Genomic DNA, 70,834 nt, shown 5'->3' with positions numbered 1-70,834 from the left:
ATAGCTATCCTTGCAATGTTTTTAGAGTCATCAAGTCCACTGTGAGGTCTCCCATCATAATTCATGCCCAGCTGTTCAAGCATGATTGTCAGCTTGGTCTGGTTCCTAGGAACCTGATGGAGAAAGTGAGGAACGTTCAAGGATTAATTTTTGCAGCAAGTCTCTTTAATCTAACACTGTGCAGTAGAAACACATGCAGATTTTAACTCTACTTAAGTCACATATACTTTCATGTTGCCTTCTGTCAGATCACTAACCATTTAACTTCAAAGTACCTTGGTGAGACAGATACTCTCATTTTTACAGAGGAGACATAGTCAACAAGAGCTTGTCTAGACTCAGGATGATGTCAAGAGCCTCTCACCAGCACCAGCTCAAGATGCACCTGCACCGGCAAGGGTGGAAGCCGTGGTCTAAACAGGTTTAACAATCTTAATAAAAAACAATGCCACCCAATGTGGCATTGCAGAGGGAATCAGATTTCGGTTTTCCTTTTAAATGCTGAGTGATTAAAGAAGCACCAGGCTCCTGGTTCTCATTGACATCAAGCTCCTGAATGCCTCCAACCACCACAGGAACAGATCAGCAACGCCTACAGCAGCCCATGGATGACCAATAGCATGAACAGATATGGAAACTTAACTGACTTACCCATACAAAGTGCAACACCAGCTAAAGCCCCGAGTCTTCTCTTGGCTAACTACTAAATACACACTTGTTCTTTGGAAACATCGGAGAAAAACAAAGGATAACTTTAAATGAAAACTTTAGCTGTCTCTTTTGGTGATGGTGGTGGTTGGGGTGGGGGAACATGGGCCATGACAAGTTCCAGGATATTGCACCATACTACTAGATTTAATAGCTAGGCAGAATGGCAAGAGCACAGTTGCCAAAACTTGGCAGTATGCAGCCCCAGTAATAACACAAACAAACCGGGCAGGGGACGCATATTGCAGGTTGTGGGATATTCCACAGGAAAGCTTCAGTACATTCCTTGTCATCGATTTCATCTATTAACAACAGATTCAACAGCAGCATGGAATAGGTAAACAGAAGCACTGAACAACTATAAATGCTACAACTGATTACATATATTTAAAGAGAAAAAAAAAACCACAAAAAACTGATTCCTTCCAAGTTACAATCCTCATTGCCTCTGATGATGCCTTAATAGAGCAGGAAAAAGAAAGTTTGTCTAGCTTAAAGATGATGGGATTAACAAAACTGTTCTGTGTCCTAGCATCTTTCCAACAGAAACCATCATGCAGAGAAGGCACAATAATAGAGGGAGAAATGGAGTAACCCTGTAATATTTGCCCAGCACAAAGTAAAGCTCTTCTCTTATTAAATGTCAACCTCTTTTTCATCTAGAGGTCACATTTACTATGAAAAAGCTCTTCAAAAGAGGATCAACAGCAAGGCTGAAATCACATTCAAAAAAAGTAGTTTAGTGTAGGCTGACTAGGAATTTGCTAGAATCTCCAATAACTCATTTTATGGTAATCTGACAGAAAACAGCATTAAGGTCCAGCACGGAACTTGGTATTACTTTTCTCCTGACAATTTGATTCCACTGTAGATATATCCTAATCTTTCTCTGTCCCTGTTATACTGTCAAAAGTCAAGATTATCCGAGGGTAGTGGCGCAAATTAGTTCTGCAGTGTATTACACGAAAACCAGAAAAAATAATTGAAAAATCAATATAGCCTTTTCAGCTGAACTACTTTAAGACACACTTGATCTAAGAGGGTTAATATGATGTTTTTATACAATCCTTCATGGAGCATATCCTAACTCTTAAAAAACAAGATTAAAATCAAAATGCAGTAGATTATATAATAACTTTCAATTACTGAAGTGAGATCTGGACATGAAACCCCTGGCAACTGGTTTAAGTACTATAATTTTATACTACACAAGCAGAGAAGACAAGCACAATGGGACATACTAGACTTTTCAATGAAATTATCCCGAAAGAGAAACAACAATTTGTACAAACCTTATAGAAGTTCCCATATGATTTGCGAATATTGATCCACTTTTTGGCAAAAGAAGGGTATCTGATACGGCTAATACGGCACTGGATGTACAAAAATTTACTCATATCCCAAGACCTTAAAAAGTCAAAAGAGAAAAACATTAGGAATATATAATGCCATACTCTATATATTGCATAGCCATAGCACTAAAAGCTGTCTTGTCTCTGGTGATCAGTAGAAGGAAAACAGGTTAGGAAAAGCTCTTTTGCTATAGTCATGATAAAGAACTTTTTTAACATGAAATTGTTAATCATAGGAGAAAAAAAATGACATGAGCAAGACTTTCATTAGGATGGTTTCAGGTCTAGGATGTTAAAACAAAAAAATAGCATGCCCACTACTGCACCTACCCCATCTACTCCAAAAACTGCCTATAAATTAGATGCTTATGCAGCCCTTGGGGAAAGCAAGTGACACCTTAAATTTTCCTGATTACTTGGGTACACACACATCTCTCTACTTCACGTACATTATTAAAACAACACTGCACTTAGTTTTATGAGAAACCAGATCTTTATGAGAAGATGAAACTGTAATCCTATGCACTTGTGGCCTGCTTTCCTGAAGAGAACCACCCCAACAAGTTTGTAAGCTTCAAGCAAAAATAAAGCTTCTTTCCTTATCTCTTTCAGTTGTTTGCACAATCTCACCTATATGACAGAGATTTCACTGCAATTATTTTCCTTAAGGAATTTCACTGAGAGGATTCCTCTGGAGGGGATATCCAGAGACATTTAGGCTCAGTAATATAACCAGTCTTGCACCAGTTTTGCTTACCATCTTCTTTTTTGAATTCACTGTTGTTTCCAAAGACAGCAATGTAATCACAGGTTAAAACTTAGTCAAATAGAATTTACCCTAGTTCCTTAAATTAATTAAAGTTGGAATGGTATTATGTTATCTTCTTATTTTTAAAGTGTGTGTGGATCTATCCTGTACACCTCAAGTCTTGTGTGACAGCTTTTCAAAATGCTTCACTGTTCACACTGGACACAACAACATTCAGTGATAGAGGTTCTTAACCAGAAAAGGCCTGTGACTCATAGGAATTGCCTAAATCTTCAGGAATTTTGAGAAAAAGGTCTCATGACCAAAAATAATTTCTCACTTGGTAATTTAGTTGGCTTAGTTAAAAAACTTTAGTTATGTACCCGTTCATCTACTACGATACATTATTTTTCAAACTACTCACACTATAGAATATTTATCTGTGTTTTACTTGACAGAAGTGTTAGAAAGTTATACTAAGATTCTCCACGCTCTTTTTTCATGAACTCCAGTTTTGAGTTTATGCACTCCTACTGCAGGCAAACATGAAAAGGCATCATTCACCTTAACACAGCTCATGTTAAAAACTCCCTGTCCTACTTATTTCAAGGAGGAAAGCAGGCATGTTAACAGAATAGTAATGTTTCACAGCTAAAAGGCAAGCATAACCTGCAAAAAAGAATCCCAGGCCAGTTCCATAAAAGACAAGGCTCAAACACTGTATTTCACCATATAACAAAGCTAAGATCACAAGAACAATGTTGCATCACAGCTGTGTCTAGATCTCATGACCTGTTCCTTTTGCAGTCATTAGGGGACTTGATTTTCCATACAGACCTTGTGAGAGAGCAAGTTCAGGTGGCAGTCTGAGGGACTAGTCAATCCCTCACACACAAAGCTTGTCAGAGCTGGGACCCACCAGAGCCATAGACCACTGAGCCAAAGCACAGAAGTTTCTGTGCTAGCCATTTCTCCTTGTTCCATAAACATCACAATCCATTACTGTTTTCTGGCAAAATATGCAGGACGTATCAACATTAACACTAACACTCACAGAGGACCCTACAGCACAAACACCACACATCTCTCAAACCTCAGGGCATGGAAGTCGCTTAGAACTGAAATTGCACGGTGATACTTTCAGGTGTTATGTGCCATATGAAAGCTAGACAGCTTTCATATGGCACATATGAAAAAAGGAAGGCACATATTATAAAGGAAGAATTACAGCAACAGCAAAGCGTAAGAAGTCTGTTCAACAGCACTTCGCTGCGTACAGACAGCTAGGAAAGAAACAGCGCCATCTGATGGATTTAAGCTTCATTTCCAATTGTTTAGTTGAGCTTTGCTCATTTGCCCAAAAGCTTCAGTCAAAATAAAACAGCAAAATGGCAGTGTCCTGATCCACCTTTAACAATACTCTCACAAATATTAAACACGGTTTCACAGTTTTAGATTGTGCTGAAGGCTGCATAGGGACATACCCGTCTGTCAACATGGAATAGCTATACTTTGTTCCCAGCTCTCGCTGCCTCATCCACTCCACGACATTCTGTAGAACTTGAGGAAAAGTATCAGCTTTATCAACAATGTCCTAAGAGAAACAACAAAAAAAAAAAAAAAGCAAACCAAAGCGAGGAACATTTTTTCAGGAAAAAAAAAAACCAAACCAAACCAGCATGAAGTGTAAAAAGTATATTGGTATATGGGTACTTACAAAATTGGCTTCACCAAAACCTTTAGAAAACCAGATTACACATTAACTGACAACTGTACAGATTTGTCTAAACTTAAAAAATTAGCATCACAAAAGCATCACTAGAAGAGCCGACCCCCTAATAGCTTCTGCAAAGGTAACAAGGTTACTCAGCAGCCGAACTTTGATTGGAACCTTTTGAGCTTGTTTCCCAGGCTCCTGCTCAACTTACTTGACCACAGGCAATTGCCACCCTAAGACTCTAAACTCTTTAGAATTAAATCATAGAAGTGGAACTGATGCAACTCAAAAGGTGCTTTCCTCTGCTAAAGATTAAGTTTCTACACATGAATCACAAAGTGAGTGCTTTTCCCTACAAAATGACCAATGTAGTGAAATCAATTATGTGCTATTGGGATAGGGGAAAAAAAAAGGATTAAGAGAACAGGCTTTACAGAAAAATAGCCATATGAAAGATAACCATTTAAGACTACCAGTCTGAAAACATAAACACTACATCACTCTTTTTTTCATATTTTTCCCTGAAGAAATGAAAGTGCAAATTACCTGGGTTATTCCTGTCAGATTGATGCAGAAGTTTGAAAGCTTGGGATTAATCTCTGGCTTCACGTATTGTTGAAAGGTATCCTCCTGTAACGAGAGAATCAAATGCTCAGTTGTAGCACACTGTGTAGCCCAAAACACGTTTCTCTGGCTTGCCTATAGCCCAAAGGCAATAGCAGCTACTTGTCCAGCTGGATGCAAAAAAGAGTGTGTACCTCCTGAGCCAGTATGAGCCTCCTGACTGGCCATCACCAGATTCCTAATGGGATGGATGGCTTTCCAACCAGAACATGTCCTTCCTCTAAAGCCAGTAGGCATCATAGAGCATGAATGTGGATTTAAGAGGGGAGAAGGGCAGACTGCAAAAAAGGGGAGGATTTGGGAAAAGGAGAATGGGAGTAAGGAAAAAGAAAAGAGAGGCATGAGCAGAGCCTTATGTCTTTTAGTGGTATCTAAAGGCTCACCTGCAATTCAAGGACAGCAACTGGTTGCACATCTCAGAAGCTGCATGCAAGTCCTACACCTCTCGATGCCAGCCAGGCAAAGATAAACATGACCTCACTCTGGGAAACTGAGCAATACAGGAGTGAAGACGCAGGCAAATTTCATGGAAAAAAGCGAGCCCCAAATCCCTGCTGCTACAACAGCACAAAACCTTTTGGACAGAAGACGTGGTGTTTCCTACCACTCTAAAGGTAATAAAAACAATCTTGGTAATCTGCATAATCCTCTTTCTGCAATTAGTCATACATGCAGCTACACTCTAATGCAGCAGCACAGTGATTACTGGAAATCCTCTTCTTCTTAGTTCTTGATAAATGAACCATTAGTCAGAGGTGTGTGCACATCCTCTGTTTCACTGAGTCACTTCAACTTCAGCAAGAAGTTTTTTCTAGAAGAAAGCTGTACCAGAATAGAGCACCTGAAGCTGCCAAATGCCTACGAACTATGTTTAAAATTGAATTATGCAGCTGTCAATCTGTTGGGTGCATTGTAGAAACAGTGTAGCCTGACAAAACCGGAGTTCACTCAACCTTACTTTCTAGACCTCTGCATTAGTGTCTTCCAGACTGCCTCACACAGGACCACAGAATTTGCTACTTTCTGATTATGATGAATACCTCAATTCCTAGAAATAGATTTATGGATCTTAAAGCACGTAAAGGAAGGCCAGGGGAGAAGAGACACGGACGACTGAGAAGCTCACATCAACAGAGGGGGTCAACAACAGGAGAATGATCTATTCCAGCTGCCTTCAGAACAGAAAGTTTTGTTTGTACTTAAGAGGAACAGAGGACAGGTCTTCATGGAAAAAAGTATGTTTTTTTTAACGAAGTTCAACATCTACCTAAAAATTAATAAAGACTTTCAGATGCAAAGACGTTACACCAAAGAACAGCAAACCAACACAGCAATTAGATCACTTACTATTTCCAGGGTACGCGTGTTTACTAAGACAACAGGAAACTCAATTATTTCGTGTACAAATTCAGGTGGGTTTCCTTCTTCACAAGTTGCTTCAAAGTCAACGACACAGATGTAGTCATAACAGCTCTCTCCACTGATGTGTTCCTTCTGCATCAGCTTCTGTTTCTTATAATAGCTTTTCAGTCTCTTTTTCAGTACATCTTTCACCCCTCTGAAGAGATAAATGACAAAGATCGCACTCTGGTTTAATTAATTATTTCCCCACTGAAGAACTGAAGCTGTATTTAACATTTGAAAGTTCATAATTTATTAACCTCATTTTGAACACCAGCACTTATGAAGCCTGAATTCGACTTGCTCATACAGTTAACGATCCATTATCTGGAATAACACAGAGGCTGTGATACCCCCCAACAACTAACACATCAAGATGATACCAGGGACAGACCGGGAAGCATAGCACAGAGACACTCCGCAGTCACCTCTAGTTCAGCAAGACTCAGTAGCCAAAGCCTTTGCAAAGCCCAAGTCTTTGTAGATTGCTCCCAGATGACCTCTGGCCCTGGAAGCAGCACTGCTTCACTTGTATTTCCCTGTGCACTCTGCCTGAAGCAGCTCATGCCCGAGGTCTTTTCTGCCTCAGTGGCACAGATAACGCAGAACCCAGCTATAAATTCCTCTCAATTTAAATTCAAACCAGAGTTTGAATAACTCAATTAAAATAAAGTGCTCAAGATTTCAGTTGCCAGAAAGCCCTGCTAGTCAAAACCCTGCTTTTCAGGTTTGTGGCTTTACAAAAACTCGCAGCAGAAAGCAATTAAAGTTACTTCATGTTTTTAATACAAACATAATATGCAAGTGCAGGTACCAGAACTGCCACTGTACCAAACTAGACCAGAATAAACAAGGATAAGCTACTTTTTGAAGGAAGTTATTTTCAAAATTATGCGTTGCAAATGAAATCAGAGAAGCTGTAAGAAATACTTGTAGCAAGAGGTATTATCAGAAAAGCAGCCCAGTGATCCACAGGATAAAACTGCTAACTAACTACTAAACCTGCATTTGAGAACATCATCTGTTTCTGCAGATAACTTCATCACTCTGGTTTATTAATCTAGTTTAATTCAATGAGCAGTTCATTCAAAACTGAGACAGTATGGGGAGTTGATGGGAGGGGGGAAATTACCTTTTTCTTCATCAAACTTATAAAAAGAGTTGAAAAGAGGAGACAATCTGCTATCACAATACCCTCAAGGGATGGTGTGTGGCAATCCGCTCAACTCTCTAATTAGAGCTGATGTTTACAGGAAGACATAGTCTGACTAACTTAATTGGATATATTGAGAAAAGAAACCTCACTTCGGTAAAAGAGAAGTTTAAAGCTTTTTGCATTTACAGCTAAATAAAATAACCTAGGAAGAAACCACAAACACATCATATACTGTTTGAATTCTGCCTTTTACTTTTAGATCACATTAACTATCAAATAGCTGTACAAATCTAACCTGTTTTACTGAACATTTTCTCAGGTAATGATAAAATTGTTTTCTTCCTGAGGCACTAAGTTAATTTAACCAGAGGAAGAATTGAAAAAAATATGCATTCAGAACATCTGCAGACAGATATGTTGGAGGTAGCAGGTTGCACTTCCCTCCTTTACACCAATTTTTTCCTTTGATTCTGTTCAGATCAATCTCTGCTAAATCCCCTTTTTTTTTCCCCCTCTGAACAGCCTCTCCCCTACAGGCTCTGTCTTCTCTAGAAAGCTAGACTTCTCCTTTCAGACTCCATCTCACCTTCCATATTCCCTCTTGCTGCAGAGCAGAAGCTTCTCACTTTGCTAACTCCCCACCACTACTTCCTCATTACTGGTGTCAACAGAAACAACACACTTTGTTTTTCCCAGCTGATCTTCTACACAGTATCTGAAATTTGTCTGGCCACAGCACTATCAGAGTCTTGCAGGTCATTTCCAATACAGCAGGAACTCTGCTCTATTCCCTTCCCTCCTTCCCAGTGAGCAAAAATCCAGCTTATAACAAATTCATCTTTTCACATTTTTCTAGCACATCTATTCAGAGTAGCAAACTCTCCATTTAAAGGTCCCTGTCTTCTGCTTTTATTAAATCGTGAGCCCCGTCACCACAGAGTTTCTAGCAAGTAGCACAACTATACTGTAAAAGGAGAAATAACTATGTTCTGAAGCAAGTTTTCTATATGCTGAAGGTCTGCAACATCACCTGAGAATGACTGCAGTTCTTCTTTCCCCCTTGACCAAAGAGATGATATGAGAAGTATCCTACAGTTAGATATTCTTTCATTTCTTTGGGTTACCAGTTGAGACAGCACATATTAGGTAGTATGCATTAATACTACAATAAAAGCTGCATCACAATTGCACAGAAAACAACTGGTGTTTGGTGCTGTGTTTGCTTTTCACTCTGTGCTGAGCTTTTAAACTTTAAAATAATCATCCTTTATGGCTCTACTGTTCTTAAAGATAAATCAAAATGTTCACAAATGAGCCGAACCTGGTTTCAAGCTTGAACTCTGCAAGTTTACTTCTGAGCTCTTCTCTGGTCATCCTGTTGATGTAACCATTAGTTAAAGCAATTTCTTTGTAAACAGGATCACTGAAGTCATTTGAACTGGTAGCTGAGGTTTTGCCATTAGTTTCTTGATCACTGATCCTACAATGCTGCCTACCCTAAAAGAAAGACAAATCAGAAAGTCATTTAAGAAGGTCAAAACAAAAACTCAGAGCATTTTACAGATCGTTTTGGCATCAAGATACAGTAAAGCATCACGCTGTTACACTTGTGATCAATCTGAGCGAATTAGCTTACAGATGGGTAAGAAAATCAACATTAAAGCCTGCTCTGAAACACAATGTTCCTAAAGAGCAACAAACAGTAAAGGGATGTTAATGCCCATGTCTTTTGCCATGCCAAAGAGCAGCTCTCTGAGACAAAACTTAAACGAGCATCTCAACTTCAACAGAAAAAAAAAAAACAAACAACGAGTTCTCTGGTGCGAGCTGGCAAAGCCTTCACCAGCATCAAGGGGTCTCTCTCGACGCCTCAAACTAACCAGAATCCACAGAGTGGAACACAGTAAACCACGACGAAAAACCCGGGGGGCACTTCGGCTCCCGACCGCTACTCGCGGCCTTTGCGGGGCGCGGGGGGCGCCTCTCCGAGGGGCGAGCGCCGGGAACCCGGGGCGGCGGGGCAGGGTTGGGCGGCGGGGAAGGGCCGGGCGGGCTGTTGGGCCGCCATGGGCGGGTGGGGGTGCGCGGGCCCTCGGCGGGCCGGGCCGGGCCGAGCTGGGCCAGCACCGCCCCCGCCGCCCCGCGCACTCACCGGCGGGCAGGCTGCGGGGGCGGGCGGCGCCCGCGCCTCGTCCAGGGCGGCCTCAGGGCAGTTCTCCTTCTGCTCTTCCATGGCGGCAGCGGCGGGAACCGCGGCGGGGACGGCGGCCCGGCGGGGGCGGGCAGAGCGCGGGGCCCGCCCCTGGGCGGTGCTGCTGCACCGCCGCCACCGCCGGCGCTCGTCCCGCTCCGTGAGACCCAAACAGCTGCGCGGATCCGCCTCCCACCTTCCCCCCATTCCCGGGCCGCTTCATCCCCGGCTGTCCCGTCAGCACTCAGCCTTCCTTCCCTGCAGCAGCACCTGCGCCTCATGCTGCTGCCTCACTTCTCCTGAGCTTTTGCCCAGCAGTGCCCCCTGGGCTTGGGGTCACGGCAGCTCTCTGGAAGCTCTGCCTGTGTTACGGGAAACACACGCTGGACCGACACCTCATCTGTGCTGCTGTGTTCCGCCTCGTGAGACTGACTGCGCAGAGCACCCTAAACATGGCTCTAGGATACCCGCGGGATGGGGGGCATGGCCTCTAGGGCGATTCAGCTGGCCCGCAGCCCCTTCCTACCGGGAAAGCTGCCTTGCCCACTCTTCTCCACATCCCTTAATTTAGTGTCAGCAAGCAGGATGGGGTGGGTGGCATGAGACACGTGTGAGCCCTCTGGGTCTTCTTGGCCAAGAGGTGAAGACAAGCAGAGAGGACTCTGTTCATCACAGGACAGTTAATTTTCTGCTGGTGTTTCCAGTGACCCTCAGTGTCCCTGATGCGGATGTGTCACCCACCTGATGGCAACCGTGCTGACACCTCCACATCTTCCAGCCACTAAGCAGCTTAGGATATTCTCTTCTGCCCTGCTGTGGTTGGGGCCCCATCGCCCACCCACAGTCATGCCTCCTGTCTCAATCTGGCATGCCAGCACCTTGTTACAGATGCAGATATCCCTTCCCTCACACCTGTTGTGCAGCATTACTGTGTTCAGTGTGTGTGCCACAAAGGATTGTCCTGTCTTCTCCAGATGAGAGTGGTGGTGGAAGTGGGGTCACACACAGTTGCTCAGTACTGTGGGTTTTCTGGTTTCATCTGGGATACAGTTAAATTTCTTCTTAGAAGCTGGTGCAGTGCTGTGGGTTTTATGGATTTACTACAAGAATGTGGATAACACACTGATGATTTAGTTGTTTCTCAGTAGTGCTTACTCTCTAAGTCACGGACTTTGCAGTTTCCCATGAGAAGGTGGAGAAGCTGGGGAGGAAGCACAGCCAGGACAGCTGACCTGAACTGGCCAAAGGCATATTCCATACCACAGAGCATCATGCCAGTTTATGAAATGGAGTGGGTGGGAGTTGGCTGGGAGCTGCTGATTGCTGCTGGGGGACGGGCTGGGCATCGGTCAGTGGGTGGTGAGACACTGTACTGTGCAGCACTTCTCTTTCTTGAGTTTTACTCCTCTCTCCTTCATTGCAATTATTACCATTAGCATTATTATATTTTACTTTGTTTCGATTATTAAACTGCTCTTATCGCAATCCCCGGGTTTTACTTTTTTCCCTACTCTCTTCCCCACGGGGGGGTGCTGGTGAGCAAGCAGCTGTGTGGTGCTTAGTTGCCAGCAGGGGTTAAACCACAGCAGTGGGAGGGGATTCGATCCCTTTCTAAATTCACCCTCCTAGTGCTGCCGCTAACGCCCCTGCTGCCAAGCAGAGGCCCATCTGCCTTAGTGCTCTGCCTCCCAACCCTGCTACGAACTTGAGCAGGGTTTGCAGGGAACCAAGGTCTACAAGAATGCACGCGTGGTACCGATGTGAAGCACGGAGCTGGCATCACAAACCCACTAAACACCTTAAATGCAGGGGGGGGGGAAAGCTGTTTGCCAGAAATCACCTGCCTTGCTGGACTGGGCACTGGTTCACTGATACTAATCCAAACAAGGGGCTCTATTCTCAGATTCTCTCGATGCCAAATCTCTTGATGATTCTGCTAACAGCACACATCTACAAGACCTAGGTGCAGACCACTCCAGAGGCAGAGCCCAAGGAGGCACTGTTAGAGGAAAAAGAAATCACACAGCCAAGACTCTCCTGGAGATTGAGATCACTTTTATTTTCAGTCATTTTGGCGAGGATGTGTGGGCAAGTGTGGGTGTAGTGCGTGTATGTCTGGGCATGCATGTGTGTGTGTGTGCGCAGAGTCCTGCCCAGTGATGTAGATTATATGAATACCTGCAATTACAGTCCATGAACTGAGCCATGAAGCGTGTGATGAGTGCTACACTGAGGCCCACTTGCTTGCCTCTTCTTGTGCTTACTGCAGTGCAGCATCTCCACCTCCCCACACTGCTGTTCCAAGGATGCTGGCCCAAGATCCCGTCCAAAAGGTGCGAGAGGAACCAAGCTCTGGGATCTGGCTCTGCAGGAGTGAGCCAGTGGGTTTTCGCCTCACTTAGTGAGCTCCTAAATAACTTTTGCAGTTCCCTTTGACAAAACCGTATCTGTCTCCTCACGGTGAAGAGCCTCTACTGCTTTGACAAACATTAACTGCCTCAGAGGTACAAAGGGGAAGGGGCCCCACGTAAGCTCCAGTGCTACAGCACAGCCAAGCACATCTTGAGTTCCTGGGAAAGCAGCACCCAAATACACTATCAAGTTTTCACAGCCACCATGAAACTGTGGCACAGGGGACGCTCAAGGGAGATGACCCACGCTTCTGCAGCCCCCAGTCTCTTCCATCTGATCTGAGAGGCCATAAGGCATGTTAAACCCCAATCTAGTCTCTATTTCTGTTTAACTTTTTAAAGCTGAATCCTCCAAGCTCAGAGCAGAGACAGAATGCAGAAAGAATAGCACTGCTATGGAAGGAGACTAATCAAAGGCATCCCGGGCTTGTGGCAGGCTGGAAACAACATTGTTTCTCTGACCTTTTTGCCTTTAGCACAGTTAAGGCAGAAGTGTCCCACCACCCAGGACCCTCTACAGCTGCCAGAAGCCTCCAAGTACCCCTGCAAGCCCTAAGATGACCTAGATGTGCAGTACCATCCTTAGGGGTCCCTCTCACTCATCTCTACAGATCTGTATGCTGCTTAGAGACACGCAATTTCTCATGTTACACAGACACAGAAGGCAAAGCTGTTATCCTGGGAATTTCACTTGGACGGATGCAGACTTGAATCCCAGGTTTTGCCTCAGAGCGCAACACAAGGTACTCCAGGACATCTTCAAGCTGCCGTAAGTCCTGCAATGCAAAGCAGCTCGCCAGCTCTGCCTCCAAACCTGCGTGCACCAGTTTCAGTAGGAAAACAACTGGTCAACAAGCAATGGGTCTGCAAACCAATAAGCAAAACCAGCAGAGTCCTCTCAAGTGAAGTAGGCATCTAGTACCAGGAGATTCTCCTCCTATTCCGAAGAGGTTAGATTCATTGTCAGCTCCACAGGAAGACAATTGAGTCCCCAGTCCTTTCTGACCTCTTTATAATACACTTTGAGTAAAGGCTGCAGGGTGCTCCACAGAGGCCTTAGTCATTTCTAACAGTTCAGTAATTCTCCGAGCAGGGACAAGAGCAGGAACATAACACATGCTTTAAACTCAGGTATCTGCTCTTGGGGCACTGCATTCAAGCCCTCTTTCCTTGTGGCTTAACTCATGAAAAATTACAGATTCTTCAAAAACACAGGGCCTGCATCCCTGGGGCTCAGGAATCTGAGTGGGATCTGAGGGGATCCGCAAAGGGACACTTTGCACAGGATTTGAGGATGCATCCTTAAAAGACAGTGACAGCAAAATCAAAAGTACTATCAGCCACTTGGCTTGGTTCTCCTGCACTGATCTCCCACCTGGCAGTTGCAAAGGGGAGATGTTTTTGAACTGCATAGAAAATTAAATGGCTTTTGCATATTAAAAAAACTCAGATGAAAACAGTTACACCAGCTACTAAACAGTGGGCGGATGAGCAATCACCGTTTCATATTAAATAGACCCAACTAGATCAACCTCCATACTGCCACACTCCCAGCATTACAGCTTCAGTGCACAGCAGCAGACTGAGTGCCCGCAAAGGCCAGATAGTGCCGTGCTCCCGCGGAGATGGCCCGGCCCAGCTGGAGGGCTGCAGTCCCAAGGAGCAGGCTGTAAGACATCTGCTCTGTCCTCTCGCTCCTTCAGCGCTCACGCATCTCAGATCAGATGGGCACACTGGGAAACAGGCCTCTGGCTGGAAAAGGATTCCAGTTTGTGGTTTCTTTACAATGTGGTTTCCACGCAACGTCACAGCAACAAATCGCTAGTTTCTTCCTATGGAGAATGGAAAGAGAGGTGAGTAGCAGTAAAACAGGAGGAGAAGGCTGCCCAGCATGGCAGGTGACACTAGGAATGCTCTAACACAAGTTCTGCCTGTACCAGGGACTTTCATGTCTCATGGGCAGCAAGACCTAGGACAAGGGAGTTTCCCAGCATTATTTGGGACACCATTCAAAGATCTCACCTCCTTCCACTTATTCCAGCCACCATAGGCAATTTTGAGTCCCCAGTTTACCCACAGCAACACAGAAGCACAACCAATTAATTACTCGCACTGGCATAAGAAGGTTCATTGCCAGAGGTGGCAGGTCAACACATGAAATCTGAGCCCAAGCTCCCTCCCAAGCTGGAACGATACCCTGAAGAGATATGAAGCTGATTGAGCTGCCAGCTTTCATTTGGCAGCTTTTCCCCCCATGAAGTGAGGTATGTGGCTTGATTCCTTCTACCTGGCCTCTGCAATCTCCTGCTAGAGTGCATTCTGCCCTGCGTTTCCCAATGTTAAGTTCTTGCCAAGGGGAGTATTTGCAGCCTTGCACAGAAGGCTGGTATTTGAAGGATCAGAAGCCAGAGGAACATCATCTGTGCACAGCAGCAGGTCCCAGCAGGATACATGTCACTGCAGGCCTGGCCAGCTCACATCCTGGTGATACTGCCTGCTGACTAGTACCAGCCATCCCAGGTCTGCCACCACTCCCCAAATTGCTAGGAGTTGTAGGTTAACACAAGTATTTTAATTCCCTCATCTCTCAGACCTTCATCCACATCTCATGAAGACATCCTGGCTCTGGAAATGCCTGCCTCCTATTGATTTATACCAAATCAAATATTTGCATGGAGCAGGCCTCATACAGCACAGCTACCAGGGCTCAGTTGTAGGGCACAAACTGACAGCAACATCTTAGAAGTCCTCAAAACCACCCAGTCAGAGGAGATACCCGCATTGTGGTGCCAGTGCTCAGCCTGCCCTTTTCCACGTCTGGAGAGGGAGAATGGCTGCTCATGAAGCACAGCTGACAGGATCAGCCCAAGGGGATCAGGGCCAGTTTGTACAACACAGCCACACATTGCTTCACCAGATCTCTGCACAAAGATGCCTGGCTGGCTTTGCTAGGAGGAGGACCAAGATCTAGATTTTTACTGCTGCAGTGGACACAGCGCATGGAGAGTACCACAGTGGCACTACCAGAGCATCCAGACACAGCAGACCAGGAGCTGCTGGGGGCTAGGGATCAGGAACAAATGGCAAGTGCCAGAGGCAAAGTGACTGCCCTGCTTTCATCCCTGTGTGATTACAGCACATCCTTACCAGCTTCATGGCACAACGTATGTGAGCACACAAGGCAGGAAACATTTCCCAGCCTTGCTTCTCCTCCCGCTCTGCCAGCCACCGCCCAAGTCTGCTGCATGGGACACAGCCAACTGTTATGTGGTGGAGCAATTGTAAAGGTTTCACAGTACCAACCCACTTCCCAACAAAGCCTTGGCCAACTGCCACAAAACTCACTTGTCCAGGAACAAATCCAGGGAATCCAGCTACAGCTCATTTCAAGATACTTTCCTCCAAGCAGGTCTGAATTAAATGGTACCAAGAACATTTTTACATTCACCATGAGATCCAAATGGTTTTTCAACACGCAATCAATGGGTCCACAGAAACCTATCCCCAGTGCTTTCCCTCTGGCCAGCAGCCCTGCCATCTGCAGCAATCGCTTTGCTTCATGCCTCGTTGTGATCCCCAGCCTCCAGATGACTGCATCCACTCCAGCCACGAGGCCCCAGCCTGGGAGCTGCCCCTGCCCCACAGCATTTCAGAGTCCAAAGTCCCATTGATCCCCGTCAGCATACAACTCCACAACTGGAGAGATGGGAGCACTGCAGAGCATCAGCCATGTTCTGCCCGGTGGAAAACCTTTGGCACCAGCACTGACGGTTTATCTGGAAAAGAAAAGGATAAAGAAAAAGTAATGTAGCACAAGCAGCAGGGTTCATAATGCTTGTGATGAATAATCTAAGACACACGATTTTCTCTAGACTTCTAAATAGGGAGGATGAGGTCTTTAAAAGTAACACAGGCCTTTTTGAGAACACAAGTTTCCTGCCAGCAAAGTGACTGTGAAACTGGGACACAGTTAACAGACATTGTAGAAGGCAGGCTGGAGGACAGGACAAGTGCACAAGCACAGCCTGCCAGCACAGTACAACAAAAACTGCAGCCTTAGGTTAGAAACATGATGTGCCAAGTACACACACAGAAGGACCAAATGAATGGGCAGTAGTGACCTGTGGCTCACTATCAGAGCAGCAACCTTGTTTCCTGCCCCAGGTGGGCACTTCAACACATCACCTTCACACATAGCCCAACATCCACCCATAACCAAAGCTATTCTCCATCAAGATACTTGATTTTGGAATGGGAGAGTACTGAACAGAGAAAACAGCATCTAAAGCTGCTGCTAGACACTGAAGTGAAATAGGCATTCACATACGGTACAGCAGCAGCCACCTCAGCTTGCTCCTCTAAGCTCCCAACCAAATTCCCTTGAACCATCTGATTAGAACAGACTGTGGCTGAAATTCTGTTCTGAAAGCTAACATGCATCAAAAAGCCAAGGCACTGGCTGTTTTGGTGAGTACTGTTCCACACACATTTGTTCCCACCACAGTACATCTCTGTTTTCCAAGCACATTCCCGCTCTGTGGAATGCAGGACATAGAGGCTATAGGTACACAAGAGGGCAGGGCTTCTGTCCAGGAGGACCTCACCAAGTTGGAGGACTGGGTCAACAACAGTGCTGTGAAATTTAACAGGGACAAGTGCACAGCTCTACACCTAGAACAGGACAACCCCGTGCACCACCATAGCCTGGGGTCCAGCTGGCCTGGGATCTGGGGGAGAACATGTTGAACACAAGCCACCAGTGCATCTTCCTTGCAATGAAAGCCAAGCTGTAATAAGGGAGACTCAGATGGTACAGAAAGAAAAAAAGTTCTGTCCCAGGAGAAGAGTGTAACTCTAGAGTCCAAGAGAGGTGGTAGCACCTCCATCTATGTCATCCAGCTCTCATCTAGCAATTTGACTTGGCTGTGAGGGTGGTCCTATCGGGATCAGTGGGTGGACAGAAATCTCCCAAGGTCCCATCCTATGAAAACCCACTCATGACTGCATTATCTCCTGATCTGTCCTGCCCACTCTGTGTCTTGCATCTGCTGCAACACAGCTCAGAGAACACCTCAGCCCATTTCACTGTACTTCTTATCCTTTGCGTGGGCTGTCTATATCCACAAATAATTAGAACAGTCCCCAGGCTGTGGGGCTGCTACCTTCCAGAAAAAAAGTGCTTAGCAAGGGCATGTTTTACATAGCCTTTCTGGAGTCTACTGACAGGGGAATAGGTCTGCTTTCTGGTCTCACTTGGAACAAGGGCTGATCACAGTAGGAGTGGGGGGGTAAACCAAGGCAACATTAACTCGCTCGCTGCCGTTCTTGGGACAGATGATCTCCGTCAGTCCCTCTGGTCTTGGCTGACTCAGCAGTTCTCCTGTGAATAAAGGAAAACAATAAAGATATTTAACCAACAGCAAGGCACATTCTGCAATTTTTGCTTTTAGCATGCCCTTTCCCTCCCCTCCCCAATTAAGTATCCATGAGTGATGCAAGTGGGCACTGTAAGAGGGCTTACTGGTCCTGCAACCCAAGCAAACCCATCCATGTAACCATGGTGAATGTCCTGGTGCTTACAGCTTGGAGACACGCTGGTTGCCACAAATGTAGCATCTGCCATCTTTCCTGTCTCTGTTTCGAATCACTGCACTCAGACTCGATAGCTCCTTAGGGATTCATAGCATCTAGACGGAAGATTCCCTAACGCCCCTCTCCCTGGGTGCACTTGCCACAACTGCCACGGGACTGCTGCTGCATCCTGTCAGGGCCCTTTGCTACACTACAGTCTGCTGAGCATGCGGATCCAGCTCCCAGCTGTCAGCTTTTCCGTAATGAAGGCGACACCAGCTCTGTATTGAGTTGGTAGCTTTGGGGGGGAAGGCTCTCACAGCGCGTGGTATCCCTCTGTGAAATGAATTGCGTCAGCTCCGCTGCCCAAGTGCCAAGTTGGCAGCTCCCCACTGCTGGCACCCTCGCAGCATGGAGTTCAGGGCAAGACACAGGTCAGCACAGTGAGAGGGGAAAGCCAGGTACTGAGATATGCCAGGCTCTGAGAAACACTTCCCCAATAGCTCGCTCAGAGCAAATCAAGTTTCCTCCTGGCTCCACTTCACACATGACTGGCCTCGGCAGGGCAGAACCCCCAGCCATCAATATGCCACATTCTCAGCACAGTCCAGCCACAGCTTAGACCTCCAATAGCAGCAGAAAGACCTCTTGATACCTGTCTGGCAGGTAGGGTCTGCTCTCAAAGGCAATATGGGATGACAGCATCCATGCCCAGCAAGGGCTCAATTCTTCTGAGTGTGCCTATATTGCTGCTAACAGACCTACCCAAAGCAGAGGCACCAGCCCACAACTGGCTCGATCAGTGACTTTCTTTACAGAGGCAGGCCAGCTGTAAGTGGGCTGCAATCACAGGTGGACACAAAACTCTCTGGACCCGTCAATCAAGCAGCCACTGTGAGCTGTCCCCACTTCCACTAAAACAGTCAAGACAGATGGTCCTTGGACTCCTCTATTTTCAAATGCACTTGCAATAAATTCCTCTCCTGTTAAAGAACATCAGAAAATGTCTTCTTGTGTCTAAGCTGAGATTGTCAGGCATCCCAGAAAAAACTGTAAAGAAATCACACTTTGCAGAAGTACTGCCCAGCCTGTACAGCAATGGCACAACAGTCAGCCCCATCATACCTGAAGCCCTACAAATGCTCCTTCCTTCTCACACAGTTTCTCTTCTCACTTTCATGAAATAGCAGATCTGAAATCCCTTGTTTTTTCCACAGCACATTATTTCATATCATGGAAACAGAGGGGAGGGCTTGGTAAGGAACATGCACAGTTCCCCTTGAGAGATACCCCACTTGTAAGGCCAGTAATTCCAGTTTGCCCCCATGGTCTGCAATCTGAATTCACATTTGGCTTGAGTATCTCCCCTGTCTCACACCTACACTCAAACCTGAACTGGCAAAGCAACTTTTGAGCAAGGAAGACACTTCTCCCAAACAAGAAGAATCGTGATGGCAATTTGCAATTCAAAGCTAAGTCTGCAAGGCAGCGTCCTCAATTACATGAGCTGTCACCCTTTGAAAACAGCACTGCATTCCATCAAGCACGTACGCCACAGGGCTCCACCTCCCAGCAATTCCCAGTTTCCAACCCCAGGTCGACTTCTAAACTACAGTATTGCTAACTGCACTGAAAACACTATCTCTGAAAGATGAGTCATAAAATCAGTGCACCATTATGTGCTTTAAAGACAGGGCAAACATCCATTAGATCTTAAACTAGAGGAGTGAAATAAGACTGGTCTGTCTGCTTGAGCCTTCATTCCCATTTCCATCTTCCCACTTCAGAAATACTTAGATGGTGATTTCTCAAGCATAGGAGATTGCTGTAGGGTAATACAGATGCCTGATTTGCAGGTAAACCCCTTCCCTCTGCTCTTCAGTCACCCTCCTTTTCTTTATGGCTTTACCTTCCCCTCTAGGTTGCCTCTGGGATAAAGCTCACCTCACTCTGCCCATAGTCCCATCCACACCTCCTCCAGCCCCACTCCTATTTCCTGCTGTCATACACACTGTTCCCCAGGAGAAAGGCTTTTCTCACAATTGCTCCATGAGATCTATTGTGCACCAAGTGGATAGAAGGTTACCTGTGCATCCTTCCTATTCCTCCCTCTCTCAGCTACAGGATGTCCCACTGCTTTTCCACTATAGTGTTCTCATCCCCTTCTCTTTGCAAACTGGTCATCTTTGTGGCACAAATTCATCACAATACTAAACCAGGTATAACTGTCTAAATCACATTTCACATCACTGCTGAATAAAAGCCAATGTAAATTTGATTGCAATATGCAATCTCAAGAGCTTTAACAAGCATTGAGACACAACTGCTCGGACACAACTCTCCAGGCCCAGAATCTCTTGGAGGTTTCAGACACCTCACATTTCTATTCAAGAAATTATTCAAACTGTAGGAGATTAGAAATAGAAGTCTTCAGGGCTACAGTAGGGTGGGGAAGAGGAGATCCAATGAAGTATTGTACTGATTGATACAAAAGGAAAAGCTAAATGCCTGGCATGTGGTGGTGTTTACTTGGTTTAACTGCAAAGTTTAAATGCAGCTGGAGTAGCTTATGTCTGCAGCACTTGTTCTGTCCCTGTGTACAGGCAACCCAGTCTGTATTTTGGCTGCACATTCCTCCATGACCATGTCACAAATTTTACTGGAAATGTCAGTTCTGCCTGCCCTCTCTGAAAGATTGCCCGCAATAGCACACACACAACCACGAAGTTTATCCTAGTCTCGACATGGACTTGGTTTTAACATTAACTTCTACAGAAGCCACTAAGGTTGTAACCAAAACTCCAACTACTTTGTCTTAAGACTAAGACAGTTGAGTGAAGAACAACCTCACTTTTCAGTAGACAAATCTGCATCACTTAAGATGATTCATCTGATTTGAGAGCATGAGCCCAATTTGCAAAGGCACTTTAATGCCGGGTATTTGCTGACCAAGGCCTGATGTTTACATGCATCTAAGTCTCAGTTCAGTTGGTAACAGAGAGGCACCTCCAAGCCTGGTTAAAAGCACCTGCAAACAGAGCAGATGCTTTGGAAGGTGTTCCTTTGCTGCGTCTCCATTTGCAATGGCACAAATAGTGCAGAAAAGGTGTATCTGCTCCATAGCCACTTTCCTGGTGTTTCAGCACAGAAACTGGTCTCCACAACTGGGTAAAATGTGCTGTACAGCAGGCTAAGGCTGAGACAAAAACCAAGACCCGGATATGAAACTACCATGGTCAGTTTGGCCACAGCATAAGATGGCTTGTGAACTCCCCCCAGGCAGATGGGCTGAGTGAGTTGCGTAGCCCACACCATTTAAAAGAAACCTGCTACACATGGGCAGTCACAGGGAACGGCAGGAAGAAACCTTCAGCCGTGCTCAAAGCTTTACCAGAAAGGCCTGTTTCCTCACAGCATTAGCCAGCTTACCAGAAGCAGATATTTCTATGTGAGCAAGATGTTTTTCACTGCCGCTGTTTTACCCCAGAACGGACACATCCAACTTAGAGCCACTTGCACTGGGTTCCCAGGCCAGGCCAACGCCTGCAGCCAGCCAGGATAACTGCATGTGCCAGGCAGAGCTTAACTGTGTATCACCACTCAGTGCACAAGGAAGACATTTCTACTGCCGTATATGCCCAGAAACGTGGAAAAGCATCAGACTACAATTTTTGGTCAAGTACACAGTCAGTCACATTATACCTTCTGTCCTTGATTTACTGTGATTTGGGGAGGGATGCCTCCCTCAGAGCCCATGCCAGCCATCAGACCCACACTTGCTGCAAAGCACACTTCACTGACCTTTAGGAAATACCCGTGAAATGCCAGATACCCATGACAAATCAGGGAGTTAGGAGGGAGGCTGACAGCAAGAAAAGCGAGTACTTGCAGAAGTGTTTGGTTACTCCATGCTGGCAGCCAGACAAGGCCAGCTGTAAGCCTACTTGGCTGTTTAACAGAGAGTAAGGTTTTGAATACAAGGAAGAAAATCCCATCATTTGCCTTCACACAGTTCCCACTGCCATGGCTGTGCTAAGTGGCACAAGGTTCCCCGTTCACATATCAAGAATTTACAACAAGGGCGTAAGGATGAGACACTCTGTCCAGCCCGCCGTGCCATCTCCTCTCTCTTAGAGCTCCCAGGAGAAGACATTTGCACAGTATCAGCCTGATGATGTTTGTCATTTTCAGGCTGTCATTGCTGCTGTCTAGGCCCCACTGGGACACACTGCAGCAAGCAGTGGATGAGCAGGACATGGCCCTGGCTCTGTGGTGCTGCTTTCTCTCTCTTCAGTCTGCCAGAGATCTTGAAGAGACAGCACCCATGCTTCACGACAGGGGCATGAGACCACCAAAACCAAGCTGCCCCTACAACTGCCCTGCTTCAGCACTGACCTACTCACTCTACCACATGTCCCAGAGCTGCTCCGACCATGGTTTCTGCAACCCCACTGCTCATATGTTCTACCCTAAATCCCTTCTCACTCTGCCTCCTTGCTGAAGGGCTTCAGACAGCGATCACTGCAAGGAGAGTTGACAGGAAATATCTCAGCCTCAACTGCTTCTCTGTCAAGCCTCCTCTGACTAATCTTTGCTTGTGAGATCTCTCAGCACAGCACTCAGTAGTCATGCCTTCAGGAAAGTAGAGACACTGCCTGCATACCAAAAGCACGCATCCCATGCTCGGTTTCCAATAGCAGTCGGAAAACAGGGCTTACATGACACACCCGGATCAGAGGACACCCCTTTGCTTTGCATGCAGTCCTACCCCCTGTCATCCAAACAACTGCAAAGAGATTGGAGTTGGAGACGCTACAGCTTCTCTGCCTGGCTGTTAGTTGATTTAAGGTTCAATAGCCAGAGCACTTACACAATTAGATCAAAGCTGTCACAGAGGCAGGATGAGTTGAATGGCCACGTGCACAGATTTCCCCCTTTGCTGTAAGCACAGGCAATACCCTCACACCCTGGGATCTTGCAGCCAGCTCTATGGTAGAGAAGAAATCTGCCAGGAGTCTTGGCAGAAGGAGGGGGAAGGAGATGGTGTCTCTCAACAAGCCTGCTTCTACTCCATGCCCTTTAAATCTTGTCTTTGCTACTCTCTGCTTAGATGAAATTAATTACTTGCTTCCTACAAACGCTGCTGTACACGATGCACAAGCTTATTCTCAAGCACTGCGCACAGAAAATACTGCTCTGTACTGGTGTGAATTTTTAATGTGCTCCTCACAGCACTGCCTGCATGTCACGCACAAAAATATTCCCCAGGAAGATAGAACTCTGCAGCTGATTTATTTGCTGGAGTCCTGAGCGACCTTATCTACTTGGCCTGCTTGAGGCAGAGGACTGGAGAGAGACCTCCAAGTTGGAATTTAATTTTCTTCTCGCTGGAGGCTGTTCTCCTGGCTACAAACATAGCAAAATTAAAGAATCTGAAAGCAGAGGAATCACAAAAGGGAGCAGAGAAGGGTGAAATGCACATTATGAACAAAAATTTCATTAGCCTCACGTTGTAGTCCCAGCTAAAGAAGCTTAATACTAGCAAACAAAAGCAACAACAACAAAAATTTCAGCCTGTGAAAGCACCCTAGCGAGAGAGACTGCTGTGGAAAAAAAGGCAACAGAGAAGAAAACTGCTGGTAACCACTGATCACGATGGCACGCCGGTGAGCAGAACCACCCATCAGGTACAGCATATGAGTACATGCTCAGGAACAAATGAGCCTGGGATTTAATGCAGTTTAAAAAGAGAAACAAAAAGAAAGCTTGCTTTGGAAATGTGGAGTGGGAAAGGAAGCCAGTTGCAAGGCAAAGGGCTAGCTAGCCTGCAGAGGTAAGTCCCTAAGAACAGAAGCCAATACCACAGAGAAAAGGATATGGAGAGCAAGGGAGAGGGTTAGAGCTTTCCAAAACATGCAAAATAAACCAATAGCAATTTGCCATTTCTCCTTTGAAGGGTTCAAGACCAAATATGTCAACAATGACACCTTCCTTGAACACAGAGCAGTCTCCTGGGGGTGCTCAGCTCCACTCTAGAGCATCACAACTGCCAGAGGGGGCAGGCTCAGCCATGGAGCTGCTGCCTGATCCAAGCACTGGAGAGCTTTCCAGCTCCTACATTCACAGGACCAGGTGTCTGTTGAGCCATCACCTCATCTCCAGGCCTCACAGCTCTAGCTGTTGACATATATACGGCTCACCTTCAATGTTCTCCCAGCTGGCTACACAGGAAATTGTTTTCCCAAGGCTCTTAATTCATGTGAGATGACAGAAACACAAAACAACCTCTGGAAACAGACAGCAGTGCTTTTCAGCTTGGAGCTGACAAGTCAAGCTTCAGGACCTAGAGCCGTACTTTTCCAGGCCAGGAACCTCAAATCTGCTGCAGAAGCTGCACTCAGCTCAAGCCCAGGCAGCTCTTCCCACAGCAGCTGAGATCACCCTGCACTTTATCTCCTACCCATGGAGCTACCAGACTAATTACCCTGGCAGGAAGCCTGGGGCTGTGTCAAAGGCTAAGGTGCTCTGCAGTGCCCGTCCAGGAGACACAGGGAAACAGATGCTCTACCTGGCAATCACCAACTCTAATTTTAGCCACTCAGGAAAGGGAAGAGTCACACAAACACCAGCTATGGTCTGAAAGGCTTAAGGGGGTTAAATACCCTCCTCCTTCCCCAAGTCATTATAGGGTCAGGTAGATCTTAACCCATCACTGTCACAGCAGACGAGGACACTGGCACACCTCAGTGGTTGCAAAAGCTCTAGTGAAGCCTTTGGCACTGAACTGAGCATACCTCTGGGTGGAGGACTTATGTGGAAAACACCCTGGACGCTCGACTCAGTAGCTACAGGAGGCTAATTATTTGAAGTACCAATTTACAACTTACACACTAATATCCCCTCAGGATTTATTTGAGATCACCCTTTCCCAGTGTGACAGTACAAGGTTTCCAAGTATAAAACTTGGAAAAAATCTATGTTTGTCCCAAAATATTAGTTAATTATCTTTTTCTCAGGCAAAGAGAAGTTAACTATAGTTAGAACTGGAATTCAATTAAAAGCAAAACAAAAAACCCCATGCGTTCCCCAAACCACACTATTTGGTACTTCCTATCTGCACACTCACAAAAGAGAATATGGAGAGCAGCAGAAAAGGATCAAAACAGCTCTTTCAAAATAACTCCAGGAGCAGTCACGAAAGTTTGAGTCCTTCTGTCAGTATCAAATAAGCAGCTCAGAGAAATCAAGGATGGTTGGCATCTAACCTATTCCTAAGCCGGTGCAGGCAACTGATCTACCGACCTTGTGGCTACACAATGAATGCAACTTCTCTCTCCTCTTCAAGCAAGCATGAAATACTGAGCACAGACAGCATTTATGCCAGGTAACACTGACATCTCAGCAACTTGCCATGAGGAGAGAAGGCTGTGACTTTTGACTCTACTGTCCCTTCCAAAAAGATAAGGGAGGAGGATGAACATGATGTCATTTCTCCATTCTGTTCCATCAAACTCAATGTACTTCAAGTACCATTTCAGCACGAGTAGCTTCCCTTGTCCAGCTTCATCTCTACCTTTTCTGTTGGGCACTCCATCCTTCTCCCTGTGCAGTGGGGAAGGTGGGAGCAAGCCACCTCCTCCCATTAGTGACCAGAGCAGACAATGGAGAAAGGATGGGACCAAAGGGGACAAGCAAATAGCACAGCATAAAGGCTTAGAAAAATGAGAGGAGGCACTAGGGAGAAATTGAGAAAACAAAGCATCTTCCACATTGCTAAATATTTTGCTGCCCTTCTAATATCTAAAAAGCTTCTTGAATTAGCAGGTTGCAACACAGTGCTTTCTGATGACTGCAATACAAAGCCATGAAAAATTGATTTGCCTCATTAACATTTTAGGACCTTATTAGCTGGAACGAAATTGACTGTCAAGGCATTTTAAGGGAGAGTCATGGTGTAATGAGCTCAGTGAGAATTATCCTCATCCCAGAATAGAAACAGGCCTGTCACTGAGTAACCAAGCCCAGAATCTACCTTTTGGTTATTTTTAATTCCACCCCTTCAGCCGTATCTGCCAAGGCAAGGCACCAGCTGGAGAAAGCTGGAGCCAGCCCCAACCTGTCTGTTCTCACCCAATAAGAGCAAGGGATGACGGCACACAGAGCGCCCACCTGAACTCTAGACAACACCGGCTGCAGACAGTTCAAACAGCAACAATTCCCACCAGTCTGAGCCCATCTTTCTAAATAGTAATTCCAAACCTATTACACCTCCATCACAGTGGAGATGCTGAGCCTCTTTCATCCAGATATTCAGCACAATGCAGGTTCCACTAAAGGAAAAAAAAAAAAAAAGGAGTGTAAATGAGCTCTCAGTGCCATTAGTGTAATAAAGTTAACAAGCAGGGTTCACTGAAGTTTGCAGGGAGCTACCAGGACTGGTCAGCATCCTGCTACCTCTCTGGCTCATATGTTTGGGTCAGAACACATCAATAGCTGGCCATGTGAAAAGCCAGACCCTGGAGCAGGGCTTACAAGACTCAGTCCCACTGACTTCCAGCCTTATGTAACTTGTGAGGCAGGGCCAGGCCTCTGCCTGCCCTTCTGCTAAATTTAGAGAATTAGGCAAGTCTGCAAGACATTTTTCCTCACAATAGTCTAGCTACAATAATGCACCCTGAACTGATTATTTTCTGCCTGCTCCAACTCAAACACTAGAAAGCTTCAACACGGGTACTGTGTGGTGCACTTGAAGAAAAGCTAAAGGAAACACAGGCTGCAGAACTCCTGCTGCAACACAAGGGTTCACAAAAAGATCACACCATTTACTGGCAAAGTGTCTTAAAGCCCTACTGAAGACACAAATCTCTGTGCCAAAGACAGACAAAGGCTGGAAGAGAACTTGGGACAAGTTTTTTTCCCTGTTGACTTGCTCCTTCCTCACAAGATGTCCATACATGCCATGGCTGAAGGTAGGATCCTGGCCATGAAGCCCCTCTTCTAGAAATTCACCAAAGTCCAGCCGGGGAGTGAAAGACACAGAGTTTCCTTTGTAGTAACCTTGTTGTTTTTTGTATTTTTTTTATTTACCTGCCTTTTGACAGTCAAGAAACAGAAGAACAAACCAAAACACACATGGAGGACGTGCATGTACATGTCCTGCCCAACAGTTTTCCCTGAAATTAAATAAACTCCTTTCTAGGTGAAAGTAACTTGGCTCCACGAGTTGCTGTTGCCTGAGGGCCATTCCAATGCTTCAGTGTGTTCTGCAAACTGGATTGGAAGGAGTTGTATTTTCAGACCTGTTGTGGTAAGTATTCTCTCCCAGATCATTTAAGGTGAGATGCATGCGCAATACTCCTCTGGAAAGCTATTTTGGTCACTCTAAAACATTTGCTGTTCAGCAGGACAGACACAGAGCCCACTTAAGCACAGGAACATTTTTTTTTTCTTTTTACCCTTCATCATTGACTGGCCTGAAGGGGGAAAGTCTAAACACCATAGGTCCCACTCATGCTCAAAGGTTAAATCAATTTTTTTATCTGCTTATTGAACTAGCTTGAACTAATCCCCATTTTAATCTATTAACATGACTGAAGTCACTTTACTGAAGTCACTTTACTGCAGAATTTGGTCTGTGCATGTACATCACAGAATTTATTCTAAGCTCATGCTTAATTGAAACAAAATGCCTCCTTGGCGCTTCTCCTACAAAGCTACCTACTTTCTACTAGCTAATAACAAACTCCACATTACATGCTGACCACAGGTATGGCGTTAGCTGAGTAGTAAACTGAAGTTTCCTTAATTACAAGGACATCAGATATAATTTGCTTCTATGCATATATTTTTTTTTCCTTTACTCTGGAGTTTTGTAAGTATATCCTTAGTCAAGTGTTTCTTCCTTGTCAGACATAGTTTAGTGTAGATTTGCATCAAGCTCTACAGCTAAAATCAGAGGGAGCAGAGCACCGAGACCACTAGACAACTCTCCTGTTGGTATCATGCATAAGGTCACTATAAAAGCATTGCTGGTGCACATGGCAGTGCCCAAGCAGCACTCCACAAAGCCCAGAGCCCGAGTTTCCCTGTGCCAACAGATGTAGAGAACTGATTTGTGCTTCAAAACTTCTCGGTTTGGTTTTAAATATCTTTGTTATTACCAAAATTGCTGTATTCGAAGTCTGAGCAAGCTGCTGGCTTTGTATTGCTCAATGATCAAGAACAAAGCTTTGTCTATCATTTTACTATTAACAGCTTTTATTTGTTCCCTTTTCCAGAGGGGATGAGAACTAATCTTTCAAATTTTTTTTTTATTTTTGTAGCGATTTTTTAGCACTTCCAGTAATTTAACCATTCTTCTCTGAACCCTCTAGTTCCCTAATATCCAAACAAGTGACAAGTAATAACTGTAAATCAACACAATAGCTAGCTTTTGCTTAAAAATACCTTTTCCCCCAGGAAAAGTGCTTACTTATGGACTTAATGTTATAGATTGTTTTACTATCTCTGCCAAAATCAATCCTTACTACTTTTTATTCTGCCACTGGAATGCCTTCCAACGGTAAATCATGCCAATTCAGAAACAATAGCTTTGCTACTTAACTCCTGCAGAGCTCACTGCCTGCTAAGTGCCATCTGGTCTGGGTTCTCAGTGCCCAAAAGTAAACTGCAGCATCCATTTTTGCTGTTTAAAAATCACTTCTATGGTAGTCATGCTTGCTACTGAAACAGGAAAGAGCCCTGGGGCCCGTAAAGAACTCATCAGCATCCCAGGGAGGCAGCAGTATTGACAGGAGAACATTTAACTCCTCCACTGTCTCCTCTACTCCCCAGCACCTTCCCAGGAGATGCCGGTTCCCTCATGGAACTGTCCCAGAGCTGAGCTCCTTCCTGGTCCCCTAACTATTTGTGCTGTAAACCTGTATTACTTCCAGGTTTTCTCCAGGCAGATTTCCACCATAACTCTGATATACTTACCAGTGTCACTGCAACACAGCCCTCGCCCCCTCTCCTTCAGGTGTTTCACCAACTCACCTGAACTGCAAGCTTGCTGGCTCTCCTCTGAATATGCCCAGCACCAATCTCCTCAGAGGGGATCTGTCTTAGGAACAAACAGCCTTGAGACTTTCCAATGATTTACTTCAACTGATCAAAGAGGAGAGACTCAGGGACATCTTAAGCATATGGCTGAGACACCCCAAGAGTAAGGACTACTGGGACTGAAAAACACATGAAGCAGCAGGATGCTTGTTCTCAAATGTCGTTCAGTGCTGGAGTTCAGGCCCCCTACCAGGCTTGCTCTAAGGGGAGGTGAAGCAGGTATGGCAGCTCAAAAGCTGGCTGCTGCCAGGAAAGTGGGCAAAATGCCAGCATACAGGAGGAGAGGAGGAGGACATGTTTCTGGGCAACTCAGAGTTTACGTGTCATTTTAGACAGTGCATTTTACACAATGCAGTGGCAGAGCAACAGCCAAAGAAATAAGATCAGTCTCACACAAATAGCCACTACAAGAGAAGCAAAGAGCACCCCTTCCCCTGCTGCACTTTGTCCAGGACCACAGATTGTTTTGAGATGCAGGAGGCCCCAGAAGACTACCAGTGTTTTGGACACAGAGGGTTGAAAGGGGGAGCATAAACCAGACTGGACTAGAGCAAGCCTTTCCTTCTGTCCCCTGCCACCAAAAGTTCACTCTGTAAGAGAAAAATTCAGAGAAAGTACAGACCTACTAGATGCTTCTATCTGCACACATAAGGATTTTGCATGCTTGGTGCTAGTGGAAACATGTCCCGCAGCTCTGGACTTCACCACCAGCTGCCTCAGAGCCAGAGAGAAGCACCTGTCTCCCTTCTCCCTGGTCTGGTTCCCTCCCACCTCCCTCAGCCTCCTGCATCTTTCTTAAACACACAGGCCAAGAGAAGAGTCCTCCAAGCAAGGCAAAGTTTTATTAAAAATGACTGCTCATTGAAAAGGAGTTTTAAATCCTTTTGTAATGACAATCGGATTATCTGCATCACGCTGCGTTATGCAACGAGGATAAAGCAAGTGGCAAAAAATGCTGTTTCCAGCAGAATCACAACTTTGGGGGCAGTTCCCAGTTCCAACACTCACCTGCAAGATCCAGATGGGGCTGGGTACACCTGGCATATGCCACAGCAGCAGAATCATGCACAGAACTTGTACAGCACAGCAGCTGCAGAGCAGAGGCTGTTTTGCAACACAGTTTTCAACCAGAGGTGCTGTTTCAGGGAAATACTGACACTAAATACTTCAGGGAGCACAGGTAACAGTGATAAATCTCTGACTTGGAGCCCGGCCATAGGTCTGCCATAAAACACGACAACTTGCCACGCCATTCTGGCAATGAACTAGAGGCTGGGTGACTATGAGGGCCATGCTGCCAGCATCCACCCTGTTACCCAGGGGCAGGAGCAGCCATGCAGTAAGTGAACAGCCAAACAGCCATGCTGCTCAGCTTCCCCTTGCCAGACACCCTGCCCCACTTGCAGCTGCCAGTTTTTAATGGGAAGCACATTTTTAGCACCTGCAAAATGCTAGGCCAGAAATCCAAGTCACAGATTCAGAGCCAGCCTACTGCACTTCCCAAACCAGCACATCAAGCATCTCCTCTCATCACATCCTCTCCAACCCAATGGTTGGGAGGTGGGGAGGGGGGTGTATTTATTTATTTTCAACCTTTTTTTTTTTTTAGATCCCCATGTGAGTAACTTCAGTATGGTTGTGCCTTGTTCAGCAAAATTTTCTTAACAATATGTTGAGCTTCACTGCAGGCACTCAAAAATGTGCATGTGTGTATGTACGTAACGTGCGTGCTAGGCACTCTTTTGTCAGAGAAGATGTGATTTCTTTCAAAGCAGGACAAAGGAAAAGTTAAAAATAACAGGCAGCTTCAAAGGCTTTATGGTAGCTACAAGAGATGACAGAGAAAGGCGCCTTTTTTTTTTTTCTTTCCTGATTCCAGGGGAAGGATCCAAACTTTTCTTTCATCCAAAAAAAGTCGTTACTTTGGCTGAGCCTTGGAGGCACAAATACATTGTTTAGGAAAAGACGTGCACAAGATTCAACTCTTGACCATTTATTTCAGCATCTCATCCTAGCAAACTGACCACAGCAGCTACTTGCTGAGCTGAATTATTTGCCTATCCAAGCAGCAGTTAAGATCTTGCCAAAATCCAGTGATGATCACCTCAGTGCCTGTAGGGCTCCCTCAGGGCACACGTGTGCTCCTTTGAGAAACCACAAACCTCTCCCTTACTCAAGCTGTCATGAAAATGTCACCAATGCTAGATCACAGCATGATCCTTCACGTGACAGCGTGAGCAAGACTCCTCGCCCAAAATTCCTGACAGCACAGGTTCAGGTACAGAGATCTGACTGACCTTTTAGTGAGGACAAAGAACACTGCAGTTTCATTCCCTATGTATCCCTCTGTCACTACCATGAACCTGAGCAAAAGTACCTGGACATGACCAAAGTTTCAGAGTGAGGTTTCCATCGCCTCCATTTTCACCCACTGAATCTTTCTACACAACTGCCCACCAGAAGCTTAAAATTATAAAAAAGTGAGACATAAATTCTTGCTTCACAGATTTCTGGGATATTGCAGCCATCAAGCAATGGTATCTCTTCCCAACATCCCAGTTGCTCGCCTTCAGTCCATCTCAATATGAAAGCAGGTGTGGGATGTTCAGAAGCAAGTCAGAAGGCTGCTGAAGCAGAGAAGTCAGCTATAATAAAATATGAGTTAAAAGCTCCATAGAGTCAGTTTTAACAAAAGAGAGGGCTTAAAAAACCAACCAACCAAAAACCTAAACCTAAAATGAGTAAAAAAGTTTGAAAGCTTGACAACAAAAGCTCAAGGTGCTCCAGCAGAGCACGATTACACCAGTGCATTTTCTAGACAGGGATGGCTCAGTCCTGGTCCTAACACAGTACAGTAAAAGGAAGTCCATGTATTATAGAGACCTGTGAAACCAGAGGCATGACCAGGTTCCACAAACTCCCATCATGCGTGCAGTTGTCTCTCCACTTTGGTGCCAGTAAAACAATATCTTTCCTACACTGTCCTCTTAGAATTTGGAGGATGAGTAAGGTAGTGGGGTCTGCGTGTGTGTGTTAAAATCTGTCACCACTCCCACTCATTACAAGATGCTGAAAAAGTTAACTGCCCTCAAAGCTCTGAGCCCCGCAGACCCTCTCGGAGTGGGCAGGGCTTGAGAGAGCTGAGCAGGACTGTCAGGGGGCCCCAACACAGTGCTGGCACATGCTCAGCGAGAGCAGGCTGCCCTCAGAGCCCTGAAACTGCAGCACGGCCGCCTGACTTCACAGAGACAGATTTCTTCTTTCACACCGTAGCCATCACTTAGTGCCCAACCAAAATAGATTTAAGCTGTTCCATAGTAAAAATAACAGCGACCAAGAAATGTTATGTCAGATCACAGGAAGGGGAAGCTCTTTTTTGTTGGATTTTCTAAGTTTAGCCACTTTGATATACCAGAGTCATATGGATATGGGAATTTTCCATATCTAGTGCGTGCATCCTCTTGTCTGAAAAATCTCTCTTGGGCAAAGAAAGAGGCTGTGCAAAAGGAAGATTTAGAGAAATGCACAGGGAGCTGAAAACTCATCTGATTACACAACATGTGTAAGTAGGCCTGGTGCTTGCTGCTGACTCCCTGGTTTGGAAACCTGCCACCAAGCACCCTCTGCTGCAGCACATTCAACCCCATCCAGCAGTTCTGCCTATCAAGTTGTGGTGGGTGGATGGATGCCAGGTGCCCACCAAAGCTGCTCTATCGCTTCTTCCTCAGTGGGACAGGGGAGAGAAAATACTATGAAAGGTTCAAGAGCTGAGGTAAGGGCAGGGAGAGATCCCTCACCAACTGCCATCATGGGCAAAACAGACTCGACTTGGGAAAGTTAGTTCAATTTTTTACCAATCAAATCAGGGAAGAGTGAAGAGAGATAAAACCAAACCATAAAATACCTCTGCCCTACCCAGCCCTTCTTCATGGCCTTACTTCCCTCTTGACTTTTTTCCTCCTGACTTTCATCCCTCTCCAGCAGCACGGGGGTTGCAGTCAGTTCACAAATTGTCTCTTCTGCTCCTTCCTCCTCAGGGGAAGGACTCCTTACACTTTTCCCCTGCTCCAGTGTGGGGTCCCTCCCACAGGCTGCAGTTCTTCATGAACTGCTCCAGTGGGGTCCCCATAGAGCCACCAGTGCTGCCAGCAAACCTGCTCCAGTGTGGGCTCCTCTTCCATGGGTCCACAGGTCCTGCCCAGAGTCTGCTCCAGTACAGGTTTCTCATGGGATCACAGCCTCCTTCGGGCGCTCACCGCAACTGCAATTGCTGCTGCACAGGATTTTGATTTTTTTCCCCTTCTTAAATGTTATGCCAGAGAGGCTACTACTGTCGCTGATGGACTTGGACTTCACCAGCAATCGGTCCCTCATGGATCCATCTGGCATCAGCTCTGTCAGACAGAGGGGAAGCTTCTAGCAGCATCTCAGAGGCAACCCCTGCAGAGCTCCCTGCCCCCCACTCCTGATACCAAAACCTTGCCATGCAAACCCAGTGCAAAAATACAGCCACACACAGTAAGGGGGTAAGACACACTATGCAGACCAGGAGAGGAGACACACACAAAATCCTCCATCTCTTCCTCTCACTGCAGTAGCACAGATATATCAACAGGATAAGTTTTTCCATCTCTTTCCACCTGGATTGTTCTGACAGCATTGACAGGTCCACCTGCTTGCTCCTCTCTGGATATAGCATGCTGGCTTCCAGAAGACACAGTCCAGATGAGGCTTCCCCAAAAAAGCCAACCCATCCAAAGGACTACCTGGGGATTACTTTGAGCCAAAACTGATTATCCCAGCTCTCACTGCTTGTTCCTGGTCTGGCTGCTCAGCGATATAGTGGTGCAAGACAGAGTCACTCAAAAAGTTTAACAGTGGGACAGAGACTGGCTGGCTCAAAGCCCACATTCAGCCAGTGAAGACCAAGCCAGAAGCTGTTCTCTCACCATACAGTGCTCTTTAAAACCAGTTGAGGCCCAGGAACAGCTCCCCGTCATTGAGTAAGAGTGTGGGACCACACAGCTGCTGCTCAGTCAGACACCAGTTTTCCTGGATTTATGATTTCCCATGCCCTTGGGCTACTCCTGGGCGAGTCTGCAATTTGCAAGACGCCTCCCACACTGCAGATCTCTCAGCGGAGATGTGCTGAGCAGCTCAGCTGCAACACTCCTATTTCATCTGCTCCAGCTCCTGTGGGTCCCCTCATGACTAAAACCCCCTGCTAAGGAAGGTCATTGCTCCTGTGAGCCACTCCCCACTTCACAGATAAGGAAAAGGATGAAGAATTACAAAAGTGAGGGGACAACTAAGTTATGTAACTGCCTCAAGTCCCCTTTGCTCCCATATAGACAAGGCCCCGGATGCTCCGCTCTTTTTGGGAAAGAACCAAATGAATAAGACATAAATAACTTGAAACACTCCCTGTCACACACCACAATAAGTACAGCTGCATATTATTATCTGTTGAGGATGTAATACTGAAAAGTCCAAAGATTACAAATTTGACAGACAATTATGCTATTTTCCCCATAATGCAGTAGAGGAGAACATGTGTACAGACTGGTGAGTCATACACAATATAAATACAGACAGAGAGTGGAAAGATACAAATTCCAGTGCCAGGAAGGTCAATATGAGATGACTGTGTATCAGAATGGATTGCTATCACCAGCCATTATCCCATTTTTTGGTACTTCATTCTTGATCATCTTGATTACTTTGAGATTTTAATGAGATGAAAACTCAGCTGTTCAGACACAGGCAGTGGGAATACTTAAAGACTGACATCAGGGAGCCAATCTCACACAGAGGTCCCCGCCTCTCCATCTTCCACACTGCACAGCCTGTGCATTTCAGCTCAGCATATTGCTAAGTCCTTGCCTTCTAACACTGTGTGCTCAGAGAAAAACTGCTTGCCGTCCATACCTGACCACTGCATATGAGAAAGAGGCCACAGGGAGTGGAGAAAGGTATTCAGTGGTCAGCATGAGAGCTCCACAACAACATCTAGAGATGCAGCAGAGTGCTGCTGCACCATGTAAACTTATGGTCTGTACTACAGGACAATTCTGCTGTTTCCACCATAAAGTCTCAGAGACCACATGACAGAGATGGCTATTTCTTCTGCTGCAGGAAGCTCACCCTCTGCATGTTACCCGTGTAGCAAGGGGCATTCCTAAATGTGAGGACACTTGTTTTTGGGTAGGTTTGGGACAAATCAGCCTCTGTAGCAGTCCTCTGCTGACAGCCTTGCAGTGATACAAAGGAACCAAAAGCACTGCATTGGTCCCTCAAAGTCAAGCAAGACCCAATAACTGTGTCCACCTTCAATATTTTCCCACTGTGTGGCTTTATAGGGCAGAAACAGCTAGACACATTGCAAACAAATTAGGTCAGGCACCTCTGTCTCAAGCCAAACAGATTTTGATGCTGTGGAAACTACAGCCAATTCATTTTTTAGGATGTTCATCGACAACCCTACCCTGCTGCAGGGCAGGATCTGTCCTTTATCGTCCATTCCTCCCTGTGTATTACTGGAGAGGAAAACACCTGCTAAAAATGCAGAGAACATGCTCCAAGAGGAATTCAGCATATGCAAACTGGAGAGTTACTAGTACACATCATTCAAGAGATGACGTCTTGAGTGAAGTGTGCCATAATCTTGCATTCTGTCAGGACAAGAGCCTGCAATGTTAATTTTGTCATCAGTCATTTTTGGGCATGAGGCCCACAAATCCCTGTCCTACCGTTTTGTTTCATTCCTGTTACACCATAACAGGAAGAGCCTGAAACCTCTACAGAAAGTGAAGGAGGAGGGAGCTTTCCCAGAATGGTTTGGGTTCCCTCATGTAACACAAATAAAAATGCTTATCTAAACTGGACTCTTGGCAAGTATTACCCTAAAAGTGGGTAAAGGGGAAGATATCTTGGTATTGTTTTCATACAGAATCTTACAGAAACGCACTTAAACAAGCTTGTGAAACCCCACTAATAAAAGCTTAGCATAAGTCTTCCATCATCTCATTAGCACAATTCAATGTAAACTAGATCAACAACAATGCAGCTTCTTCCTGGAGTCTTCAAGCACCATATCTGAGTCAGTGCGTGGCAGAACAGGGCAGGTCTGAACAGGATTTGAGATGCAGTTTTATTTTGTGCTGAAGGTTACTTGCCCTCACATCTCAGTTTAGTCTGATCCTCACAAAGTGCTCAGTTTAATGGACTACCCTACAGAAGCATCCTCCTCACCTCAATGCTCTTGTTTGCTCCGTGCAAAGCTTGCCGTGCTGAACTGTCAATTCAAAATTAATGCTACTTTGTAAAGTCTCTAGGTACTAAGCCACTTGCACATCTATCCCCTAGGAGTCCCACATAGCCACAGCCAAAACTAGTAAGTAGCTATAATCTGTACACCTTTGGGAGAAGCTCAGAGCTCTTGAAAATGACCACTGGGAATAAAAGACAAAACTGAAATTAAGGTTTCGCTTTAAACCGCAACCACCTCCAGCAGTCACAGCCTTCATCCACTGGCCACAGGCAACTCACCCCTAACCACGGAATCTGCAGCAGTCCGAAACCACACTACCACTGACCATGTTGGCAGCCCAATCAGGGCATTCAGCACCAAGTTTTGGCCAGGAAAATACCACAAGTACAATGTGACTTCAGAAGCCTACAGAGGCAGAACCATAAGCCCTCAAAGATGGTCCATCTGAACACCCCAAATTACATTGCTCCCAAAGCCTGTTTTTTCACAGGTCTCGAACACCCCCCCCCCGGTCCCAGGTCTTATATCTGGTTCCCAAGAAAGCAGTTGCTAGAGGACAAAGCTCTCCCAGCTGCTCAGCTGGAACAAAGGCCACACTAAGGTGATCTTCCCATTGAACACTGTTAACTGCATCCGCTCAACAGCTTCTAAAAACACCAAGCCCTCCTCACCCTCTGTATAAGACACAGTTCCTTCACGCTGTGGTCACTGGAATCCCATCAGCTCTCCTGATGTAGGCAAGATCACTGTGCAGCTTAAACCACAACAAGCAGACCAAGATTCCTACTATCTGCACTGCTGTGTCAGACCCATGTGTTCACTGCTAGCCAAAAGCATGGACATACTTTGTTTGCAGCAGCAGGAGTTTGATTGTTATAACTGACAAAGTACTTCAGGCACTCCCTCCCTGCTCCTTGTCCCTAAGAGGTGCTCCCTTAAAAAGCACATCCTTATACTGGCATCCCACAAGCTTATCTGAGAAGAGTTGGTCTTATTCGGCACCAGCTGGCCTGCTTACTCTCACAGCTGTCCACATCTGCATGACTACCACAAACAAGGAGAGGGAGAGAAAAGGACATAACTGATCATCTTGGTCTCTCCCAAACCACAGTTTTCTTTACACACCTACAGAAGTTATTCTTCCTCTGCTCAGGACATAGTAGGGCAGAAGGAGGAAGACAGTAAAAAAATTTGTACACCAATGACTTCCAAGAATTCAAACCCCACACAGAACTTTTCACTAAATACATTTTACCCCTTCTTCCCAGGAAAATTGCTTTCAAGAACCAAACAAATAATATGGACTATTACTAGCAAATTACTAACTGGAAAGCATGCTAGGCTACCACAGTTGCCTGCTTAATACTGCAAAAGCAACAAGAAACCACAGCATACAGAAGAATTACATACCAGATCCACTCTTATTTTGTTTTTAAACTGACACTTGTTTTTTTCACAGCTCTATCCCAACGTTGAGTAACATATTCACATCACCAAAAGGCCACAACAATTCAGCACCGCTGGTGATTTTCCACTATCCTCTCCCAAGATGCAAAAGGACCCTGTAATACATCTGCATGTGGATCAAGCACATGCTAAATCTCAACCAAACTTACATGGGAAAACTTGTCCCACTGAAGCATTTGTAGAAGGAGGCACCACACCACCAGATGTGCCTGGACAAAAGACGATGCAAAGCACAGTTCATGACACCTGTGTCCACAGCATGCTGAAGCAGCACACAAATCAGTCCTCACATAATCAACTGACTCCGGAGAGAGGAAAACCTACATCAACATTTCATCTCACCCCCAGAGTCAGTAGCCTTTAAACACATCTTACACAGTGAAACAAAGAATCATTCGGTACTGAGCATCTCTTTTTATAGGTCATTTCCTACAAAGACAAATTTCAGCGACTGTAATAAAAAATGCAAACCAAAACCACAAACAAACAAAAAAAAAGTGATGCACTGAAGGCCAAGAACTCTGCTTTGCTTCACTAATCAAACCAAAAAGATCCACTCAACCAAATCTAGTGTTACCCTGGTTCAGTGATGGCAGCTCAAAGTCCAGAGGCTCAAAGCCCAGCAATGACTCCCATGGGGAACAGGTCAGGGCAAGACAAGTTGTTAAGGAACAAATCAGAAAAGCTTTCTTGTACCAGAGCTGACATATCAGGAAACCTTTCCTTTATCAGAAATGCGTAGGAACTTTTTGCATAAGGAAGAGGATTTCTTCAAGCAGTGTTAAATGTGCATGTTGCCATTCTAACTGAAGTAATTTTAGCAAGTTCTATATTAAGAGCTTTAAAAAAAAAAAAGCCCCCAAACACACGCGAAGCAATGCGCACAATACAAAGTAACCAGACACTGCAGAACAGCTTTAAGAAGGCAATTCAAAACCTCAGCCTTTCTTCCGGCATCCACATTCTCTCCCATTCTAAGCTAGATGGTCAGGCACGAGCCCAGATCTGCACTGGCTGTTCCAGTTCTCTCCAAAGACTGGCTCCCACAGCTACACCCCACCAGGCACAGACCCATGGCAGCCATCCACAATGCATACCACACTCTTCCTCTGACAATTTCTCTGCCTCCAAGACCACAAAATATTTGTTGTCTTTTTCAATGTGTTTGGTAAATTAGAGGACGCCACAGCCACCAAGCAGGGGGGCTTCAAATGCTCACCTTGCAACACACAGCTCAATGTGAAGGAAATCTCTAAGAAACCCTCTTTGCGTAAGCGGCAAAGAGGCTACCATCATGTTTCTACGCTGGTGCCTAGAGGAGGTCACACCACTCTAGGTTGTCACTTCAGCAGCACAGAAATCAGCTCTAGTTGGTAAACTAAATTATCCATGCTAATAGAGCTACAGAATCACACAGTTTTACTTGTGAAAGCATTTTGCCCATCTTCTGCAATGGACACAGACCCTAACTTTCTCATGTCTCCATTCATTCAGACAATTATCCATGCTAATAGATAACACTATCTTCCCTAAGCCCAGGAACCAATCTACGCTGCTCTTCTCCTCAATCACAGGGCCCTGTTCAGCTTCCTCCTGCCACCCAGATCACCCCTGTCCAGAGCTCTCACAGCGCTGAAGTCTTGCCACACTGTCTCCAATTATGCCTCAGTACTCTGCTGAAGCCACAGCCTGCAGGATAGCGTGACAACAGCCTCAAAGAAGCCATGGCATCTACTTTGAAAGTCAAGCAAAAAGACTCCACCTTCAAATGGGGAAGACAGAAGGCTGCCAAATGCTAGCATCACGCTCTATAACAAGCAGGTGTTACTCTACTGCAATTGCCTGTCAAAAGAACCCCAGCTGCTTAAAATGTAACTACAAAGCGCAATTAGATACCTGACATCAGCCTTTCATTGAGCAGCAGCTCAGAGTTTGGAGCAACTTCTGAGCCCTTCTGACAAAACCAGCTACACCTGCTCTTGCCTCACCTTCCATGGGTAACTTGACAGCATGACACATCATGGGATCTTCCACCTCTCCATGTCCTGACTCCATCCCAGCCACCAAGGGAGTTCTTGATTGCTTTTGACTGCAATGCGGGGATGGTGAGCATGGCTCACTTTGAATCACATGCATAAGGCGGCCTAGTTAACTCTGCTCTAGCCATGACAGAGAGACTCACAGAGGAACAACACTGTGTCTCCATCTGAACCCCTGAAGGTGAGTGGCATATAATCCCTGCTTCTGTTCACCTTCGATGCGGGAGACAGGCAGAGTATAGGCTTGTGATCTTCTCCCTGCTCTGATACCTCAAGAAGAAGAAAGCAAGGCAGGTGGGAGATGTGCACTTCCTCTCCACAGGAGACCTCTTGCTAGTCCTCCAGCACCTCTCAAAGCTCCCCAGTTGCTCTGGCGCATCCTTTTGGAGAGGGACTGCTAGGCTCTCACAGTATCTTTGGCCGTGGTTTTCCATCTCTGTCATATTTTTATTCTGTGAAAACACAGATCACCTTGTCCTGTGAAAGCATGTTGTCCCTCTTCCACAACGGACACAGATCCTGGCTTTCTTACGTCTACATTCATTCAGTCAACTTTACAGGCAGGAATAAAGGAAAACCACCAGTCAAACATAATACCCCCCACCCCAAACACCAACAGAATCACACATAGGGCATCAGGACACCTTGTACAAACCACAGTCTGGATGAGCCGGGGGTGGCCCAGACCCAGCCTAGCACAGGGCAAGAGGAGACGGTAGCAGGGCAGTTAGCAGCTGCACATGAATGCAGGCTTGGAAAATCCAGTCACATTTGTCCAAACAAAGCACACGTGTCTGCTATCAGACAGATGGCAAACCACCTCCACCCCCCAATCCCAAGTCACTTAATAGCTTATGGGACATGAATAACCTAAAAGTCCTTCAGTCCAGGGGCTAAAAGAACATCACATACAAATCTGAGCATTTCGCAATGCCTGGGACAACCTGAGTTCTCATGGTCTTAGACTGGTGAACCATTCTTGCTGGTCACTCCAAGCAGGGATATGCCTTTCTTAGCCTAGCAGGAATACTTTTATTTATATGCAGTGCAAATGTAAAGCAAAAAAAAACTTCAACACACCAAGTTGTTTTCTCCAAGCTGAGTGGATGACTGCAGCCTCAAAGCACACTAAGATTCCAGCTCAGATGCCAATTCCGTTACTATTTCACCCAGCTAAAAAATTGTTTCAAACGCAAAAACTTCCTTAAAAGGACCCTAACAAGGCATTTTTGTATCACTTTCATTCACTATTTGTTTGCAATAAACCCTCAGAAGACTGAATCCAAAATCTCAATTCTTATTAACCATTTTTATACAAAGTAGCTTGTTCCTAGGGTATTTCTTTATTATCAGTGGTAGTCATAGCATGCCTGTACGGTACAGGGCAGAAAGGGAAGAAGAGGAAAAGCAATGATTAATCCTCAATACATGAACAATCAAGACCCCTCTTTGAAGGGGATTCCAATAAAAATTTTGGATGACCAAAGAATGCACCATCAGTTTCATGAATGACGACACAGACTGCACAACCATACACACAGCCAGACTGCACTTCCATTTTTGAGCACAAATTTGGCAGTGTCTCCACAGAAATATTTCCCTTATTAAGGTCAACAGGCTGCAAAGCAGTTCTTCAGTGTAGTCCTAAAAAGCCCACAGACCTATTAAAGAATTGCCAGGGATTTTCACTAAAGGAGCTTGGAAAGAAACAGACATCTCCCTCACTACATATTTTCATAACATTAGACCCATCTCTTTCCTACACCTCGTCAAAAATGACACCAACCATGATTCACTTGCGTGACAGCAAGCTTGACAGCATGACTTTAAACATGCACACCTCCTGATCAACAAAATTAGTAGAAAAAAAAAAAATTTAAGCTTCACCATTGCCATTTAGGGGCTCTTAAACAGTCCTTTATTCATAGAGCAGATACACAGCAAAGAATATTTTAGATTAAATGCAGACATACAGACCTCTCCAAGCCAAATCACAGTTCACATTTTTCCTATTTTCCAGATCACAGCTGGGCTACATTTAAGCATCATCCAAGACAACAAGCAGGCTTCTCAATAAACTGCAGCCTTTATTCACTCTTCAGCACTTCTACAGATCAGCTTTGCCTTTGAAACATGCTTGTGTGCTGTTCTCCCAGCTAGACTCGCATAGTATCCACGTTAAGACAGTCATCCCTAGCCCCAGGATAGGATCACCCGGGATGCTGTCCTGTGCCTCTGGCAGCAAGGCCTGACTTCCCTGCTTGGAGTGCTTCAGAAATTCTGCAACCCCCTTTCCACAGGCAGCATCACCCAGGTGGCATTCGGAGACCTGGCACGTGAGCCCCAGCTCCTCTCATGCTCAACACACTGCTTACTTACGCCTTCCCTTCCCAGCACACCTGACCTGGGTCCCAGGTGGAACCCTTTCCTACCTCTAAGGAAACATATATGGCACAGCCAAACCCAAAGGAAAAGGCCCTTTAACTTCAATGCCCCTCTCATGCTTCTGGACCTGCTCTGACTGTCACCGGTTAGCAATGACACCAATTGCCTGCAGACAGTCTGGCTCCTCTTCAAAGTTTCACTTTTAATGCATCATCTACTCACAGGCAAAAAAGAAACAGCCAAAAACATTCACCAAATATAAAAAAAATAGAAATACACAACTGCAGACCTGAATTCACAAACTAAGCCTTCAACAGCTGCTTGTTACACCAGCATATTGCACATATAGTTGACTATCTTGACTAATTTTGGTGGGGTTTTTTGAGGGGTTGTTGGATTGTTTGGGGGTTTTTTTTCAGATTTTTTTTTTGAAAGCAGATCACAGTCCCTCAAGCACCACATCAGCAGCGAGATACCACTCAGAATGTCTCACAGCATGGGTTCAACTCCCCCAGCTCAGTGGCTCTTACATAAGCAAGCACAGTTAGAGGGAGATACAATCAAAGCAACCAGGATGCAGGCTGAGGAACAAACAGCATCTCCTTATTCTCAAGGTCCAGAGGCCAAAAAAAAAAAAAAGGAAAAAGAAATAAAACCCAAAAAAGCACACCTTATTAGTCACATTTGCTTGCGAACCAATTCAGCATCACTAGTTGCTTTAACTCAAATCATTCTGCAGTTCCCCCCACAATTTCATGCTACCTGTAAATAATGTCCAACACACTTCCAACATGGATGTATGTGTGTGTAAAAATACGTATTTCTGAGGCGCTGCTTACAGTGCAGAGTGTGTGTTGATTTCATGCAAATTTACACATCAAAGAACCTTTCCCATGGCCCCCACAAGCCGCAGAGCAAAGCCAAGCGGAGAAAGGAGGACACTGGTTAGGAGGCAGTACCTGCACACCTACAGAGTAAAACAGATGCTGCTGGAAAACAGCACCAGTAAAAACCACAACTTTAGAAGCAAGAGCTTTAAAAAGCACCATGACTAGTCACATTCCAGAGGAAGGAGATTATGATTTTTTTTTTAGATTAGGGGAGAGTGGAAGAAAAATAATTGCTCTCAATAATAGCTCCATAAGGCACAGTCCCGGAATAATTTCTAGGTGAGACACTTAAACAAAGAAGATGGAGCATCCCCCTCTCTTAGGGGAGGAATGCTTCCTGCTGGAGACAGGGCTCAGATACCAGAAAGCGGGGCTATGGAGACCAACACACCCATTGTGCACCAGGAGGGGCTTTCCTGCATTCAGAGAGGCTGCAGGACAGGCCAGGTTTTGGGGGTGGAGGGTTGAAGGAGGGGGTGGGGGAAACCTACGATCTTTTGGGAATCTCCATCCATGTTTACAAATAGTCCCAAGTGGAAGCTGCAGGGTAAAATGAATTAGGAAAAAAAAAACAAAACAAAAAAACGACCCAGCACAGTTCCATTCAAAGGAATCCAAACAAGGAGAAGGACAGGTCAGTGCCTTTTCAACAATGGCACCACCAAGTCTCAGGGCCAAACCCCAAAAAGCAGAGAGAAAAGGCACAGACAAAAGGGGTTGTAACACCCGCTTCATCTCACAATAGGGTTATTTTAAGCCTGTCTCCCTGGAGCTACCCTAATATTTTCTCTCATGACTCAAATCATGGGGGAAAGGAGTTATAGCAGAGAGAAAAGAAAAAAAAAAAAAAAAAAGGGGAGGCTGACACAGTGAGACACCCTTCTAGAAGGGGAGAAGACCCAGAAGAGATGAAAGGCAAGCTGGGCTGTGCCTTACCTGGAAAAGTGTGTGGGTTGGATGACCCTCTTTTAAGGCACTTTGAACAGAGGACGTGCACAGTGTAGTACAGGCCCGGCCATTCCTGGAGCAGGACATTCAGTTCTTCCACTAAAGGCGTAATAGCTTGCCAAGCTGTCCAGATATTTGGTAAGGACGCGTGACTAGCAATAGACAGAGTGTCTGGCTGCAGAGCTCCCCTGGCAGGCCGGTACCTCACCACCACGGGCACCTTTCCCCGGTAGGCATAAATCTGGTATTTGCCATCTGACCGCTGAACCACGTGGCTGTTGATCTGGACACTGTAGCGTGCAAACAAGCCGGGTGGGAAAATGAATGGAAAGCTGTATTCAATCTGCAGCTGCTCGACCAAGAAGGACTGTCCGCTCAGATTGGTGCCGTTGATCCACGCCTCTGCATGGGGCACCTCGTTTTTCATGTAGCAGGGAAACCTGTACCAAGCAGCCGCCCCATTTAAGGGCTTGCGTTTGGGTTTGTTGACACAGTAACACAGCCCCATCTTCTCCAGCAGATCCAGGATGAGCTGCAGATCCTCCCGGCTCTGGATGTGGGGCTTAAGGAGGAGACGGATAACATGGGCAGGGAGGAGGCCATGCAGCAAGAAGCCCTCCACGTAATGATGGAGCTGAGTGGTCCTCAGTTCGTCAATCTGGGTGTCACTGAGCAGCTTCTGGAGGAGCACAGTGGCATCCCGCTGGCAGAAGACATTGAGGATGTCAATGAGCCGTGGCAGATTGTGGAACACGTATTCCCGCAAGGTGAGGTGCTCCTCAAAGTAGAGCAGCTTCCCACTCTCGTGCAGGTAGGACAGGGCACTCTGGAGCCGATCCTCCGTCAGGCCGGCCTGCAAGCCCAACCGGGCCGAGTCCCACCAGCTAAGCCACAGCTGCTGAGCTTGTGGCTGGAAGTGCAGCTCCTCCAGCACTTGCCAGGATTTGGGCAACACCCGGTGCAGGTTTGGGAAGATATCCCGGTGCTCAGCCACCGAGAGGAGCTTGTCCCGCAGGCGACGCACCTGGCAACGGTCCTGGCAGCTGAAAGGCAGCACTGGAGAGAGGATCTGTGGGCGGTGGTTAAGAAGGTACTGAAACTGGGCTTTCTTTCGCCGCAAGTTCTTGTCTGAGACCCCGTAAAAGGCAGCGTGCGGGCTGGAGCAGCGCAGGTCGAAGTCCTGCCCCAGAGCCTCATCCACCTGCTGGACTAAGCTCTGGAGTCCCTCAGCATCCCTCTTTTCCTGCTGAGCAATCTGGTGATGGATGTCCAGGCACTTCTCTTCCAACTCCCGCTCCGCACAGAGGTCAGCATGGGTTCCCACCATGCACACCACAGCACGGGGCACCTTGGAACTGAGCCAGTGCAAGAAATAGCCCACAGAGGGGTAGAAGTGCTGGGGGACATAGGCACTCAAATTCACCACCAGCACATACAAGGCTCCAGGAGAGAGGAAGAAAGATTGGATCACATCATAACTTGGATCCCCTGCCAGCTCATACACAATGAATGTCAAGCCCCTCTCTGCGTCTGCTGTCCAGTCTATCACCTCAATGCCCTTGCTGCCTCCTGACAGTCCTAGTCCTGATGGTACTTTGGGGGCATTTGGTGGCAGCGACGGTGCAGGGCATGGTCTCTGCCCTTTCACTCGCTGAGAGGGGGCATGAGAAGGAACGTCCTGCTGCTCAACGGAGAGATGTTCCAGCTGCTGTATGACAGGTACCCGTGCTGAGGAAGCGTCTTGAAGCTCAGGGAAGGGGCAACACCCAACTGGCACTTTCCCAACGTCCTGATGCTTCCCAGGAAACCCTCTGGGCTGGGTGCTCCCTGCCTCCAGGCTGGAGCCTGCATCTCCTCTCTGCCCATCTTCCTCCATGAGGCATCGTCTCAGCAGGGTCTTTCCTGCATCCTTTAGGCCCATGAGAACCAGCTTGAGGCGGGGTTTGAGGGCAGGCTGGGAGTGGGCCAGCTCTTGCTGGTAGGCTGCGATGTAGGGGATGCCTTTCATGCATACCTCATAGGGGGGCTGGATGAGGGGGTTGTCTTTGATCTTCCACAAGGTGACGCGGGAAAGCTGCCCGAAGCCCTCCGGCAGGATGGCGATCTGGTTGCCTTGCAGGACCAGCTCCTCCAGACTGTGGAGGTGCACGATGGAGTCAGGCAGGTAGCGGATGCGGTTGTTGTCCAGCCAGAGGGTGCGGAGCTGGTGGAGCTGACAGAGGCGAGGGGGCAGCAGGGTGAGCTGGTTGCGGCTCAGGTAGAGCTCCTCCAGACTGGGCAGCGCCAAGATGGCAGAGGGGAACTCCCCCAGCAGATTGGAGGAGAGGTTCAGCATCTTGAGCCGCTGCAGCCTGCCGAAGCCAGCAGGCAGGGCCTGCAGCCGGTTGCCATCCAGCATGAGGCTCTCGAGGGCGCTCAGCTGGCAGAGGCCCTCGGGCAGAGCCGCCAGCCCGGTGCCGCTCAGCCAGAGGATCTTGAGGCGGCGGAGGGCAGAGATGCCCTCCGGCAGGGCCCCGAGGTGGCGGTTGCCGGAACAGTCGAGCTCCTCCAGGGCGGACAGCTCCAGCAGCGGGGCAGGGAAGGAGGGCAGCAGGTTGTGGTCGACGTCGAGGGTGCGGAGGTGCCGCAGGCGGCCCAGGCCTTCGGGCAGGCGGCGCAGGCGGTTGAAGCTGAGGTCGAGCTCCTCGAGGCAGCCGAGCTCGGCGAGCCGCGGGGGCAGCCCCGGGCCCTCAGCGCCCAGCTCGTTGTGGCTGAGGCTGAGCTTGCGCAGGCCCCGCAGCCCGGCCAGCGCCCCACCGTCCCCCAGGCCCCGCAGCCGGTTGTGGCTGAGGTCGAGCTCGGCCAGGCGGCCCAGGTGGCGCAGGGCGGCGGCGGGCAGGCGGCTCAGCCGGTTGCGCCGTAGGCTGAGCACCCGCAGCCCGCTCAGGGCGGCGCCCACCTCCTCGGGCAGCTCCTCCAGCCCCCGCCCGCTCAGGTTCAGCGCCTCCAGCTCCCCCAGCGCCGCCGCCGGAGGCGAGCGGCGGGTCGCGGCGGCGAGGGGCGGCGGCGGCGGCGGCCCCCCCGGCGGCCCCGCGTCCGGCTCGGGCTCAGGCTCGGGCTCGCCGGGGCCGCCCCGCAGCTTCAGTGCGCGCAGGGCGGCGTCGCGCCACAGCCGCACCGCCTTCGGGGGCTCCGTCTGAGCCATGGCCGGGGGAGCGGGCCCCCGCCCCGCCCGACCCTACCTGCCGCCGCTGCTGCTCGCCATGGGCGCGGCCGCGCTGCGCGCCGCTGCCGCCGCGGCGGGCTCGGGGCTCCCCGCGGCTCCGAGCCGGCACTGCCGCCGCGCCGCCCCGCGCACGCCCCGCCGCCGCCGCTGCCACCGCCCCGCCGGGGGCGGGACGCGGTCACGGCCCGGCCCCGGCGGCGCCGCACCGCCCCCGCGCCGGGGACAGCCCGCCCCTGCCCGCCGGGCACCGGCCGCTCCTCCCAGCAGACAGGGTCCCTGCCGCTGGCCTGAGCCTCTCAGCCCGCGGCTCCTGCCCCCGGCACCGCCCGAGAAGGAAGCGGCCCCTCGGGAGCCCCGGTGGGGTGGGTGAGCCCGCCTGGCGCTGAAGGCAGCGGGGCAGCAGAGGCGGCGGTGCCGGAGCTTCTCCGGACCCCCGGTGTGTGACAGCAGCTGCCGCCCCCAGGGTCTCTCCCTGCCCCTGGGCTTGCTGAGAGGTTTGCCAGCCGCCCGGCTCGGCACAGCTCATCGCCCAGTTACGGCGAAAGCTGTTGTGTTGCTCCGCGTCATTTTTGCACCAAGCGAAGGGGATTTTTTATCGTGCAGCGCAGCGGAAAAACGAGATTAACCTTCCTTCCCATTCAATAACTGTGTTTCCGTGTTGGGAGAGTGTGAATGCCTGTAAGTCCTCTCTTTAGTCGGAGCAACTCTGCCACCTTCCTGCCGTGCTTTGTTTCCTGTGCTGCGTACATCTGGCCAGACGCTGAACACTGCCTTCTGCAGGTTCCTCAGCCAAGCTTTGCTCCAGGGGGTCGGAGAAATAGACCTGGAAATTTCCACCGCTGCTACAGGGGGCAAGCAGAGCCCCTTCACAGCGAGACAGGCTGACGGAGGCTATGGACAGTCAGCTTTCCTGAGTTGTGTGACTTTACCTTTACAACTGCCAGCGATGCACCGTGACCAAACGTTGAGAGGTTTTAAAGCGTCACTGTCTTTGTGCAGCACTGAATACTCCAGCTTGCTTTGGGAGCTTGAGAGCGTTTGCTTCCCCTGACCTTGTCACCTTATATCATTAAAGCATGCTATAAGCTATTACTTCAGACCCGCAAAGAGGGAAAAAAAGCATTTTAAATGAAAAGTAGTCCACAGGGCAACCAGCTTCACAGCCTTTATTCTCCTCCTTATTGTGGAGAGCTCTCACATGAACGATACCTTCCGTTTTGGATGGCCCTGTGTATTCCCACCTGGGATGGAGGAGAGAGCTGAACCAAACTGGTGCTGAGCCACAGTCACCACATTAAATTATTAAATTTACAAATTACTAAAACTACAAGATTGCAAAGGCTCAGATTCAGTTCCTGTCTTTCCCATCAGTAACAGATGAGCAGTGATAAAATAACCTTTTCAGACCCTCTCAGTCCTAAAAAACTTTCACCAGGTTTCTGTTAAACACCTTTCTGAGCACATCATCTGCATAGTGAAAAACTTGCAGTGCTGACTGGTAAAGCCAGACAAAGGATACAAACAACAGCAAGGAAAGCCCACAGGCCTGACTGAAAGTCTGGCTGTGTGAAGGTAAAACTCATCTCTCAGCAGGAATCAGGAGCTGCCCAAATTCAAAGCCAGAAGAGGCAATCCTGGAATCTGGGTTCATGTTTTGGCTCCAGGGCCTCTTGGGTCCAAGGGGAACAGGTGTGCAGGGATATTCATGGTCCGCAAGGCTCTGCTGAGAGGGCCAAAACCTGTGGGATAAAATTCTTCCCATCTTTCCTGGGTGACTGATGTCAGATCCTGGCTCTGGGAAACAGATACTTCATGGCCTCTTGCTAAACTGTGCCCATCTAGAACTAGTTTCCAGGCTTGCACTCAGTTATTTTCAGAGCATCCCTGCAGTGGGTCAGTACATCTTTTATTTGGGCTAACCCGGTTTTTGTGTCTTTGCTTTTCTGAAGATCACATGGGAAGTAGCCTGTCTCTGTGTACCAAAAGGAGCACTCTCCTTACCCATTTCAAAAGTAGCACATTCATTCCTCACTGGGAAAGAGTCATTCTCTTCTCCCACCCCCTTGCCCAATTGCTCTTGTGATACCAGGTTGATGGTTTCATTTCCACCTCTCTACATGCAAACCCACCCAGCCTGCTGCTATCAAACTCACATTTTTAAATCAAGGTAGTGTTTCTAGAAATAAGAGGTCTCTGCAGGGAAAATTGACCCTGGTTTCAAATTTGCATCCAATGTTCTTCTTTCCGGTGCCTTGTGCAGGTAAAGACAGAGAAAGCAGTATCATTATTGGGGGCCATCCACCCCATGGTGCCCAGGGGCACTGCAGATCCTCACTAAGGCCAGGGTAGGCTCCCAGTTGCTCTATGATCTGCAGCAAATGTGACCAAAAAGGCTGCCACTGCATTATCCTCATTTCCCACAGGAAAACTGGACAAGCCCCTCTACCAGGGATGCTTCAAGCAGCTGTTTGGCTCAGCCAGCTGAAAAACACCAGGGAGAGAAGCGCTTATCTCCATTTGCCCGCTATTAGAGGTCATGACCTATACTAAACATGTCTTTCTGGCAGCACGCAAGGACAGACAGGGAAAGTTTTTTCCCTAAGTAGGGAAAGTTTTGACTGTCAACCCTCCTATCACAAAATATGCAAAGCAGCAGGAACTGAATGCCTCCCCAGCATAATGAAGAGGAGGAAAAAAGTCATGCAGAACTAATCAAACTTTGATAAGCTCTTCAAGGTGGTGAATGAAGCAATGCTGGAAAAACTACGATGAACAGCATGCGGCACAAAGATGTCCCCAGTGCTGCTTGAAGGTTGTCCAAAGAGGAAAGCTGTGGTACTTTCATATGAACCTTACATTTTATCCCACTATACCCTCTCGAGTGTGCAGTCTGTGATGGTATCAACTAGAGATGCTGTCCCTTGGCTTCTTCAACACATTCACCACAGTTAAAGCTGCCAGTTGTATGTGACCCAGTTTCTGTGGAAAAGAAAGATTTTATTTCTCAGAAAAGAGAACTGGCTTTTGGTGCAGACCTAGATGACCCCTTGTCTTCCCATCTTCTTAGGCAGAGGAGACATATTTTTCCAAACAAGACTTCCTCACTTCCTTTCAGCCTATTAGAAGTCCATTAAACATGAGCACCAGCATGCTGGATGCTGGGTTTTGTGCCATTTCATATTTTTTGTAGGTTAAAAATATTCAGAAATGACCCCAAGCCCCTGTTCTAGCTGTCATCAGCTGGGGCTGAGAGGCAGGTGGCTGTAAAATTGCCAGGAAAGCTATAAAGCATTTTATATTAAAAAAAAACAAAACCAAAAACCAAATCCTATTTCAGTGGATTCCATTATACACCAGAATTGCATTTGAAGTTATTAATTTTAAATAGTGGTCCTGGAAAGTCCTATTGATGGGATTTAATTATTCAGATGAAATCTGAAGTGCCTCCACTTTACTGAGCCCTGCAGCTGCATCATTAATAAGACTTCTATCTAAAGCACCTTCCTCCTGGGTCAGGTAAAAGACACTGAGTTATCTACAGTATTTTAGAACCTGACTCTGGGCTTTGCATGACAAGAGGTGCAAATGTAATCAGGTGCATGTGACAGGACATGAACCTAAATCAGCTCAACAGAAACATCAAGCCACTGTGGCAGGTGGGTGCAGAGAGCACTGTGGGACAGTGCAAAAGTCACGGGCTCTGGCAGCAGTGCCGAGTGAGGCTGGCATCTCCTCGGGGGAATGTTTGCCCTCTATACCAGGCAGACACACAGGCCAGATGGTAAAAACCTCTGGTTTCTGCTTCAGCAGAAGTTGAAGAAGTCATGTTTCCAAGGGCTCGGTGGCTGGCCAGGGAACAAGCAATGGGCTCATGGAATGCTTTTGAAGATCCTCTGCATGTTCCTCTCAACCTTAAGTAGAAACTCTGAGCAAATTTTGCCCAGAACTGCATTCTCCACACTGTTTTGTCCAGCATTTCTTCAGGAATGCTATGAATCTACCCCAAAGCATACCGAGCCAATACAAATGGTGATGGCAGCACTTGAAGAGATCCTGGACATGCTTTGGGCAGAAGAAAGAGAAGGGCTGAGGTGAACAGCACTGCTGCTTGCCTCATCTCTCTGGAAGGGAGCAGTGCTGCTGTACATGTGAGGTAGGAGGATGGAAGCTTCGGGAAATTTGGGATTGCAGTAGGATAGGGATCTCGACCCAAAGGTGGGAGTCTGAAGAGGAGGTGCATCTCCAGAATCACTTGGCATCACACCCCATGAAATCCATAGCCAGGCCCCACTTTCTCATAGATAGGTCTCATACTTTAAATCCTAAATGTTTGTCTTGTACCTTCCTAGGCACAGCTTTCATAGAATCACAGGAAGGTTTGGGGTGGAAGAGACCTTTAAAGATCATCCAGTCTGACCCGCCTGCCATGGTAGGGGCATCTTCAGCTAGATCAGGTTGCTCAAACACTCTCTGGCCTTTTGCTCACAGCTTTCAGGAAAGGCTGACACAGAGCATAGCATTTCCTAATCAATCCTACAACCAGCAATGAATTTCTAAGGCCAACATGAATCCCAAATCTTAAAAATATTACTTGCTTATATTAAAATCTTTCAGGAAGTAGAACAAGTGTTTATGTACCGATACATTTCATAAAAGTGTTGCTGCCTGTAGCATTGGTTTATGGGAAATACAGACGGGGTAAACGAATGTGATTTGTTTGCCACTGATGCCACAAAAGCAACTGGATGGTGAAATGTGACCTGTGGAAAGCCATCGGTGAGCTGAACAAGTGCATACTTATGCTCTGGCTGCTTAAGTATTTTGCAAAGCTCGGTTCTGATAAAAAGGATGTTGCAATTAGCTTGCAAAGTCCGTTTGGAGTTTTGAAATGAAAGGCGGCTGTGAAGCAGCAGCTGTCCAGATTCAGGTGTCAGGGAAATCTTGCTGAGCTCTCTCAGTGCTTGGTCAAGGCCCATGCCTTCAAAGTCATGGCACAAACAAGAACTGAGCTGGGCACATTTAAGTGGATCTTCATTTACTGCTCCACTAGTCATGGGGATTGATTTCATGCCTACCTTCTCATCACCAGCAGAAAGGTGCTTAGTAGGCCTAGACCAGATCCTAATTTCTTCTGAATTCCAGTTTTCTGATTTTCTGTGCTCCCAGTATTAGACTTGGTCAGCGCTTCTTCAGCATGTCACATAGTGCTACACAAATACTTCCTAAGGCCTTTTTGCTACCAAACAACTAAAGCAGATCTGTTTGCTAGGATGAGGCTGTCTGGCCTGAGCCATATTCAATCCCTTTAACAGGAATTCCTCATCACTCTCCCCATTCTCTGACCCGTGGCTGCTGCCCCACTAGGTGCACAGAAAATTTTCCAGAAATTGTTGCTGTTGATATTATTCCCGTCAGTGGAATCTCCTTTTGCTCACAGATTAGAGTTAAGGTAAGTCAACTGGAGATCTCTTGGTGACAATTATTGGGGCTTTCTGACTTAAACCATACTTGGTGTTTATATCCTCCCTAGATACCAGTACGCCAGGAGAACTTTGGTCTCAGTTTCCTGCTGCTTTCCAAATCCAAACAAAATCCTTATTTAAATGCTGCTGGTTATGCCCATACAGTTCATGCCATGGAGGGCCTTAAGGGGCTGTTTCAGTCTCCAACATCCCTGCATTTCTCTTTCTTACCCTCAGCACTACAGTCACCTTCTGCCTGACTACCCTTGGCTTCCTGTTCCATAACTCTGCACTTTGTTATTTCTGAGCAGATGGAGCATTCCCCACTTGGCTCTCTCTGCCGTTTGCTCTACGTGGCTTTTCAGGGACTGCCTTTCTCTGGAGAATGGGCTCAAAGCCAGTGCTGCTTTCTTCTCTGAAATGAGTGAAGAAGTGGCCTTTCAGCTTAGCTAATAAACTTTTAAAGAACTGCCAAGCTGCATTTAGGTTTCTCCATCAGCTTGCTCTCCCATTGGTTTCACTCCATCACTTGCTGGCTTTGGGAAAGGTGCTGTAACCAGAACAAAGCAGCGTTCAAAGCCAGGTTGCATAAAGCCTTGAGTGACCTGGTCTAGTGGGACATGTCCCTGCCCATGGCAGGGGAGGTTGGGACCGCATGATCTTTAAGGTCTAGGTCAACCCCTTAACAATCTATGATTCGATGAAGTTGCCGACTAGATTGCCTGCCGGGCAGGGAGGGTGGCGAGCGCCGGTACAAGCGCTGGCTCCCCATGGGGGCCGGGTAACCCACCCATCCCCCGCACGACCCGTAAAGAAACGTGGTTTGTTTGTTCACTGATGCCACAAAAGCAGCTGGATGGTGAAACACAAACCGTGGAAAGCCAGCGGTGAGCTGAACAGGGGGCGTACCGGTGCCCCTTAAATATCTCGCAGAGCTTGGATCTGACACAAGGGGGCGTTGCGATCAGCTCGCAAAGCCCTTTCGGAGCTGTGAAATTAAACGATAAGGCGGCTGTGAAGCAGCAGCTGCCCGCACCCAGGAGTCGCAGCCGGAGGAGAGCTGCCTCATGTCCACAGGGTGTTCTCCGCAGGCACCGCCGCTCCTCGCCCTGCCCGCCGGGGCCGCCCCTGAGGCTCGCCCGCCCCGCCCGGCACCGAGCGCTGCGGCCGGCAAGGGCAGCAGTGACAGCAGTGCCTGGCAGGGGCAGCACGGCCGACAGGACCAGCAGTGTCCGGCAGGACCAGCAGTGTCCGGCAGGACCAGCAGTGTCCGGCAGGGATAGCAATGCCCGGCAGGGACGGCAGTGCCCGGCAGGGGCCAGCAGTGCCCAGCAGGACTGGCAGGGGCCGGCAGTGCCCGGCAGGGATAGCTGTGCCCGGCAGGGACCGGCAGTGGCCGGCAGGACCAGCAGTATCCAGCAGGGACGGTAGTGCCCGGCAGGGATAGCAGCGCCCGGCAGAGGCAGCACTATCGGCAGTGCCCGGCAGTGCCCGGCAGGCGCAGGCGCGGCCCTCGCGGGGCGGTGCCACCGCCACCACCGCGCCCCCGCCCCAGGGGCCCCGCGCGGGCGTCACGTCCGCGCGCGGCGCTCGCGGTTGGCGGCGGGGCGGAAGCGCGGGCGGGGCGGTGCCGTTGCCGCAGTGACGGGGCGGGCGGGGCGGGGCGGCGCGAAGATGGCGGCGGTGCCGCCGCGTCGCTCCCAGCACCACCACCATCACCACCACCCGCCGCCGCCGCCCGGGCCGGCCTCCCCGCCACCCGCCGCCGCCTCGCCGCCGCGCAGCCCCAGCCTGGCGCCGGCCGCGCAGCGCCACAGTCTGGCCGGCCCCGAGGGCGAAGCGCCCCCGGACGCGGACCGGCCTCCGGCCGCGGAGTGCTCGGAGGGCGCGGGCGCCGCCGTGCCGGGCCCGCCGCCGGGCTCGGGCAGCAGCTCCAGCGGCTCCTCCTCGTCCTCCTCCTCCTCGTCCGCGTCGTCGTCGGCGGCGTCGAGCCCGGCGGCGGAGAGCCCCGAGGCGGCGGGCCCTGGCGCGGCGAGCGGCGCGTTCCGCGAGCTGCTGGAGGCCTGCAGGAATGGGGACGTGACGCGCGTGAAGCGCCTGGTGGACACGGGCAACGTGAACGCCAAGGACATGGCCGGGCGCAAGTCCACGCCGCTCCACTTCGCCGCGGGTGGGTACCGGGGCCTCCCGCGCCGGGCCGGGGCCGTGACAGCGGGCGGGACGGGGAGGGCCCGGCGCGACCTGGTTCCCCAGGACTGTTGGGAGAGCGCAAGCCTGAGCTGGGAGAAGAGTGTGAGCGTACACACTCGCTGCCCCGACGGCGTTTCGCTACGGGCTGCGGGGGGGTGGCTGTTAAATCTCCTTCCTTTGGAGGGGGAGATCTTGGAGACGTAAAGAGACCATATGGTTTAAAAGTGTGGACGGTGTTCTCTGTGTTTGACACGCGGGCTGCTGCAAACTTGTGCACGTGGGTTTAGGAAGTGAGGAACAAATCCAGGACAGAGTTGACTCCAAGTAAGGGTTTCATATATGTTTTAGCAGCTCAGGGACCCCTGCGATGCACGTGGATTTGGTAGGAAGTTTTGATGTCTTGTACTTTGTAACTTGTTTTCCTTCCATTTGGGTATAGCTGCTGATTGATCTCTGCATATCTAGTGGCCCGAGTGGGCTGGGGAGAGAGATGAAGTGGAACAATTGAACTTAGTAAAAGTTACAGATGTGTCCAGAAAATAATATGCCTCTTTGTGCAGAAAAGTTATTGTGATCAGAATTAATGTCATAAAAGCAGTTTAAACAGTGATGTCCAACAGCGTAGGTTACCGGGAAGTAAATATTACCAGTTGTCAAGTAAAGCTGTTACAGGTTAATGTAATTCATAAAAAGAACGTTTTTTACAAGGTGCATGATCTTCACTGAGAGGACAAGGCACACAGAGTTCACAATAAAAGTAAACCGAGGAGGGTGTTTTAAATCATCAGCCCTAACTCAGGACTTGTACAACTACTAGGTCTGTGGTCGGGCTGAGGGCTTTCTGATGTGTGCCACAGGGCGAGACCTTATGTACTGAAGCGCACAGATATTGTTTGAGCTTTAAGTGGTGCAGCAGTACACATAAATTAAGGTAATAAGACTGTATTGAGTGGTCAGTACTTAAATGCTGGCATAGGCGTCTAAAACACTGTGTTGAAATCAATAACAAAATGGAACATTTTATGGCGTGATGTTGCCTGGAATCTAAATGGTACTGTACAATTTATCAGTCAGATAATGCTCTCTGAGGTTGTATGGGTTTGTTTTCATTTGTTTTCAAAGTACAAGTGGCATTTCACAATGCCCCTAAGGGAACTTTTGGTCCCGAGCTATTTCCTTTTCCTTCTCTCATCCCTGAGCTCTACCCGTGAAGCATGGCCTTATGCAAGTGGAGTTTAAAATATAGTGAACTTCTGGGGCTCAGAGATGGACTTAATTTGGGTGAACCATGGAACAGTAATGCTGGTACCAACTGCGTGTGTGCACCTGAAGTTCTCAATGTTTTGGAAGGCTTGACTCTGTTCTGCTTGTTTTGGATTTAGTCTTCAACTGAGACCTTGCTGCTTCCCTTAAAACTCTGAGATCTCAGGTTGTAACTTCCATGCTAGTACAGACTGTAGTGCTGAAGCTGCAGTGGTAACTTCTACTTTCATTAGGGAAGAAAGGGGACAAAACTTAAGGGGGTAAGACTTCGAAAGTTGATAGCGTCAATAAGATGTTACTGTAATAGCAGTGGAAGGTGATTCCTTGTAGCATTAAGGAAAACAGCAGGTGAAGTTCTTGTACCTAACAAATTCCTGTATCTGTTTTTCTAGATTTAGAGACTTAGATAACTATTTTATCTCAAATCAGGTCATGTCTGATCCAAGTGGATTTGACATGTAATAGTATTAGGCAGATTTCTTATCACAGAGATCTTGAGGTCCTGTATTTTGGAAAGGCCTGTAAGCAAGCATGTTATTTGAATGCAACTGATTTTAGGCAGTGTTCATCTACCAATAATGCAGTGTGTTGATTTCATCTCCTTTGTTGGCAAAAAGGAAAATAAAACTTCTTTGGTTTTGAGCATAGAAATCTACTGTGTACGAAGCTGTGTTTTGGCTGATAGCTCATGTTTATGAGCTGTACCTAGCTGTGAATTGTGTGGCCTTCACTAGGGGAACGGGAGGTTCAGAGTACAATATGTCATATTTTAAACTGCTTTTTTCAAACCTCTTAAAGCTAAACTCTTTTAGTAGAGTTTCGTTTCTGATCTTGAGATTTGTTAAAGAGGAATTCTTCTAATTTCTTTGTCATTTCCCAATTTTAGGGATAGATAGATTTTATTTTTTTCTTTCCCCCCTCCCCCAGGTACTTCTCCCCACTCAGCTCAGTCTGTTTTTTTTCAGAGGTCATTTTTGGCAGCAGTGCCAGGCTGTTAAGTTACTTTTACTGTAATAGGGAAGGACAACTTCTCCAGTTCTAGTTTCTTGTAAAAAGTACTAAGGTCAGGCTTCCATTGAACTTTTTGAGGTTTCTAATTTCAAAATCACTCTTATATCCTTTCTCATGGTAGAAGGACTGTAAAAGGGATGACTTTTGAGAGTGTTCAGAATCCTTGGCACGTGTATAAACTGGGTTAAGGTGAGAATTGAAATATCTGTAGTCAATTATTTTAAAAGCTGGGGTTAGACCTGAAGCTGTTCCTAGAAGCTGGAACCATCTGTGCATTATTCACTTCTAGATAAAATGTGCATGGCCACATGATGTTGAAGCAACAGTGTTATTCACATTTTTATTGTCTGGGTTATCTGAATTGTCAAGTGATTTGAGTAAAGGGGAATCAACTTTTCAGCTCCATGTTGAAATGTCAGGTAGTGTGCTGGCTAAAACTGACCTGCTTTGCTTAGCAGGAATTAGTACGGAGGCCATATCAGGGTGTTATAGACCTCTCTTGCAAGCAGAAAGAGGTTGAACAAAGGATCGTTTTCCTTTCGTTCTCCAGCTGGACTGTTATTCTAGCAGAGCATCTCTTGAAGTTCTGGTTGTCTTTCAGGATGTGTGGTGTTCAGCTTTTCCTTTGCAAGTGATTCGAGGGTTTCTTTTACAGAATTAGATGTGCTTGGAAAGTGGAAAACTTAGTGCTGTGTCAACTGCTGTGTGGATTGCAGGATATTTGAGTCTCTGGTACCAGTGCAAGCTTTGGATATTGTCCAACAGCACCCACGAAGCAGATTCTACACTTGGAAGTGATTGAGTGAATTAAAACACAAAAAAGGAAAGAAATTAAGTGGCCGTATTAATGTATGCATAGCTTTTGTATTCAGTTTATTTCAATGAAAACTAGCCTGCTTATAACTACAAAAAAAAAAAAAAAAAAAAAGGCAACTATGCTAGGCATGAACAAAAAGTTATGTTTGTCTCAGTGTTTTGTCCATACTGGTGGCCGAAAGCAGATGTCAGGGGAAGAGTTAAACACTTGCTCTCTTCATATGATACTTCTCTGAGCACTCTTCCTGCAGTTCGTAGCTCAGCAACTGTTTGAGCAAAACCCAGTTTCGACATGTTATTAGAAGCTCATCCTGTGGTAAGGAGTTCATTAAATAATTGGAGTTGTATTAAAAGTAGCTTGTTTCCTCTTGTGCTTTCCACCTTCTTCACTGGAATATCCTGTGTTCTGCTTAATGATTCTCTTTTCCAAAGTGGGTTGAATGAGGCAAACCATATCACTCCCTTGCCTTTCCACTGCACTCTTTTGATCTAAAGAGGTATTACTTCTTTTCCTTGAGAAAGATCTTAACTGTCATCGTTTATTTCACCAGATCATGAAAATGTTTACTGTATTATATGCCCCTCAATAGCTGAAAAAAATTTGTCGTGCCAATCCTGCATAAGATGATATTGTTGTTACATAGTTGACAAAATACCTCTTTTGTCTGGATAACCAAATGATTTGGTTGTCCTGTATATATGTGGAGGTAGCTTTTTTTCCCCTCTGGGGAAATGCTGTTGACTTTTAGAATGGTTGGATGATTTCAGCCTATGTGATAATGTGCCACATCTTAGAAATACTTTGTGTGGGATACTTCACTTTCAGCCTAGATCCGGATTCTGTGGGTCATTGTGTGGTCTGCGAGTTGGGGTGCCTGTATTGCTCCACTGTGTTTGAAGCAGGTTGGCAGTGATGCTTTCGTGGCTCTGTGTGTCATCCTCCATGCATAACACTCACGTACAAAAGCTGACTTTCTCTGACTTTTCTACCTTTAATATGCCTGAATAGGGAGAACTCCTGTGAAATGTTTGTCTGAAATCCCAGCTTTTTCCTGAAGCCAGCTTGGTAACAGACTTGCTTCTTCCCTTCTGAAACAGGGTTTAGCCCTGCAAAAGGATATATATGTATTTGCTGCTGACACCTTGATTCATATGTTTTTAGGCCTAGTCCTTGCTGGTACGTCATTAGTAATAGCATCTCTTTCAGAAATGACTAGGTGGGTGGACGTGGTAGAAATGAGCTGAGTCCAAACCAGTTTCTTCATATAGCCACAGTCATAAGTTTGTCCAGTTCCACACCCATTTAATGAGAAGCTCAACTTCTTTTTGGTCGTGAAGTTAGCCCCCTCGAGTTCTTGTGCAACACATTATTTTATCTTTACAGTTATTCTTGTTCTAGTATCTAACCCAAGGATATAGAGAGTACTAATGTAGAGAGTAACTGCCGAACTGTGGCTTAATACCCACTTCTGTACTAAGGAAGAGGTGAAAGTTTCCAGGAGTGGCTTTTGGAAGATATGGAGCTGAGATCAAAGAGTGGAGTGATACTTGGCAGTATCAGGCTCAGGCTTGGAGAAACCTGATTTAAGGTGACTTGTTAGAACATCAGTGATGCACAGAAAACCTTGTTTTCTTTTTACTTGTATCTATAGTAGTGGCAAAAAGCTGTTCAGGGAGAGCAGTTTTCTGTAAGCATCCTTTTGATGTCACTAGTAATAACAGTTGGAAGTCAAAACTTTTTGTGAAGGCTGGCTTATATAACCATTCCTTTGAAAATTTCTAGAGTGTACAGCTCTAATCGTGAAGGCAAAGGGATCTCACTTGGATTGGGAAACAGTCAGTGGTCAGAGTTTAAGAGAACTGATCAAGTTGATTTGTCAACTAGCAAGCTGTTAATGATAAAAATGCAAGGTGCTTCGACGTGTGAGAGTGAGATAATCAGCTGGGGAGGCAGAATTGATATAACAGACTATGGAGTATTCCTTGAGGAAGAGCCAGGAAATGGCAAGAAGTAGCTGATATTACACACTCTCAATCTATGCAGAGACACCTGAATCTATCACTCCACCTGTAGTGCAATGTGCAACAAATTAGCTTAAAAACCCTGAAAGCCTTGCTTGAGATACCATTCTTGAACTTCTCTGACTCAGCTTGTTGCAGTTATCTGATGCATCCTCCCCATAGGAGAGGTCTGACCTTACTCAACATCGTTAATTGTAAAGCTAAGTCACTGGTTAATTCTGCCATAAAATTATGCAACTTAAAACAGGGTTAATAATTTTCATCTGGATTCATATGGACAGAATGAAGAATGCAAATCATGTAGTCAATTAGGAATCATCCTGGCAGTCTTTCAGGATCAGAGCCCGCAAAATATACAGTTTTCATGTGAAAAAAGATGAAGGGATGAATTACTGGCCTTGACTTCGGAATTCAGATAAAATGTGGCTTTTGTAGCATTTGTAATACTTGAACTCTGTTAGTGTCACAAGTGTATTATTTTGTGGGAAGTTCAGGTTGCTTCATCTGTGACTAATAACTTGTTCTCTTCAGTTGTCTTCCAATACTTTGTGCAATGTGTCTCCTTCCCATTTAAAAATCCTTTGAAGGAATTTACAAGAGGATATAAATGCAAAATCTCAGACCTTCGGTAATAATGAACCAGCTGGCCCTTTTCCCGAGCTTAAAGGCTTTCTAGTTTACCTAATTAAATCACTCAGTTTAATTGTGTTCTGTCTCAAAAGGTCGTGTGTCTCTAAGACACTCTCTTCCACTTCAAGGGCTTGTGTTCTCATATAAGCTCTGTTTAGTGTTCTGACAAGAGGGGTCATGTTTAATAAGAGCATCTTTCCTGCTTTGCTTAAGGTCACAGTAATACCTACAGGTGTGCTGGACACAAGCGTGTTACACTTTTGTGAAACTTAACTCCTTTTGGAGTAATTGTGTTCTTAAGACCAAGCAGGTGAAAGGAAAAAGAAAAATATCTGGTGAGAATTAGAAATCTTGTGTGTCGTAAGTCAAACTCTGCACATAACAGCAGCTTTGCAGAGGTTGAAATTGGCATTTGGAGGAATTCGTGCTGTGTTTGTGATCAAGTGAGAGTAGTTGGGCAGCAGATGAAGCAGTACTGCTGTACTTAAACTGATCAAACTGACTACTCATGCTCACTGGGGAAAGAGCATTCTTTCAGTTCTAGAGGGACGTTCATCTATTTGTTTGGTTGGGTTTTTTTACCAAACTTTCTGAAAATGAGTCTTGAAATTGGGCAAGGAATTGTGTCTTTTGAGGCTATTAGAAATAGATTGCAAACTGTTACCATATGAAAGCTTGTGACTAACTGAAGGGAGGTTTAAGGTGGAAGCCCTAATAGGAGTGCGTAACAGAGGGTATCAACTGGTGCTCCGGTTACTTTCCTTGTGTTGCCTCTCCCATCAGTCATTCAGCCTGCTCAGCCTGTTGCCTTTTGTTCCTTTGATTCCATGCCACGAGATGGGACATGACAAGCTTGTGGTCTCAGAGCAGGTTGTGATGGAAGAGCAGGATGTGTTGTCATGGCAGCAGTAGTAAGTAGTGTTCATCTTGTCTGATGGCTTTTTATAAGTTTTATTTAGCTTAATTTTCAAGCTGCCAGTTTGCTAACTAAAGCCTTTTTCCAATTTGTACCTGTCACTTTAGGCTGAAATTGATAAAAAAAGACAATAATACAACATTGGCAGAGAACTAGTTAAGTGGTGTTTTCTCTGAATTGTTGAGTCTGTCTCTTAATTTATATAAAACTGTCTTAGCTATGTCCAGCTCCTGGCTTTCACTAAGCCTTAGTTGTCAGTTGTTTCTGTGAGATGACTGGAGTAATCAAGAGCCTGTCAGTCAATCTGAATTTTTGCCCTTTTTTTGGTTTGGCTGGCAACTGTTTCACCCTTAAATTTCAGATGTTCTCTTGTTGCTGCCTTTTTGTAATGGGATTACTACTTACTTTCTCTCCTGGACAATGCTTTTTGAGGTACTACAACCTGCCTGAGAATTCTGAATTGTGTAAAGAAGCTAAAATGAGGGCACCGCTTGTGCCTTTTACCTGTGTGAAACAGCCCAGCTGATAAGAGACCCTGTCCATGAGTGTGCTGTTGAACCTCACAGGTGAATCTCATCAGAACAAGCTTGCATGCTGGCCCTTTAAATGGGACTCCTCTGTGGTTTCTCTGGTTTTGGATGTTTTCTGTAGGAATCTACCATTTGTTTGTCTTTTGGGTTCTTTGATTGCAGGTCCTTTCTTAGGAACTCTTCCTTAGACTTTGTAAATTAAAGTTGCAATGGAAATATGCAAGAGTAGTGTCTTTAAATTCATCCTAAATAACAACACATAAGTTGCTTCAGTTTAAACTGAATCGTATGTGCTTCATCTGTCACAAATGGGTTTGCATGTGTTTTGTTTTATTTTTTTTAATGAAAGATGACCCCGACACTGTGGGAGTTCTCATAACTACAACTGCTTTATCAGATTGGGTAATTGATAATTTTAAAGACTTTCTGGCACTTTGTCAATTCAACATCTTAGGTTTGCAGATAGTGGTGGGGAAGGTGTTCCCATAATTGTTTCTCTGAAAGGTGGATGGTATGGTGGGATAAAATCACAGTAGCCTTTACAGCCTCACAGTGCTTTTTGAGGACTGAACAGAAGAGGCAATTCACCAAAATAGTAAGGTATTTATTTCTGGCATTTCCAAAGATACTCTTATCAATGACTCCATGTCCAGCAATACCTTGAAGAAGTATGTGTGTAGTCCTGAAAATTACAACACCAAACAGTTCGAAAAGGAATCTTGATTTTCAGGTATAGTCTGATGGTTTTTCCTTGAGAGACAAGAGGTACATGTAAACCAAGTGCTTAGGTGGTTTCAGCACTGTTTTTAATAGTTCAGCTATTGTAGCAAGCGTGGGTAGAGCCCCTCTCAAATCTTCATTCGCGAAGCCTAGCCATGTAGTAGTTCAGCTATAAAAACTAAAGGCTAATAAAATCTGTTGATTCACTCTTTAGTTGAAAGCACCCTTTCCTAATTCTTGTCTAACTCAATTTTCCTTTTCCAGTCAAACAAACAGTATGACTGTGGGAACTTCAAGGGTTTAGTTCTTGTTCTTTATGTCCCAGGCCTGTTAGCTTTACTCGGGGAACAGATATGCTTTGTTTGCTGTTGCACCCATTTAAGCTGTCAGTTTCTATTTAGAGACTTACAGGTGAAGTTCCTTGACTGCTTTATAACAGGAACAAACAAATAAAAAGTTTTCATGGTAGAAGCTGCAGTGATTTACAGTAGCAGTGGCCTTGCTGGTGGTTCAGTTAAGAAAAATATGTTTTCCGGTAGCAGTTTTGTCATGATAAATAATTTTAATAATACTAGTTTTGATTCACATGCTTCCGTTTCTGTAGTGAAATTTCTGATGTGCAGTGATCTCTATATAATGTACCAGAAAGCTTTGACTCATCTGCAATAGCGGACTAAAATTGTATTGCTGAGTGGGGTGTCAGTCTGTGGGCCCCTCCATGCAGCTTTTGGGACTCAGCTGCTTGTGGAGCAGCTGCTGAACTGCTGTTTAGCCCCATGTATTAAAGAAAAACAACTTTGAGCAGAGACCAGCGTGCTAACTTGTAATGGTCCAGCATCTCTGCTGAAGCAGCTGAGGGCTCTGTACAGTGGGAATGGGGGACCGCTTAAAGAGATTGAAAAGTAACCAGGCTGGACTTACTAGTTTGGAGCCCCTGATCTGTGTTACCTCACGGGATTAACCGAGGAGTGAACTGCTGCAGTCTCTACTAGACGTGAGTGTCTGTGTTTGTATCCGTGGTGTCTTCCCCAGATGCTTCTTCCATCTGCTCGTTTGTGTTTTATACAAGAATACTTCTTTAGGCTGATGTAAAGATTTTGTTAAACTGTTGTCAGAATTCTCAAGCCTTGGTAAAAGGGGCATTTTTTTTTGTTTTGGCTCTGCATTAGTCAGCTTCTAGAAAACTTCTGTCCTTCAAAGTGTGTTGAAGGACTCAGTGCCTCACTGAGGAGACAGTGTAAATTCCTGCAGAAAGGCCAGCCTGCAGCTTGACTGAACGCTGGATGTCAAGTTGCAACGTTTACCTCAACTGGATAAGCTGATGTGGATGCAAAGCTGCTAGATCTGGCTTAGAGATCTTGCCGTATGGACTGTGGGGGAAAAGCATGCTAATTCCAAGTTACATGTCTGCATAGCTGTAACTGGTGCACTGCTCTGGTAAAAAGGGGCCTTAATTCGTTGAAATGGAGGTCCTGTTCAGGGACTGCAGCTCTGGGGTAAAACATTCCAATTTGAGAGGTCTTTGTGCATGAGTTGTTGCCTTTGATGGAGGGCGCTGACTTTTGAGAACCATTTCTGTCACTGCTGCAGCAGCATTTTGCTGTGCTGTGTTACATGGCCATCTGGAGGAGAACTGACAGCTTCTTTTTTGCACCCCTTGGTTTATGTCTTCCAGAACTGACACGGTGCCTTTAGTTATGTTTTTGAGAGTGTTTTGTGCACTAATACAATCTATAAGCTGTGACATTTAATTCAACTGTTTCATAAACAGAGTTCATACATACCTAAGTTGGTTGGTATAGATGATTACCAAAAGACACAATAACTCTTGAAGTGACACTCTTTTAAAATCTGCAGTGATACTACTTTTAGCCCTGAGGTTTATAAGAAATGCAGTCCAGCCTTTGAGATACAACCTAGTATAAAAATGAACACTTGTGTTTTAGTTCAAACTGTCCATCTTGATTTTTTCCCCCCATCCTCTAAAGCAGAAGGCAGTGGTCTCCAAAGTAGAGTGTGCAAAATATTTAATTGGGGTGCAGGAAGAAAATATATCTTGTACTGTTAATAAATATAATGGGAATTTAAAACCAGCTTTTATTTTATCTTTATCTCAGCCTTTTAAAGTTTCTATTTTTGTGCATGTTTATAATCTATGCAACAGTACAGCACTGCATGTATGTGACTTTATAATTTTTTTTGCTGATAGCATGTGCAATTAAAAGTTTAGAGACTGCTGTACTAAGGCATTTGGGGCAATAGGGAACAGATTTGGGCAGTGGAACCCTTTCCAGGTTTCATTGTAGACAAGAGGCTAAAGGTGTTGGGGCCTGGCATAGTGATGCCAAATTTTGAAGTGTATTAGTTTAATAATGCTGACTTTGTGGTGGTGTCTTCCCTGGTCATAACAGAGGGTATGTGCATAGGCCAAGACCTTCCTGAGGCATTATGCCCCAGCTGAGGCCTCGAGTCATCCATCAGTTGGAAGTTGTCAGACTCTGTAAAAGAGTAAGAACGTATTTTGGGTTGAGAGAAGGTTGTTCTGCTTGAGCACTGGAACTGTCCTTCAGGGTTTATTAATGTGAGGTTTTCTTCTAGATGAAGAGCTATATCAAGAGATAGTATGTAAGATGCTTGCTTTAGTTACATTTAGATTATATATTTTTTAAAAATTCATAATAAGCTTTTCTTGAAAAAGAATGGCAAGCCTATTGTAAAACTTCTTAATGAGATAGAGTGGCAGCCAGACAGGTAATTGTAATACAACACAGCTCATCTCTGCCATGAGTGTAAGTGAATTGTCCAGCTGTTGTTGGAGCAGGTGAGTATAGTTCCACTTCACAGTGAACTGAACTAAAAAGTGTAAGAAGGACATGAATAATGTAGTTTGGTACCTGTGCAATGGAACAGTTAACAGTTTTGAACATTGTCGTGTTTTGCCAGGCAAATGAACAGAAATATGTTCTCTTACAGGTTTTGGAAGGAAGGATGTTGTAGAGCACTTGCTACAGACAGGAGCCAATGTTCATGCCCGTGATGATGGAGGGCTGATCCCCCTTCACAACGCCTGCTCCTTTGGTCACGCTGAAGTGGTCAGTCTGTTACTGTGTCAAGGGGCCGACCCAAATGCCAGAGACAATTGGAACTACACTCCTTTGCATGAAGCTGCTATCAAGGGCAAGATAGATGTGTGCATTGGTAAGCATCTGCCACTGGTTATGTTGCAATTTTACCAGATATGTTTGTGCAGTTGTAATTGTTTATGTGCTGAACTTGAGACGAAGAATATTGCTTGTTCTTAAAAGCTAGCTTCTTTTAAAGTAGCAGGTGGGTATAGTGGTAGTAATTTAAGACTTACTTTTTCGTGGTATATAATACAAGTTTTGCAGAACTTGCTTCTGAAAAATAATCCTAGAGTGGTTGGGTGAAGTCTCCTTGCCTGTTAAGTAACAATATTTAAAATCTGAATATATAAGTTTGTCTTTCCTGGTTGCTTTCAAGAAAACTAGTTTTACTAGATAAAGTCTTTGCTTTTCGAGCTGCTTTATATGTTGTATTAGTGGTTAGGAGGATGGTTAATCTTTCATTCTGTGCGGTGGGGAGAAACAACCTAGTCCTTTGGAGCTTTCCAATGCAAGTTATAGGACACCGTTGTTCACGGTGGTGATCTGTCTTCAGTATGTGTTTTGTAGCCTGGAGCCAAAGCAATTTCAAATGAAATTGAACACTTCAATCATTTTAAATGTGTTGAGAACATATAAAGAGCTTTTCAGTCAGGTTGTCTATAACTTTTGTGGGGTTTTGAGTGTAATTAGTATTACTTAGTTTCTAAATGGGAACTTCTGGTTTTTTTCTTTTTTTTTACACTCACATCAGTTTCTTGAAATTACATATCAATTCTGGCTCTTCTCACACCTTGCAGCTTGAGTAAAATGATCTACTCAGCATTGTGGTTTTTATCAAAAGTGTAAGGGAAAGCCTGACTTTGAGGAACTTCAGTTAAGAATATGAACTATATGTTCTAAATATTATCCTGATAACAAGTCACAATTTTCAGAATTTCAAATTTTTTTTTGCTGAAAGTTTTATTACGTTCCTGCAGAGAAAGCTGCAAAACTTACAGACAAAAAATCTGGTGTTATCTTTATTGCAATACTTAAGTCATTACTTAAACATCAAAAATTGAGGGAAAGTAAGTTGGAGGTCACACAAATATAATTTTTCAGTCTGTTTCTTCTTTTTTACAAGGGATATGATGGAACCCATTTTATCTCTGTGTGCAAGGTAAAACATTTGGAGAATATTCTGTAGAAATTGAGTGTAGTTGATTATTTGGCAGTACTATGGAAGGAGATCCACTGATATAGTGTAGATTCCAGTAACAGTCTACTGTGATAATGCTGAATGAAAAAGTGAGCTTAATTCCATTCAGTAACTGGAGTTTTGTATGAAACTTAAAGGAAGTGGTTACTTTGGTCTGTTCAGTGCTGGAGTCTGCCTGGGTTTGGGAACTGCTGTCTGAAAATACAAATTAAATGGGGGAAAGGTTGACAGCAAGAGGCTGATTAGAAAAGTGACCTTAAAGAAATACTGGCTTTGTTTGCTTTGGAAAAGATTTGTCTTTTTCAGTTTTTAGAACCTTATATTAAAGCAGGAGAGGGTGCAGCAGTACACGTGTTTATAGGTGATAGGATGGAAGATGGTTTCAACAGAAGATTTTAGAATTTGGTGGGGGGAGCAGCATGGATACTGCTGCTTTGGGTGGTCTGTCTAAAGACTCTTATATTCTCTGGAGGAGTTTGGGCAGGTCAGATCGAGGGACAGATTATGTGGTACATCAATTTTGATGTACAATACTGGCAGCAATTTGAGATTTTTTAGGTCTGATTTCTGTAATCAAAGAACTGATGGTACCTTTAAAGTTCGTTGTGATTCAACATTGGTTGGTTTGGTGAAAGGAAGTACAGGATTAAATTTATGGTTTGTATGGCACAGAACTTCATTCTGTATTCTGTGCACAGATTAGATCTGTGGCTCTAAATGTCGATGCTAGACTTGGGGGATGATCCATGTATATGTAAAAGTTCAGCATGTGGCACTTGCTGATCAAATCCCAAAGCTCTTCAGCTGTCTGCTGCAGTTCTAGGGTTCCTTGGAAGCACTGAGCAGGGCTGCAGCACTAGATGCAGTTCTCCAATCTGCTTGCAAGTAGCTTTGTAAGAATTTCTGGTATCTTACAAAATTTTATTTTAAACAAGCAAGCATGATGCTGTTGTGCTCGGTTTAGTTACAGTTATCCATGTATGTTACATTTCAGTCAGATATTTTATTTGTCAAGGTGCGAGCTCTTGCTGAAGGCAGTGTCACCATCACCAGATTTAATATGTACCGTAGTGTGATGCTACTTTGGGATTTAGTTGATTCCATAAAACTAATGGGAAATGAGTATAGACTAAGAAGTCTGTACTTTCATATTTGCAGTGAGTTTGTTTGCAGTTTATATCTAGTGGGCAAGCATGTCTTTGGCAAAGTTCCTGTTTCTTTCCAACAATTTTATATAAAACTTTTGTATTAAAGTCTTCGGCTTTAATCTCAGTCTTTTGAAGGAATACATTATACACAGGAATAATGGAACAGTGATTGTTTAGGGCATGAATTCTGACTAGGAATACTTGAGTATTCCTAGTATGAGGAATATGAGCTTTTTGGAATACATTATATAGTGCTGCTATTTACACCTTAAGTGTAGACTGTTGCAGCAGATATGATAGAAAAAAACTAAAATTTAAAAAAAATAAAAGAACATGTCCTTAGAGTGTTCCTTTTTAAACAAGCAAGGCATGCTTTTTAAAAAGCACTGATTGAAGAACAGTGTCTGTAAATCCTGGCATAACCTAGAATTTATTGCTGAATTTGGTTATCTGTCTGAAAAGCGATAGACTATGTAGAAATTAGTCATCTAGCCTCATTTTTGGGTACCTATTCTTGGCATCTTCTTCCAAATGATATAATGGGTGAGAATTTTCCACTTTATCTTCTCTTCTTTCCTGCTACTCCAGGCTGCATATTTTCTTTAACATTTCTAGCATAGAACACTTTTTTGGCCACTTTACAGGCCAAAAAGGGAAAAAGTGATAATTAACCAGAGGTGCAGCACATTCATGATTAATGATTTCTAAGAGGAAAACTCAAGGCATTGAAGCAGATTGGGAAGATCAGCAAAATAGTGATTATGCTACAGCAGTAGAATGCTTGTGTCTAACATTAACCTTGGAATGGAGAGTGTATATTTGTGCTAAAGGTACTGTGAGTGCTCAGCTGTACAGCCGAGTTGAGAGTAGTAGCCACAAACCCTGCCCCTGGGAAGCTTATGTAGAAATAAGGACTGTACATAAACTGATGAAAACCCATCAGACAGTGCACAAACTTCCACCCAGGAAACTGGTAGATAGCAAATGGCTGATAGGAGTTCTTTTTCTTCTGTTTTACTGATTGCATATCATAGTCATAGGAGAGCGTAGGGAGAGAATGCAGGTGTGCTGAGCTTGGGAGGAACATGGGTTGTGGCTCTTTTGGGTGACAGATGCGGTTGTGTTTTGGGTCTGCAAGAGTAGATCTTGATAAGCAGCTGGCTTGCTGGCCATCTCTTACAATATATTCAGTCAGTGCAGATTTGTTTAGTTGCTAAGTAATTAAATCCATTTGATAGCATTGTTTGCTTTATGTAATCAGTTTTGGGACTAAATTTATTGAAGCATTGAAACCAATTGTTACTGTCCTGCAGTATTTATGACTTCTAGGATTGCTTTATCTGTCAGGAAGATGCATTTTCAGTGCCTGTGAATTGCTTTTAGAGCTAATGAAAAGTGGTTTTGTTTCTCAGTGTTGTATTTGCTCATGGAATAATGAATGAGTAGTGAACTCTGCAAAGTGTGTTTGGGGGAATGCTTTGATGTTGGGTTAGTGACTGTTCTGCATGTTGGGCTGGGGAGAAAGAATTACCTATTTCTTTAGTCTGATTGCAGTATAGACTTTCAGATGAAGATCCAGGTAGCTTACTTTTTTCCAAAAATAACACGTAGCCCATGATGCTCAGAGACTATGAATGCCTTGAATGTATCCTTCTTTTCTCATAGCAGTCAGCAGTTTAGGAACTTGGTAGAGACTGCATCCAGACTGTGTTGCATAGCAGCTTGTATAAAAAGTAGTTGAAAGCTCCAATTCACTTAAATGGTGCTGTACTTCTGACTTTGAAGGTGCTCCGTGGCAAGAGAATTTTACAGTTTAATAGTCTTGCTGAAAGAAAACAGTCCTCTTTTTGAAAACATTGTTCAGGATTTTTTGATTACTTTTATTGCAAGTGATTCAGGACTTAGATGAGAATTAGTGAATGGTCATTTCTGTTCAGTCTGCACATTTTCTGTGATTTTATAGACCTTTTTTTTTTCTCCCTCTTAAATGTCTCTTTTCCAAGCTGAAAAACATAATCTTCTGTTATGTTATCCTGCTGAATATTCCAGTATCTCTGCCCCCTGCCTCCACTTCCCCCCCCATTTTTTTAATACTGAGTGGTTAGTATGGTGGGTACAGACACCAAAACTGGGTGAAGGAGATTTATAGGGTAGCCTAATGTTCTTTCTGGTTAGGTTTTTCTGGTTGCTGAGCAGTGCACAGGAGTAGCTTCAAGGTATTTCCTGAGTACTAACAGCTCCTTTTGAACTGTTTGTACAGCACAGGGTTTTTTGGTGTTTTTTGTTTTGTTTGGTTGGTTTGGTTTTTTTTGTTAAAAAAATTGGCTAAAATTAACCTTTCAGAAGTTGTGCTTATGCAGTTTGTCTGGGTTTGCTTTGCCCTTCAGTGTGTTTGTTTCTGCAGAGGCTGTAGTTGTTCTCGCAGAGATTTATTTTTTTTCAGGTGAATCTCCAGTTCAGTATTGTGATATGTCTAGGGCTGCTAGGCTAAATATTATCTCAGTTGTCATACACTTGCTTAGTTTTTAAGGGCTTCCTTTAAGATATGCAAACCATGAACATCTTCTGTGATGATGCCGCGATTTATGGATCAGGAACGTATAAGGTACTGTAGTAATTT

General features: G+C 45.9%; 3 protein-coding genes across 5 annotated transcripts in view; 1 reads left to right on the top strand and 2 right to left on the bottom strand.

Annotated features, from left to right (window-relative positions):
- The window catches only part of ERI1 (exoribonuclease 1), a 12,345-nt gene extending 2,378 nt beyond the window's left edge, over positions 1-9,967 (bottom strand). Inside the window, exons 1-7 of one of the 2 annotated variants that reach the window (XM_027891844.1) lie at positions 9,859-9,967; positions 9,028-9,203; positions 6,497-6,707; positions 5,072-5,155; positions 4,293-4,402; positions 2,001-2,115; positions 1-113 (exon numbers count right to left, since the gene is read on the bottom strand). The exon at positions 1-113 is cut by the window's left edge and continues 2,378 nt beyond it. In XM_027891844.1, the coding sequence (XP_027747645.1) occupies positions 1-113; positions 2,001-2,115; positions 4,293-4,402; positions 5,072-5,155; positions 6,497-6,707; positions 9,028-9,203; positions 9,859-9,939 (890 nt within the window). In that variant the 5' untranslated portion in view covers positions 9,940-9,967. Of the gene's footprint in view, positions 114-2,000; positions 2,116-4,292; positions 4,403-5,071; positions 5,156-6,496; positions 6,708-9,027; positions 9,204-9,586; positions 9,657-9,858 lie in introns of those variants that run through there. The other variant, XM_027891845.1, reaches the window with a different exon arrangement.
- Positions 9,968-11,935: 1,968 nt separating this feature from the next.
- Positions 11,936-47,218, bottom strand: MFHAS1 (malignant fibrous histiocytoma amplified sequence 1). 2 transcript variants are annotated; one of them, XM_027891843.1, is made up of 4 exons: positions 43,967-47,218; positions 17,533-17,688; positions 15,654-16,084; positions 11,936-14,140 (listed from the first exon to the last, which is right to left on the bottom strand). In XM_027891843.1, exons 1-2 carry the CDS (start codon positions 47,160-47,162, stop codon positions 17,558-17,560), a joined length of 3,327 nt encoding a protein of 1,108 aa, XP_027747644.1. In that variant the 5' UTR covers positions 47,163-47,218; the 3' UTR covers positions 11,936-14,140; positions 15,654-16,084; positions 17,533-17,557. The 2 variants fall into 2 exon arrangements, with proteins under 2 accessions (XP_027747644.1, XP_027747643.1); XM_027891842.1 differs by having other exon boundaries at positions 17,562-17,688; positions 43,967-47,216.
- Positions 47,219-54,319: 7,101 nt separating this feature from the next.
- On the top strand, positions 54,320-66,670 carry LOC114061373 (poly [ADP-ribose] polymerase tankyrase-1-like). The gene is made up of 3 exons (XM_027891815.1): positions 54,320-54,815; positions 65,717-65,941; positions 66,666-66,670. The coding sequence occupies exons 1-3, from the start codon at positions 54,320-54,322 to the stop codon at positions 66,668-66,670; spliced, it is 726 nt and encodes a 241-aa protein (XP_027747616.1).
- The last annotated feature ends 4,164 nt before the right edge of the window (positions 66,671-70,834 follow it).

This window comes from Empidonax traillii, unplaced genomic scaffold, assembly GCF_003031625.1.
Source record: "Empidonax traillii isolate 1590-97213 ecotype Southwest subspecies unplaced genomic scaffold, ASM303162v1 scaffold331:size1191723, whole genome shotgun sequence".
Taxonomy (NCBI): domain Eukaryota; kingdom Metazoa; phylum Chordata; class Aves; order Passeriformes; family Tyrannidae; genus Empidonax; species Empidonax traillii.
The sequence above is the reverse complement of the archived record's forward strand: the minus strand, read 5'-3'. Positions and strand labels throughout refer to the sequence as shown.

Coding starts and splice junctions, on each gene's coding strand:
- MFHAS1 (XM_027891843.1), bottom strand. CDS start 47,162: ATGGCTCAGACGGAGCCCCCGAAGGCGGTGCGGCTGTGGCGCGACGCC. Junction 17,689..43,966: donor CAACCCACACACTTTTCCAG/GTAAGGCACAGC, acceptor CTTTATTCACAG/GAGAACTGCTGAGTCAGCCA.
- LOC114061373 (XM_027891815.1), top strand. CDS start 54,320: ATGGCGGCGGTGCCGCCGCGTCGCTCCCAGCACCACCACCATCACCAC. Junction 54,816..65,716: donor GCCGCTCCACTTCGCCGCGG/GTGGGTACCGGG, acceptor GTTCTCTTACAG/GTTTTGGAAGGAAGGATGTT.